This window comes from Strongylocentrotus purpuratus, unplaced genomic scaffold (genome assembly GCF_000002235.5).
Source record: "Strongylocentrotus purpuratus isolate Spur 01 unplaced genomic scaffold, Spur_5.0 spur5_scaffold_3, whole genome shotgun sequence".
Lineage (NCBI taxonomy): Eukaryota > Metazoa > Echinodermata > Echinoidea > Camarodonta > Strongylocentrotidae > Strongylocentrotus > Strongylocentrotus purpuratus.
In genome coordinates this window covers 2,853,644-2,909,019 of record NW_022145609.1, presented here as the reverse complement: position 1 = coordinate 2,909,019, position 55,376 = coordinate 2,853,644, and the positions used below count along the sequence as shown (strand labels likewise).

Genomic DNA, 55,376 nt, shown 5'->3' with positions numbered 1-55,376 from the left:
TTATGTGATAATACACAAATACATTATCTGCAGTAATATTTTGTTTTCAGTCTTCCTGATTCAAAGGTATGCATGCGAAATGCATTTGAAGAACTAAGACAAGAAGAAATAAGAACTTTATTTTGTATTGCTACTGCAGGAATACATAAGAGCAAATGATACTTTATCCCTTGTCTCTCTTTCTTTCTGTGTCTCTATGTGTCTCTGTCTCTCTTTCTCTCAGTCGGTCTCTTCCTCTCTCTCTCTCCATATAAATATATACATTGTATCTCTCTCTTTCTTTCTCTCTCTCTGTGCCACCTCTCCCTCTCCCCCCCCCCCCCCCCCCCCCTCTCTCTCTCTCTCTCTCTCTCTCTCTTCCTATCTGTGTGTGTCTCACACGATAGTACCCCTCTCCCTCCCTCTCTATATCTTGCTCTCTCTGTCTCTCATCTGCTCTCTTCCTATTATCTTGGAAGAGCATTGTCATTGTTCATGAACAAAAGCTGGAGATTATATATCTATGATATTTATGGATTGATGCACCTTTTACTCTTTCACTTTTACACAGAGCTTAGGCTCTTAAAAGCGTTTATTTGGAGCTGGAAGGGAATTAACTCTTATACTTGAACACAGAGCTAACACCCTTCTGGCTCTGAGCATATATTATTGTAAATTCTTCTGTGTAGATGCTATAGAACTGAATATATGAACCTATTGTCTTGAATATTCTTCATACACTGTACATGTAGGTTTAACAATCGTTTGAATTGTATTTTAAATGTGAAGTGCATGATCTTTACTTTATTCCACCAAGATGTTGTGACCCCTTTCTTTCAATGTATAGAACCTTACAAGTTGATTGATGAGGAATTCCCCAGTAGTTAAACATTATCAAATTATATTATACCGTGTAGTTTGTAGAAAGCATGATTTTGTTGGTTTGTAGTCAAAACCTTTGCCTTTGGGTTAATTTGAAGCGGAGTCTACCCTGGAATCGAGGTGTCTGTCTTAAAGGTACTATGTCCCTTTTGCAGCCAACCTCAAATTCTGTAGAACTTTGAAGGAATTATGAATATGTCATGTATGTCCTATCTGTGAAATTTAAACATTAGCAAAGTCCTAATATTCAAATTATGCAAGGAAACCTGTTTACTTGCTAGACTTCACTGTCAGACACTAATGAGTGACTGACTGGCTTTTGTTTCTTCTTTGGTAATAACATACATAAAATGAGATGTAAAGGGTACATGAGCATTTGTCTACATCAATAACCTACTTCTTGTGATGGCCAAATATGAACTGACTGAATCTTTGCGCAGCATAAAACGTATGACCATTCGGTTCAATGGTCTGAAAATCAAGACTATTACTTTTGGGCTCTATAGCCCTAAAGTCGATTTGACAACTAATAGTCGTTATTTTCCCACTTCAAGATATTTTCAAGCCCCACCTTTTTTAGGGAAGTTCTAAATTAGTATTATCTTTCAAATGCAGTTGGAATTTAACTTTTTCAGTTTTTGGGCCTGCAAATGGGACATAGTACCTTTAAAGGGCAGAGAATTGAATTGAATGGAAATGAAAATGTGATATAAGATAACACAGTTATGAAGTTTGATAACTTGGATCAATCAAACACAAATCATCAACTTTGTTCACCTTCCTCCAAGCAGGTCTTTATTTATTTCATAACAAAGCTTCATAAAGTTCTATTTCCTCTTTAATGCTTTTACTAAGCATTAAAGTAACTTGATGCCGTGGTTTACTTCCCCTTTTGATGATGGAATTATGTTTACTCTTCATGTAACATTCCCTGTACATCTCGTTGTCACTTTGCTTTTGATAAGTAATCTCTCTCAGTACTTGAACTAAAGGAATGTTTCTGTACTAGTGCCTTGTAATGGTAACATGTATTTCAGTACATCTTTTTATGAGTGCATGGATGTTATGTGTAAATCCAATTATTGTATTTCCTTGTTTCAGGTCTTGTAATGATCCCATGTACATGTATACCACTTGTGGTATTGACTACCGGTAGTTTATCAATTCCCCTTATTTGTGAACATTGGTACTGAATATGTTAATGATATACTGTGCAGTATTTGTTTCATATAAACAAACTCACTTCCCAGTATGACGAACACAAGCAGGCTGCAAATATGATGATAATTGCCTACTCATCTAATCTAAATTGATAATCACATCATAATACAAATTCAAATAGGTGTCTCTGTTGTATGTTTAGCGAATGCAGTGGGGGTTTTCCCTATCCTTGTTGTCTTTAAGAATCAATGTATGTTAACGACTTTGCAACATCAAACTATCTTCATCCAACTGCTAGTTAACTTATTGGCTATGTGGACCTCGGACCCTGTGGTTCCTATAACAACCTTTTGGGAATGAGACGAGGTATAGCACTCAACGGGTAAAAAAAATGTCCCAACGATATTATCAATGGTGCACAGGATGATTGAAAATCTCCATATTGCAAATCATGAAGAATTCCTTCAGGTGACTAATGTAAATCAGCAAGAAGCACTATTCTTTAATCATGCACTCTGTAATTATAGTATGCCCAACTTTCATTAGATTGCCAAGTATGCATTTTAAAATGTAGATTTACTATTATGTAATGCAAATTGTGTACATTTTGTCAGCCTCTCTATTTATAGTTATGTTTGCCAAATGTTGTTTATTTTCCAACATATATTTGTTCATGTTCATGTTATTTGATGCTTAGTTTTTAGAAGCACTGCAATTCCACCTACTTGATAACTTTACCTATAAAACTGTACCTTTGTTTATTTATAGGCAATTGTTCCTTTAATGTTTACATCAGTAAAATGCAATGGTTAACAATGTTGTATGTCCGTTGCATACATCTTTTATAGTGCTACTAAGTCTTCACCACTCGCTAGTATATTGGTGCAGACTGTGTATGTAGTGATATAATAAAAGTTCATGCTCTATTTGATGATCAAGTAGACTTTATATGTGTGTAAATTGATAAGACAAAGGTTCCAAACAAAACATTGAGTAAAGATTGTGCTCAGTGACCACACGTCTTGTTGGTGCTTTTCCATGCAATAATTTCACTGTATAAGCATTTTCCTTCTTTATCTTTAGAATTCAATAACCCTATACTCACTTTATGTAGAGGAAGTTCCTTTCTTCTTCTGTCCCTTCCCTCCCCCTTTTCATTTTCCATGTGTATTTTATTTTCTTGCAGCCATTTTGTTTTCTTCATCTAATTTGTACAGTATTGGTCACAAGAACTTCATTTGTCTCACTATATTTTAATGAATGTTGTATCGCCGCCAATCAGTTTTCTCCTGCTATTTTATTTTTCAATTTACCGTTGTTGTATTATTTCTGCTATGCATTCTTTTTGATCCGTCAAATCTAGTTGTGTAGTAGTTTATATGCAAGTAAATGATAGGCGTACATCATTCGACAGATGTTTTTGTTTTATTGATGATATGTTTAGAAAATGATACACATGCTACCACTCAATATAGATAGTCGACACTTGCCAATCAGTATATTGTAGTTGTAATTTAATCTGTTGAATTGTCCATTTATTCAACTTTTAATCATAATGATTCTAAGGGAGCCATGCTCATTACTGAAATAGGATAGAAATTAGAAGATAAGGCAATTTTTGATTATTTAATCTATCAATGACTTTGTATTTTCTGTTTAGCTTTTGTTCATAATTGTAATTAAAAGAAAGTGAATTTAGTATTTATTTGAAAATTTGTAAAAGAAAACCTTGCATGGTCAGTAAACCTTTACAATATAAAAATTGAATAAAAAGTATTAGATTAATTTAATGCATTGAAATTTGATATCTGATGATAGTTCACAATATCTATACTCAAGTAGTGTGCCAAATTGAAATAAACTATTTGTATTGCATGTTTGATTTATGAAATTTTGACAACGAGTTCTACTGAAAGTGAAAATTAAGGATATATCTATAGACAATTTTTCTCGTTGTTGCCATTTGTGATTGCACAAAGTTTCATAAGGAGTGATTGAACGAATTATATTCCCATAATATACTTCTGTATTGAATTTGGAGGTATCTTCAAGAAATGTAGTGCTGTGTATTGTATTAAAATGATATTATGATATCACCACAATCTCAATTTCTCTCATATTCTTCTCCTCCTCCTTCTCCTTCCCCTCTCTCTCTCCCTCTCTCTCTCTCTCTCTCTCTCCCTCCCCCCCCCCCCCCCCTCTCTCTCTCTCCTTCACACCCTCCTTCTTTCTCCCTACTTCCCTTCCCCCCTCTCTCTCTCTTTATCTCTTTTCTAATATTATCCTCTGTCTCATTATCTTATGATTCATGATTATCACTTAACCATGTATATTGAATATAAGCGATGGCTTATGAGAGCATTATATATGTTTGCAAAAGTGATGTTATACATCCATTATTTGTTGAGAATTGATGATGGCATTACTTTACTTATTATTGATGATAATAAAACGTGTGAAATTACCAAAATAACAAATCTGTCCATGAGTTTTCCATTGATATGACTATGATTCAGGATAAGAGTACTGAATAAAGTCATCGTTTGTTCCTCATTTCAAGTTTACATACCAATGTTTCGTGATTGAATGGGCTTTCCATTATTTGAAATACAATGTAGTTATAATACAATTTAAAGACCGTCACCACTACTGGGCCAGAAGGGATTAGACCACACAGAGAGCCATTAAGGTCACTGTGACAGGTGGCTATCTCATTAACTCAGCTCTCATTTAACGAAAGAAAAGAGGATCATGGGGGACCAACAGGCACCGATTGGGGAAGTTTTCTATATAGAGGGAGCAAGAAGCTACAAGTATGGCAGTGTGCCTTTAAGTTTGAATTTCGCTGGACCATACCTCTTCTGAAAAAATAGCATCACAAGAAAAAAACGGCTAACTACATTTATTTCTCAATTTCCTAGGATACAATGAAGCAAAACCAATAGGACGTTCGCCTCTCCTTTTCTAGTCCTAATTCATAACTGCTACTGATTTTGTTTGTTGAAATTTTTAATTCATCAGACTCCGCTGCAAATAATGACAAGAATACCGTAATGTGTATTTGGGGGATGTTTCGTTCCCAAAGTCCCTGTGTAATGAAAGTGATTTAAAGTGTTGATGACAGGAAAGCCATGGATGTGGTGAGTAAAAAGTGTTCTGATTTGTGCATCAAGTTATTCTCAGAGATATCAAAAACAGCAGAAGAGGATGTGAACTGCATTTCTACAGCTGGATAATGCGTTTATTTCTGGAGAAATAAAAGTGTGATTACCCAAAAAGGGCATTCGCCCCAGAACTCGTCTTTATCCTCGTTGGTGTATCCACATAATATTTATATACCAAATCTTTTATCAACACTTAATCAAGTTTAAGACGTGGTTACCTTGAAAATAAATGTCTGGGGGATATTTTAATTACAACAGTTTATTCACACAAGAACTGTATTTTTGAACGGCTAGATTTCCTCTCCCTGGGTTATACAAGTTATTCAAGAGTGATTGAGATGTGCTGTGGGAAACTGTGTACACACGAAGGTGTTGTCATAGCTACAACGCAGACATCTATACATTTAGTAGAATGATTTATTATTGGATTGGGCCTAGCTAAAGGAATTAAAGGTAATTTTACTTTTCTACTTTATATGCAGTACTAAAAAAAAAATCAAAACGGTGACGTAGATAGTCACGTACCATCACCACAAGTTCACTTGCAGCAGGGGCGCAGTCCTTTCAATCTACAAAAGACACTTTATTTTTGTGTGTGTGCAAATGTATTCAATGGTTACGGCATTTGTTTGCCTTTAAATCATGTGGGGCGTGGACGTACGTAGTAAAAGTTGATTTAATTTCAATTCTTGAAGAAACGTCAATACATTTAGCCCTTTGATATTGTTTATAATATGGGCAGTGGAATATTAAGCACAGGGGCGGAGACTATATATATATAGCTTACCAGCCCTCCACACACGCACATCTTTTGCAAGCCTATGGATGTGCCACGTTGGCCATAGTTTGATTATGAATCTTAATACATTTCTTTTTGAAAGCAATGAACGCCCTGGTATAAAAAATGTTGTCTGTTCAAAATTATGAGCCTTCAGCAAACTAACCATACGAGTCCCCGTCCCATGCGGACCATGGTATTGTTCTTTATATCCAGTACCAAATTTGCAAAGCTATTAAAGATCTTGTCCAAACCAGGATTATGTCATAAACCAAGCACTGGGTAAAACCCGATTTATCATAAATAACATCAGACAGACAGTGAGAGGAACGAGGTGTATTTTTGATCAATTTAATAATACCAATAATTCGACATGATTCATCATCAAAATGTTCACATAGTGATCAAATAATGTTTTACATTCAATAAAAAGGCACATACATAATTTATAAACAAAGACGATTACAAACATATTCTTCGTGATACACATACATACATACATACATACAAACATACATACATACATACATACATACATACATACATACAAAACAACGATCGCAAAGACTTTCGAAAAATCAACGTAAGGCAATTCCAAAATCCGCGTGCTATCTGTGTAGGCGATACAAAAGGGTATTGAAATATATTGAATTCTTGAGAGTCGTTACGATTGCTGTATATCTTATTCAAGCTGTGTTACGTTTGAGCTTTTGAGCTTACACCAACCCGACTTCATATTACGTGACAAAATAACATTCTACTTTATGTGGCGACGACTGCAACTTGCGTTATAACTCAAATCACTCTCCACATTTATTGTTTGTTGACAATTATTCATAACTGCTCTCGGCAATGATGTTCAAATGAACTGCAGTTCTTATTGGCATTTGTTTTCTTTTCGGAAAATTTGTCCAAAGCTCATACCACGCCCTTAAAAGGAATACATAATTTAGAAATGACTTACCCTGTATTTATACACTTTGCAGATAATGTATAGTCACCCCCTAAAAAAAAGGTTAGATTGAATTTATTAAATGTGGCTGCATATTATGCACCGAATTCAAGTTAGACTCTTCCCAACACTTCTACTGACCTACACGTCACTATATTATGTCACCTTCGAATTAGCAATTCAGTTTAATGTAGCTATGATCTCCTGAATGCCTTTAAAACTTACTCGTGCATTTAAAAGATGAAAAGTTTGTTCAGTGGCTTGAGGAATACGGATATGGAAGTTTAAAAAAAAGAATCAATGCCACTACTTTTGACCTCTAGTATGTTATTTCAGTTTCGAACAAGATAGTCTTCGTTATGGCACACATTTCATTTCTTTTCCGCAATAGTTGCAAAATATGCAAAATGTGCAAAAATATGCTTCCATTGCTTGCTACAGAGAAAGATACTGCACAAAACATGTATATTCATAGTCAGACCCACAATTCAACTAGAAGAACAATGCGATCAAATATAATGGAATTACAGTCGAACCTGTCTATTGAGGCCACCAAGGGAAACATAATCAGTTACCACTGTCTAAAAGTAGCCTTAATAGCCATGTTCTACACACATTTCTCTCTCGAAGGAGAGACAAGACGCATGGTCACTATAGACAGGTGACTTTTATACAGAGGTGGCCACTAAGACAGATTTGACTGTAAATTACAATGGTGAGTATATAACATCAAGTCATCAATAAATATCAGTAAAAATCACGTCTTACTTATACCTACACAGTTTGACATGAACCCTGCGTTAATTTTCGATTGCCTTTACATCACTTCTACAAACGACGTCTTTACAAAAAAAATTATCTTCGCTTGCATTTTTAAATGAGGATTTCTGTCGCTCGATCGGCAATAATCATAACAACATGGACACCCCCCCCCCCTCTTCTCCCCCAAACACACTAATTGCGACAAATTACGCAACAAAAAGAGAAAAAAAGGAAAGAAATAAAGATATAGAGATGGATAGAAAGATAGCAAGAAAGAAAGAATGAATGAATAAATGAATGAAAGAAAAAAGGAAAGGGTGAGACAATGTGAAAGAAAGATAACACCGTCCTTTCATTGGATAACCTTGTTCCCAATATCTAACACTATAGAAGCCAATCATATTCAATAGTTTGGCCTATGTTAGGCCACGCCAATGACTCCAGCTACTGTACTTATATTAAACACAGATGTTGAATTTATGACCTTGGATTTCTTCCACCTTGACTCGTTCCAAGCAACAGAACAGGTGTATATTCTTGATAATAGGACACATTGACCATGAAGTACAATGATCGTGTTATGCACTGCTCAATAATGTTCAGGTCACATTTGGAAAGAATTTTCATACCAGCCGACTGAATCTATCGAAACTAAACGCGAAACAGTGGCGGTGCCAGGGTATTTTATAAGGAGGGGAGGGGCTCTTTCGGATGGTGACGTTAAAGGTCGGTCCCCAGACGTAAATAATCATATCTGATTGATACACGTCTGTAAAAACACAATTACACGCACACACATAAGTTTCAAAACGTGCTGAAAAACAAATAACTATAACGTTGACGTTAGCGGTGGTACTTTTTTTTTAGTGGGGGGAGGGGGGGGGGTGGGCAATTCTTCCTCCCTCCCCCACACATATTCCCTGTGCATTAGTACTGTTATCATGCGATGGGTTTTCTCAATATACAATCATAATCATTGATACATGACACTCCGATACATTGACTTGAGAGTCGTGAGGAAATCAATAATTTATTTCTTGAATAACTGTACTCTCACAATGAAAGTGAATATTCATTACATAATAATCTACAAGTATGATATTTCATACGACTAATGTATTGCCCCGTGTTGATGACATCATTCGTTATATTGGCCCGTAAAAGCGGGCTTATTTATACTTTGCTAAAGTGTATTACTTTACAGAGCACAAAGTGTCCACCACATTATCATTCTATCTACATCACGTGATTCTGAAACACAAAATTAAAAAAACTGAATTAGTATGTCAGAGTAATGAAAATGAAAGCGGATTTCATGAATTCATAACTTATGCTCAATCATAAGATTACATCATCGAAATAACATATACGCCCACACTTGGGCTTTACAACCGGTGGGATGACTCAATTCACCAAGTATAATTTCTAAACTGGAATTAAATTTGTTCATTCTTATAAATACTGGCAACAATGTTTCACAAATTGAAGTAATACACTATAATATCAAGGCACAGCGTTGCAATATCTTTAATTTCATTTTTTACCTAACAGAAATAAATAAATTAATGAAAATTACGTTTTATCACTAAAAGTATGAGACTTTAATTCGTCACAGTGTAAAGTAGTAATGCTAGGCCTAAATGTTTCAACTAATTGCACTCCTCCGATAACTTCCATATCAGCTTTTCATGCTGTAAAGGAGATAACAGGAAGAAGAGGAAGACAAAGAATGAGAAGAAGAAGAGGAAGAAGAAGGAAAGAAGAAGAAGAAGAAGAAGAAGGAGAATGAGAAGGAAAAGGGTAAGGAGAAGAAGAAGAAGAAGAAGAAGAAGAAGAAGAAGAAGAAGAAGAAAGAAAGAAAATGGAAACAGAAAACGTTTAACAAACAATTAAACTTTTTGCGATTTAAACTTGAAAGGTACAGAATTTTGTGAAGATAATCTTAATCTAAATCGTATCGCACAATCGTTTGTTCGACGGCAGGCTCGTATATTATCATAGGCAAGACATTACTAAGCATTACTTATTAATTTGATCTAATCTTTGTAAGCTTTAACTCAACCCAGTAATATCCTTACCTTGGCAAATTATACTTTGATCATTTCCGACACGGCATCGCGTTTTACATGGTCATATAAAGATAAGTCATTATGAAAGAATAAATCATGTAACATCAATCAACTCAAAGAAAATGGGCCTATCATTATTTTTGTGAGAAATTCAAAAGAAACAAACAAAATGTGATTTATCTCGAGTCCTGTCGTCACACTATACCAACAGAATATATTTGACAGTCACTACACGAATATTTATTATATGTTTTTAACGAACGAAACAAAACAACTCACTTGCTTATTTAGTTTACTAGAAAATAACCAGACAATGAAACAGTATACAGAGACAGTAGTCGTCGTATGTCTATAAATAATTATTTGTATCATTGTCTGACAGCATATACAACGAAAACCAAAGCAGTAGAAGCCCTTTTAAAGGTTTAACATATCAAGCATCGTATGGATAGCGATATCATGACGGTAACTGTCCATTTTGTGAGAGCCGCAGTATAATGAAATATGACACATTGAAATAAAAAATAAGTCATTAAAAATAATACTCGTTTCAAATAAATTACTTATGCAGCTACAAGCACCAACTTATCTATTGCCACGAAACTATTCATTCACAGCATTTTCGGTATGAACTAAAATACATACTGTCTGTACATAATTGTAAAAGTGACACAGTGTAATCATTATATCTTTATATAAACATTAAGGCTAAAAAGACGTAGACGGTATAGATTTATTAGTAGTGGCATTGCAAAAATGGGGACAGATGCGAAATCCTCCCCTTCATCATAACTTCTTGTCAAATTTTAAATTGTGAGAGACTTGTCTACAATTACACGATTGACTCCCCCCCCCCCACACTTATTTTCGACTTTGGGCATTTCGCTCTGACCCCCCCCCCCCCTTCCGTAAATCGTTAATCGGTTAGCGACTTACAATCAAGTGACCTAAATCTCACTCATAAATAGTTGAAATATCGATTAATTTTACACATGGTCGAAAATGGACATAACTGTATTATTTTGCCTCCGCAGTTTGCGGAAAACGTGGATATCCATATAGAATTCGGGGAAAATTAAAATCGTTAAAAAAATCACTTTACTCAAAAAAACAATCAATAAACATTGGTTATAAAGCACAAGCTGGTTTTTGCAAAGTCAGGATTGTTTACGTCATGTTTTCGGTACCGCTTTCTTCTGGACCACAGGCACCTTCCTGCGTATAATAACCTTCTTAACTACACGCTTCACCACCCTTCGTATAATCCTAGTCCCGTTCGATATCTTTGGTAATGTGCCACTTCGCTTTGCCGCGTAAAACTTTTTCAAGAAAGGCGTCTCAATGGAATTAGTATGGGCAACGTCCGTGAGGTTCCAGGCTGGTAGGTGGAATTCCATGTTGAACTTGGTCGCCCAGCGTGCAAAGACAGCTTTCTCGGTGATGAACTTGTGACCCGATGTGAGTCGCTCCTCACTGATCGTGTAATAATCACACTCTTTTAGGCCATCTGACTCGTAGTAGTGGTACAAGACGGAGGAATTCGGATTCTTCCTGTAAAGGGGCAACAGATAAGACAATATCAGGTCAGATACAAATTACGGTGAAATATATACAACTGTCAACTTCTCAATGATAACAGAGATGGATAGAGAGAGAGGGGATAGAGAGCAGTTGATTAATAGGTTCAAACTCAATTGATGCTGTTTTTAAAATGGCATATCTAAATGGCGACCAAACAAGAACTTTGCATTAAAACGCTTTATCAATGGTATGTCTTTTCAGGGAATAGTTTTACGACGCATTTTCTTGAAAACGAAAGTGTAAAGAATAGCACCCAGTCTCACCGTCACAACGACCACACCAGTAAAATCGAAAACCGAAACCAATCAAATCTAGGCCACTCCGAATAATGCAATAGTTTGTTCGCTATCTCTTCGGTCTGGGCATCGCTTCATGACAACTGTCATGTTCACCGATATGGCATTGAAATGCGCGTTCTTTTACAATACACAAGTTACAATGAGACATCGGTGAAGTTTAATACTTATGACTGTTTCATGAAACGACACTCTGGTGTCAATCTGGTCGGTGTGACCGTGGTAAAGGCTTATCAACAAACATAATCAATCATGGCTGCTTACAAGCAGTAGTTTTCTGGAACCAAGCCAAAGATATCCACTTTGTCGCATACATCTACAGCATAGAGCATACTCATCCATCCCGTTGAAAGCCACGTGCGAGCTTCTTGCCTGCAACGAAAGACACAAAATCAAAATATTTTAATAAAATGCTGCATGAAATAATAATGATAAGAATAGCTTCATTATTTTATATAGCTCACGTATCCCTCCCAGGGTATACTCAAGTTGCCAAAACAGTACTGTTCTCACCCAGGTTTTAGCCCAGCTGCCCTAGGGCGTTAAACCTATTTAAGAAGTACAACCCTAACAGCTACAAATTATTTTACTTTACCTGGGTGGGGAGTAGCAAATGTAAATTAATATACAGTTCGATAACATATCCACAAGAACACTACACCTCTGGAAGCCCAAATCGATTGACTAAAAAAATATATATATACTCGCTAAAGATTGATGTGAAACAGCCTAAAACTCTTTCTATAAACTGAAAAAAATAATGTCTGTTTTAATAGGGCGTTACATTAGTGTTAAAGTATAAGAGATAACACCCTTTTGGCGCTAAAAAGATATGATGCGGGAAAGATAAAAGCTACGATTGATTTTTCCTGGTACCTCCTACAATACGTCACTTGATTTGGCTAGAATCGTGGATCTAGAGACACGTAGAAAGACTTTGTGCATTAACTTTGCAACGAAAGCATCTAGGTCTGAAGTTGGTAGTGACTGGTTCACCGAAAACAATCCAACAAGAAATCTGAGAAAAAATAAACGTTATCGTGAGCCTAGGTGTCGTACAAATCGATACCAAAACAGCCCTATTCCATTCATGACAAAATTATTGAACTTTAATTGAACTTTGTATAAACTCTAATAGAGGGGCAAACAGACTTTAGTATGACTGATTTTAAATGATATTTGCATGTTTTTAATTACTCACTTTGAAATTAAAATAATGTTTTTTAAAACATATAGTTTGGGATTATTACTATTGCTTATTTCCAATGCATGAAACCTTCGGGCGTAGACGCGGAGGAGTGGTCTATTGTTAGTGAGGAGGATGTCTGTTGTTGTTTTCTTTGTTCATCCCCTCACTTCAATAGATAACCTACCGTGCCTGCGCCTGCCAACATGGTTATGTTTTAGGATCTTGTTTATTACATCCCAGCCTTTTTAAATAGATTTAATTCACCTTAGCTAAACTGGATCATGTTTTTTTTACTCTTTACTAATTAACTGGATAAATCACTCGAGCATTATAATACATGTACCATATTTAAAGCATGACCTATAGTATTTATTCATTCACAAAAAATGTGATTTCATAGAAAATTGAACGATTAATGCTAAACATAGATTTATATTTTGTAATTTTCCACATGCAACACTACTATTTTCAGAGTTGAAATGTTCTAAACCAGTTAATTGCCATGTACAGTATTACGCATGTATTTCTTGTTAAGTATGTAATGTTTTAATCATGTAAAAGTTATCATTTTCTTATACTCCCTCCCCCTTTCTTTTTCTCCTCCGCCATACCTGTCCTTTTGTATTCATTATTTCACTGTGAATTGTGCTGTATATTGTATGCATGGGTGTTGATCCGTTGCGTCGTGCTATTCATCAGGGGGGTATATGATCTTACTGTTTCGTGCCCCACTGGTGACTGGGGTGGCGCAGCGGTTCGACGCCGGTGCCAAGAGTTGCATTATTATCTATAGTAGTTTATTATTAGTAAGTGCAATTTTACCTTGTAATAATTAATTCTGTAATCCATTGCGCAATTTAGTTTTTAGCTACGAAGCATGGAATTAATGAACATTTATTGTTTACATGTTTGATTTGATTTGAATAAACCATTTATCTATCTATCTATCTCTATCTAGTTCTTGTTAGTAATGGACTTTTTCGCAATATTTAAAAATGCAATGTTTAGTTCGTTAATAAAGTATAAACGCTTCAAAAGCAATGTCTGGCATCTCCTTTTCTGCAATAGCGCCATCATACTCGTGCCTGATGTATACATACAAAATCACTTTCTATTAAGGTATACCATTTTAATGGTTGTTCGCAATCGCTCAGAAATTACAAGACATGATGTCTGATGTTTGTAATACACGTAGTTATGATAATGTATAATATCTGATTTCTTATTTTTAATTCGCGTCTGACTACTGCAACCGGAACTGCCAAACGATGAGTTTTGATAATCATCGATCATTTGAATGAGATTCTATTTCTAGCAAGATTGAGGAAGCCTGTACATGCACGCAGTTTGAAAATGTACAAGACTAAAATAATACAAACCAATTTTTAGTACTATAAATACAGAACAATCATGTTAAGATTGTAACAAACTTTGGTTTGTTAATCCAGCGTTTTTTCCCCGTTATTGCCTACAGACTTGCTGCAACCAACATAGCAACATGCCTATACCGACTGCTCTCAATGGCTTGAAACTCTTTGTGCTTTTGTGTTCTTAATCTGTTGACCATATTATTTGTCGTTTCCCATATGCTGCAGGACACACAAAGTTTCTGAACTCTGCCTTTGAATCCTCTGAAAGAGATTAAAGGGATTGGTATTGATATGAATATCGACCAAGTCAAACAAGGGCTATGACAGGAAATCATACGAGATACCACCGCAATGTCGAAAAATAAATTCGCTATTGTCACGCTGTCGGAAATCAGCAATTTAGATCTCGCATGTACGGAATAGGGGCGATCTTTCGCTTCATGTTTCAAAGCTATAGCAGTCTACCATAGTTGTAGTGTTACGCTACGGCCACAAAGGTTCGTACGAACGATAATTTCGTACAAATTTCCCTGTTTTTCCATTGTCTTCCCGAATGTCCCTTGCCTGAAAATCGTTCGTACGGCGTTCGAAGCAGTTCGTAATGGCATTTGTGACCGAGGCTTTATGCATAGACATGAACCGTAAATGTTGATAGGTGTCTCACCCCCGTAACAGAGGAGCAATTTCACCTGGCTTCAACTTGCCAATAACGGATGACATGCGGGGGAGGGGGCGTTCATGATGTACAGCTGTATCGACTGTAAAGGCCACATTCGGTTCCTTCTATTTTGTTTGAAACAAACACATTTCCTCACACAAAGACGTCCAGTTTTAATGTTCGTTTGTGTTGTTCTCATTCAAATTTCACTTTCTAATGGATGAATCGCGAACGGAATTAATTAATGGTCTTGAATGAAAAGTAACCTCAGGTTTAAGTGAGTAAATTACTTATTAACAACCCATCAATCATTATCTTATCCAATAATGTTTGACGCAAAGCAGAAAGGTATAAACTTGCATAAATAATGACTTTTGTTGCAAATTTGTGCAAGCGTGCTGTGCTATCGAGTACTCTTAATACGAAATTATCCTGCTGAATAATCCCGAATAGGGACATGTCTTTGATAGCCTAAGTCACTTTTCGCGATATTCGTTGGTCCTAATCGTTGTGGTTCTTGAGATAAAAGACAACGAATTGACAGGGCATATCTCTTTCAAAACGACGTGTTCAAAGGCACAACATCTTATAACATTTTGTAGGGACAGTGACATGTGGACAGTATGATATAAGATCGAGTCACGTTGTGGAAGGTTAGTATAAATAAAAGCATTAAAACTAAGCCAAAGTTATGTCCTCCAAGTCTAGGGACATCCCAGTAGACTGACAGCAAACAGAACCGACAATTTCAGTCGACAATGTCAGTCTTTCGTATAACCCGAGATAAGTTGTCACAAGGGCCAAGGACGGACATGTCGGTTACGTGGACTGGCGGTCCCATGGTGCAGGTCTCGTGATCCCTCGGGTAGCTTTGCTGAAGGTCCAAAGGTTAAGTTGTCACAAAGCCCGCGTGACCGAGATGTCAGTCTCATGGTCTGGTGGTCTGGTTGGACCGGCGGTTGTGTGAACTCTCAGATACATTTTCTGAAGGATCACAAGATCGATAGTGGCGGTCTCCTGGGCTGTCGGTTCCCTGGTCTGAAGCCTAAAGACTAGCTCTCGGAATGCGTGAGTAGTTTGTTGGATCTGGTCCTGGACTAACTTACCTGGTAAGACCTGTCTCTGTTTGGAACAGACTCTCAGCAATCTTCATCTTATCTGGAGTAAGAAGGTAGAACTCAACGTGTGGATAGAGACTGGATAGGTTACGAGCGCTCTTGTAATACATATCTGTAGCTTGGTTCACCTTGACGTTGTACAACCATGGTACGATGATCTGAAGAGAAGAGAACAAGCATTTATTAGATTGAAGAAAAATAATGATCTCACCCATATGATAAACGCTTTTTTTTCTCTCCCTCTCCTCCTTTCAATCCATTATATTTTCTTCTATTCATCCATCAAACCTCCTCCTTATCTTCATCCTCGTCCTTAATCCCCTTCTTCTTCTTTTTGTTTTCTTCTTCTTTTTCTTCTTCTTCTTTTTCCCCTTCTAATTGGAATAATGATTTACGGTTTCGGTATAACAAGTTTTCAAGTTTCACTGATTAGAATGTAAAAATTAAGCCCTATACAACCATGATACCTTTTCGGCTCTCGTAGTTGAATTGATGAGAATCTCATCCTGAAGCTCGTTACTTGCATTCAGCACCTTCAGGTTTACATGACCCATGATTCGGATGGTCGTTCGTCTTCCGACATCGACTTCGTATCCCCGAACAGGCGCCGAGTTCATCCGAAGTACGCACGGGTAGCTGTCGATCTCGGCTCCGGCAGACGTGTTGACGAGATGACCAGAGCTGGAGACGAGGGCGCACTGTGAACAACGCATGCGCAGTTTCTGAAGGAGATGAGAATAAGAGTTATATTTAATGACAGCTTCGTAGACAAATATTATTATTACTTTTAAACAACCATATTCCATATTACAAAAATCAATATCAGGGATCTTAGATGACAAACAATAAGTATATAATTATTTACAACAACTTCAATTTCGTTGCCTACGTGTAATTTCAAATGAGAATTGCAGAAAAGTGAAACGCCCTAAGCGAGAAATTAAATATAAATTATTCTTTCCTCAATAAACTGAGAATCGTAAAAAGTAGAGCATGTGTAATAACGCCCATAAACATAAACCTTCATAAATGTTCGACATGGACGAGACATGGGCGAGAAAGGGCCTCCATCCTGGGAAAAAGAAAAAAAATGAATAACCTTAGAAATTCTGAAAGATGGAAGTATTTGTAGCTTGGAAATGCATATCCACGAGCAGTAGACAGCTTACGGAGTAACTGACAATAGATATTGGATTACAGTGAAACCAGACGCGCACGTGGATGCATATGTCCCCCAGGATATGAATAGCAATTGCCTCCCATATTGATGTGGCTCGCTTCAATCGCTTCAGCCAGAACGAGATGGTATGTATTAGTACAGGAGACAGCTCTTGAGGAGCAGGTGGGAGCGCGAGGGGGCGGAGGAGGGAGGGGGAGGGGGACTGGAGGAGTTGGCATGGTCACCATGCCTTTTCAAACGAAGTGTGGACATGATTTCAAAGGCCTCTACTCATACAGTACTCTCCGCATAGTCGGGTTAGGCTGGATGAAACTTTTTGTAAAACCAATTAACAGGATGGGCGAGTTTCTATGTAATTAATAAGAAGTGTTTGTTCGAATCCTACCCCATTAATAGGAGCACCCCTTTATAATATAAAGGATTGCTCCTATGTTACTCAATTATGCGGAGACTACGGAATACGGTCGTAATCGTGAGACATCATGATCATAGATTCTACAGGCATTTCGAGTCAAGATTAATTTTAGAAAAAATGTCCAGCATGAGGGTCGTTAAATAGGGTAATTTCGTGCCAAATTACGTAATATGTATCGTCTAAATATACTGACTGATCTTTAGTGAAATCTAGCCAACATATCTATTCTTAGTAGAGATAAATTGTATAATGTTGCATGCCCAACCACAAAACTCAGCTTTACCGAACAATGCTCCACATCCAAACTTAGCAATTAAATTAAACTGAGATAACTAGGGGGTGTCGTGCTTTGATTCTTCTGATCCAAATACACTCTTTACGAACAATGGACTAGGTCTGGAAATACTGCAATTGCTATAAAAAAAAAATAAACACACATTTTAAGAAGCATTTATCATTTAATGTAGGGAGGATTTTAGGCTTTTGAAGTCAACAGACAAATTTTAGAAATAGTTCGGTGGATGGGTGTTGCCTTCCTTTATAATTATGGACACATCGAGGAGAGCAAGACGTAAACGATTTACACAATACGTTAAACCACCATGTTAACTCTTGAAAGTAGAATGTTTTGAGTGTGTTTGGGAATCCTTACAAGCAGATTTCCACATCATGCCTTACAGAGGGTGGCTCACTTTCTTATCCGTACTTAAGATACAGAACCACCCACTCAAGTCCGGAACTCCAGTATCCAAATATGAGCCGTGTTTTGTGGTTACCTCATCCCACTTCGATGTCAAACCAAAGCGTGCCATTGGTTTGCCACAATGTGAGGAACCCTAGAAAAAGTATGTATGTATTCAGCGTACCCAGAGCCCCCCCCCCCCACACACGCGCCACTCACCATGCTTTTTTCGCGCACTTTTCCATTTTGAATACGTCTGTAGAGCTTTTGAGCGTTTGTCGGTAGTGAACACAAATTTGTCGCGTGTGCACAGCAGACACATTACTTTTGTTCATTTTTCGACCGCTTTACCTTTGAACATTTCTTTTTAAAAATGGAGCCCTTCCTCATAAACATGAGTAAATGACGGAGAGCAAGAATTACTATGATTCATGAGTCATCCCTTATGTCTGATCCCAATCTAAACACGGTAACCTTGACAGTTATTATTCATGAATCAGAGGTAGCTAAGATTGGGCATTCAGGTAAAATGGCAGAATATGAAGGACGTAATTCTACACTAATAGGGACTTTTAGATTCGCACGAAGACAATGTGGATTGCTATGGTCGACGTCCTTTTAATGGCCTTGAATGGACGTCACACGTATCAGTCCACGAAAATCTAAAAGTCCCTAATTTGTTCTGCCGAAAGACAGGGAATGTCACACTGGACAATGAAGCGTCTACGGTGTACGACCACAGTGGCGTACGCAGGACTTCTTTTTTCAAGGGGGGGGGGGGTTAACATTTTGAAATCGGGCCATAAATTTCGCAACGACTCAGCCAGCCGCTGAATAAGCGGGGGGGGGGGGGGGTGTAAGAGGACATATATATATATTTTTTGTCACAAAAAATTCGCAACGACTCAGCCAGCCGCTGAATAATCGGGGGAGGGGGGGGGGGGGGTAAGAGGTCATTCATTAGAATATTTATTATCAAATAAAAAAAATAAAAAAAATAACACTCAAAAGGGGGGGGGGGGAGTTTTCCCGAAAAAACATACATAATACACCCCCCCCCCCCCCCCCCCCCCCATGCGTACGCGCCTGCACGATCATAATAGTGAGAATAAGTCCCGGTTGATGAAAACCCGGTTGTTGAGAATTGAAGATAATAAATGTATGATTTCCTCTCATATTATTCAATGGAAATCGTTTATGTTCGGTTCAGCTCATTATCAATATGTATATCATCCATTTCCTGCCAGTCCATCCTCGTGATATTCTTATCAAATATGGCTCAACCTCACAGATTTGTCATATGTTTCATATATTTTGAAGAGCATGTAACTGGCACCTGGGGGGGGGGGGGGGGGCTATGTTTATGTATATGGGCGTGGTATCACATCTTTTCATTATATTCGACTACATTGATACTTTACCACAATTCCTAAAACCTCGAACAGAGCCTAGATCTGCCAATTTCTGTCAGGAGGGACCTAAATACAGAGCCTATTGTAGTATCATAGCGTAACGCACATCGACTGACAAGGGTATGTGCTAGCAAGCTAGGTTTAACCCGAGCATGGAGTTACTAATAACTCCATGACCTGAGGCATACCTTTCATTGCACTTTACCTGGAACTACAACCTTGCACCATATCTCATCCTGATCAAGATTATCATCATTATTAGTGGTAGATCCCATGGAAGGGGGTCAAAATGGACACGTCCTTACCCCAGTAAAAGTTTGATCTGCAAGGTTTAATACATATTTTGTTGTTGTTAAGGAAAGCCTGTTACCCCCCCCCCCCCCCCCCCCCCCCCCCCCCCCCAGTTTTCCCAGGTAAAACATACTAGATCAACGGTTGATTATCGTTGATACCTTATTTCATTTTTTTGTAAAACATAGGACTCCCGACATATTGATATACATGTACCTGGGGCCCGTTTCACAGAGCTTTTATCAAAGACAAATGACAAAATCAGTGACAAATCTGCTGCTAACCAATCAGAAGCAAGGATTTCAGTAGCTTATAACAAAAACTGTCATTTGTCACTGATGACAAGTTTTGTGAAACGCCCCACTGGTTTAACAGACTGCACTCACATCTTTGGTTTGTACGTTATAATATCCCTGTACTTCAGGGGGTGGGGTAGGCTTCACAGTAGCATTCACAAAATGTATTGAAGTCACATCTATTGTTGACGTCACAGGTGCCCTTGGATCGTCTCCACTGGGTCTCTTTCCATTTAAATCACGAAATTCATTAACAACTTCAATCTCCTCTTCCTCCGCTACCTCTTCCTCGACAACTTCAAACGTTCTCTGTTCCTCATCATTTAGCATGTCACCAATCAAATTCCCTGATTGTCCCGCTATTCCACCTGAATTTCTTAGGATCAGCTGCTGGATTTGTTTGTTATCGTCTATTGCCACGTTTTTCTCCGGCCCTATCTCTCCCGTTGCACCCACGTGTGGAGGGGCCACTATGTCGTCTGCTACATCGTGCTGTGTCAACGTAGCGTAGTCTGCTACGTCGTTTCGGCTGAACGGGAAGAGTGAGTTGTAGAAACGGGATCGCCTGGATGTGGTACCCGAGTCATCTTGGGAGTGATGCGTGCCTCGGAGTGAGTAGAGTAAGGACACCGAGAGGGCAATCATCGTATACCAGAAGGCTAGCAGCACGAAACGGCTTCGTGTCTAGGAGAGAGAGAAAGAGAGATGGAGAGAGAGAGAGAGAGAGATGGAGACAGGTAGGAACAATGATAGAAAAAATAGGCAGATATATCAAGAGAGAGAAGTCAGGGAGAGGAAGGGGAGAGAGGGTGAGAAGGGAAAAAGACAGAAGAAGGAGGATGAGGAAGAGGGTAAGGGGGTATGGTTTCAAAGAAAAATAGAGAAGCAGAGAACGAGATATAGGCACAAAGACAGAGCGGGTGAGTAAACAGAAGTGGGAGGAAAACGAATAAATGAATTAAAACAAGGTATTTTCAGGTGTCTTATATATACAACGATGGAAACATAGGTACACGGACATTGACGAATACATGGGGCAAGAGGTATTCATCCCTCCCCCTCCCCTCCTTCATGTTCTAGAGAAGGAACAATTATGATTATGATTATGATTATGATTATGCTTGCGAAGGAGGGAACCATGTCCATGATTAAGAAGGCTGTAATCAATCTCAGTCTGAATGATTTATGTAATATTTTTTTTCGTCATCGCCAGACGTCTCTTAGGTCAAACTCAGAACCCACCCTGATTTCTCTCCGCATAATTATGTATACACGATGTACTCGTGCACTTGATGTTTCTCCGAGCAATAATTATTTAGAACAAACATGCCGAGCCGACTGCACGAAGAAAGCAAAGAAATTCAATATTGGTATGGCAAACAGGATCTATCGCGTGCTTGGCAACGCATGAGCAGAGTTACCATGGCAACTATTTTTCTCTTATCGCGAGGACGTGTTGGTAATTTCGAATCTCCCCACAGTATCACTTAGGCTTGTCTTAAGCATATTTTTTGATATGGTTAAGAATTGAAGGTAAAGATTATGAATCATTGGACAAGCTACATGTATCGACAAGCTTTCAAGACATCCTTAATACTCTGTTCATCGATGCTTCAGAGTGATGATCATGAAGGATGAATATTATAATCAAGCAGGTGTACGATTGCTACTTCCGACAATAAGTCAGTTACTTTGAGCGTAATTATACGTTTCTAAGCGCTTTTATTACGTTTCTAAGCGCATAATTATTGTAACTATTATTTATCCCGGTCAATAGATTCAATTGTTAATTCGCACTGTGTGCAAACCCTCCGCTCCCTGGGAAGTAATATATTATACCCAATTTTGTAAAACCATTGTTACATGTTCATTTATCTTGTGAATAACATTAATCATTATCTCAGACAGCATTACAGATGAATATTGAAAAAACCTGTTCGACAGAGGGAAAATACTCGTACCCTAGTCTCTTTTACATGTTAAAACGGTTGGAGAATGCGTATAGTTGACAATTAACAATTTATAAATGTACATAATCATTATCAGATTATCATGATTGCAAAGACATATAGAGTGCCAAACATTGCTTAATGCAACAGCTTTAAAGCATTGTACCAAACCTGAAGAGTTTCAATACATTTGTTCATAGCTGTAAGATGTTATTGATAATCTCAAGTACTCAATAAGGAAATTCCTGACACAATGTTATGGGGATGGAAATATCTAGCAGGCAATCCCCTCTTTTGGACAGAAATTTTGTCTCACATAGGCGTACAAAGCGGGAGACTGGCTGATGGATCTGCCTTCGCCCCCCCCCCCCCCCTCCCCCCAACCACCCGAGAATTTTGAAGTTACAAATATTCGGGCAGCTGCCGCCTCGTTCGACCGGCTGCCACCAGATATACGGGCAGCGAGTTGGCGATTCTATTTTTAGAACTTCTTTTAATTTTGTGATATCTGCTGTAAATCGCTCCGTCGCAAAAGTTCAAAACAGGAAAGTTGATTCGGGGGTAATGAACGTAAGGCCAGCCCCCCCCCCCCTTTCTCCCGGTTGACGAAACGGGGCCATACACCTTTGAGCACAAAGGTCGCCGTCCAGCTTGATTGATAAAGACGGTGTCAGAGGAGGGAATCTAGAATTAAATTAATTGGGTACAAAAATACCAGACAAACTCACTCATCTTTCTATATATTATACCATAAACAGATCTGAAATCGTGTTCAACTCAAAATTATTAAGAGGTTATCCAAAGAGAAAATGTGTGTATAGCTTCGCAGTAGTAGCATGGACGCATTGCTAGGAGAGAGAGAGAGAGAGAGAGAGAGAGAGAGAGAGAGAGAGAGAGAGAGAGAGAGGGAGGGAGAGGGGGGCTAGGGGAGGGGGTTACAATATAGGGGCAGTTATTTGGGGGGGGGCAGTTGGTTACTATATGGGAGGCAATGCTACCAATGCTGCTATACAAAGGTCCATTATCATGAGAAGTACGCCTACATGAGAAATACGTGACAAACACCAAAGTAAAGGAGAAAAATGAAGGATGGATAGGCGATGAGTTCACTGTCTTTTTGGGACCCCTCCCTGCTTGCCTCCCCTCCCTCCAACCCTTTCCCGATATCAATCAATTCCTAAGTGATATTGACAGCGATGTATCATACGTATAGACTGCTGAAATTCGGGCGCTTTAGTTTATCAGAGTCATCTACGTGCACTCATATTAGCAGCTTATATTTTGATCCTATTATACCGTCCCACTAGGAGAGGTTTGGTGGACCCCAGAGTGCGTCTCACAGGGCAGAGAAGTTCGATCACATCCAGCCGTACTTTATCACATCCCATCATCCGTCTCATCTCATTTTTTTCTCTTCACCTACTACCACTTCCTCCTCATGCCATTTATCTTCTTTTATCTATTCTTTCAGCTACACAGATGACTGCATGCTACCCCATTGACTTTTAACAAATTTGATAGATTTATGGTAATTATGTATGGATGGTAGGCCTAATGATATGATTGCTTCAAAGAAGGGTATTTTCAAATGCAATTTTGTTTTTAGTCAGAACATGATGGTATCGGGGTAGTGTGGTTTCTTTCATTACGAGCTCAAAATACGGAACACCACCCTGTCTGTTGTCCATACTTCCATGTCAGTTGATAAGAATAACCTCAGGACTCACCTCTTCAATGACGGAATGATTACTTCATTTTTATTTCGTTTTATCAGTTTTCTTGTTGTCTGTTTAGCATTTATTTATTATGTAGATCGTATCGAGCAATTATTTCATGGAGTAAAACTACTGACCGACCCGTGTCCATATACACGAATGACGTCATTATCCCTCACAACACGATTCAATAACTAGAAGTCGATAGATAACATGATTAACTTGATGATGCAATAATACCTCAATAATCGAATCAATAATCGGGATTGTGCACACAGTGTTTGCGGGCAAGTATTGAATCCAATGACCGGGGTAATAGTATATCTGTTAAAGCGCTTAATTAAGCGCTATACAAAAGCAGACTATTAATTTCAAACCTGTACCTGTATGATCGAGTGCGAGGAAGGAGTGGATAAGGAGTAATAATTAATTCAAAAACGATGTAATGATTGTCTTCCAAAAGTGCATTCACGAAGGAGTGTTTGTAAGTGACGGACAGCTGCCACCAAGCGAACGAAAAAGGCCTGTTTTCTTAAAATAGTATATATATACGGAAATAAATACAAGAACGAAATAATAAAAGTTACAAATCTAAAGACCGTCACGAGAGTGAGAGAGAGAGAGAGGGAGGGAGGGAGGGAGAGAGAGAGAGAGAGAGAGAGAGAGAGAGAGAGAGAGAGTGGATGTGGGGGGGGGGGGTTACGTGCTGGGCGGTATAGAAACAGGGAAACAGATTATTTATACCATGGACCCTACCTTCCATGATTATAGAGAGAGTGGGAGAAAAGGAAATAGGAGAGAGAAAGGGAAGGGGCGGGGAAGGGGAAGGGAGAGAGAGAGAGAGAGAGAGAGAGAGAGAGAGAGGGGGGGGGGGGGGGGAAAGAGAGCGAGAGATGGGGTGGGTACAGATAATGCCAGTACAATTACTAGGGTTAACGTAACAAATTAACGCTGAATTTGCAGAGCAGCTGTTACGAAATTAACATTTGTCTAGAGTAATTGTCATATGGAAAAGGTTATCACGCTTCCGAAGTAGCATTAATTATATTTATTCATGTATTAACATTAATAATTCCTGGAATGCTGCAAGCGCCTTGGTGCTAATGTTGCCTTGCAGGAAAAATATTTGAGCTCTGCGACCGATTTTAAGGCTTTACATTTAACTATTATTTTTGAAGTGTTTTCGCAGATAAATAATGCGTCCCCGCACAAGATTGGTACAGTACAAGGATGAAATTATATACATGAACAAATCATGGAGTTTGTTCACTGTTAGTCAAGTTTGTAGACATTCAGACTAAGTTGGATATTGACTTATACTAAACAGGATTATGTTGAATTTAAGTTATTTTAAACGTACAACCTTTAATTTAATCGCCACTTGATTAAAGTTGTATACACAAAAATAATATTGAAGCCCGTTCATGTAGGTTTTAATGCTTGATGAGATAATGTGCATACGATGCATGCGCGTGCAAGCGGGCGTGGGAGTTGTGTATAGTATTTATAGTATGTTTCACATTCGTTGACAGTAATTCCATGAAAAATTCGTGATTTATTTGAAAATTGGAAGGTTATATTCAACAAAACGTGATTCCCATCAACAATGCATCATAACCTTTCGACGACTCTTCTCATAATACAAAAAAAAAATGTTGCCTGTAAATGACCGTTAGGGTTTTCGGGCAATACAGCCCAGCTTTTTTCAGTCTCATGACAAATTCTATACTTTTGTATTGTTTTATTTGTCAGTGCAAAACACCAAGATAACACAGAACAATAGATGTAGCCTGAAATGGCGAAAGCACCCTATGAGTTTGTTTTAGTCAATAAAGAGCAATTGTCTCTCAATACAAAAAATATCTGAGCCCAGCCAATGAGTCGTAAATTAAAAACAATTAACGCTGACATAGATAATCAAATCAATGTGCCGCAATAAGTAATTAATACAGAAAATTAAAGAGGATAGTAGATAATCGATACATGAATACTTTAAAGATGTTTGCAATAACACGAGCTTTGCGTGATCAAAGAATGAAGTGAATAAGCTTAATTAAAATCGCCCTCAGAATCTCTTGAGGTAACAGCTGTTTGAGCGCGTGAGGGAGGGGGAGGGGGTAGTCTCCTCGGGCATGAGTAAAATATAGGAAACGGCTTGGCATAAAGTCTGAATTGATTAGTACTCAATGATAGCACAAGATAAAACTTTCTGTTTGAATAAATCTGATGGGAAATATACATTGAATATTACATTTTCAATACTATACTTTTACAGGAGAGTAAAATGCATGTGTTTTTTTAAAGAAGGGAAGGATAAGGCAAACAAAATTCGTGAACAGGAATGAAATAATCATTACATACAATTGTACCTTCTTTCCTGGATGAGAACCGTCTTACTACTGTAAGCCCCCATAATCGAAACACACCTGTCTGCTACAAGGTAATGGATACCCCAACATATCGACTAAAATGGTCTTGTAATGATCATCTTTAAAAAATAATAATACCAAAAAATCGTTATCATACTGACACCTCACACGGTTTGGAACAAGGGTATGTGGTTGGTGGGGGGTTAATGTGTAGAAATTAGAATGGGGTGGACGCAAACTGGCGGGCACAAGCCATGAAAACTGTGCCACATGTAGAAAGGTTAGGGTATTACCTGCGTTCAATGTAAGATAGAATGGTGCATGGGTGCATAATTAGGAAACATGAGAGATATTTTGTGAAAGAATATTGACGGGAAAAGGGAGAAAATGGAAAGCGTAGACCAATACACAACGAGCAAGACGAGTGGAAAAAACAATTAAGCTGTGATATAGGGAAAAAAGAAGAAGACTACGGGAATAGGCAGGGGCGAAAAAAGAGGGATAGGTTCAGAGAAACGTGGAAGAGAGAGGGGGAGGGGTGGAGAGGGAGGGAAAAGGAGGGAGGGGTAGAGAGATGTAAAATAGAGATGGAGAAGAAGAAAGAAAGAGAGAGAGAGAGAGAGGGGGGAGGAGAGAGAGAGAGAGAGAGAGAGAGAAAAAGAGAGAGAGAGAGAGAGAGAGACGGGGGCTCTAAACCAATCTAGAGCCCATTTTCGAGGACGAGTTTAAAGTCCAATATTCGTTCATTTACTCTCTGAGTAAAACTAACCGAGACAAATATGCACAGGCACGGGGTCCTTTCAACATTCATCAAAATCAATTTAAAGCAGAAAATCAACCACCTAGCAGGCTCAAATTTATATGAATTCTGATTAAAATGAAAAAAGGCCCTTAAATCAACACGCAATGCAATTCTTTATCGAATTAAATTTCGTTATGCATTTTATTTGACTGTTTGAGTCTCCCTCCTTTTGAGAAAAAGATGAAGAAAATCGATGTTGATTCATGTCGGTATTATCAAATTCGATACGAATTACCACTCCGAAACACGGTTAATACGATATTCTAGGAGTCTTCCATCACTGTCTAGGTTTACTAATGAAATATAATTTTCACCGTTCATCCGCCCCCAACACAAAGAATTTAATAACGATCCTTCCGTGAAGAAAGGTCACGAGTTAATGAATCTATTAAAATGTTGAGTTACATGCACATCCATCAAGTGTAATGCACTGCTATTAGTTTTAATGGATGACACCTTCCTTTTAAACATACAAGGAAAGCTAATTAACAGGTCAGTTAATAAACGAACGATGTTTCTAAAAGAAAATTAAAATTGGAACAATGTGCAACCTCTATCTCTCTCTCTCTATCTCTCTCTGTCTCTCTCTCTCTCTCTTCTGTCTCTCTCTCTCTCTCTCTTGTAATTCTTTCCTTTCCCTTCATGGCCGAATTTCCTTTGAAGTATAACAGAGTATGTATCATAGTATATTACATCGTTCCAAGGAAAATATATAGGTTTGTGACGTGTGTTAAGTCTTTGTCCAATATCGATGAGAGTAAGACACCTTACCAGATAGGCACCTTGACATTAAACCAGCCACAAATACTTCATTTCCTTTACACCTACAATAACGTCATTTCCTCGTGAATCTAGACCCGAGTGAGTCGATTTCTCTAAATTAAGGATTCCATTAGGCGAGCAATAGGAGATTGGGTCCTGACGAGTTATACAGACCTCTGAAAATTGGTGTGGCGAAAGGGGGGGGGGGTGAGTAGAGACGTAGTCATTACGTGTGGATGGGCGGGGAAGGGACCTAGCTAGACCAACACTTCCTTAGGTAACGCAAAAATTTAGAACAATTATTTTAAAATTTCGTTGATAGTATTTGTGGTATCATTTTGTATCCGGGGGGGGGGGTATACAAAAGTTGGCTCCCAAATTAAGGGGAGCCTTTTCCCTGTCATGATTAATGTTTGATGACCCTGGAATAAGACTCGCATCCCTGCCATATCACTCGCTCTGGAAATAGTAAGGATGAAAGTCCCATTCCGTATTCATACCAAAAGTAGTGTTGTACAGAAAGAGAGGTGTTTCATTAAGTATAAGGGTGAGAGGCGATAACTACAGAGTGAGTCAAAAAAAAGTTTACACCTAGAAAATTGCAAATTATTAAAAAAATCATCGATGAACATTAAACTGTTATATGTCTTATGAAAAAGTGTTTTATCCCAAATCATTTGGTACCATTTTTGTGTGGTATGTGTTCACGCTTGGATGAACAGGAAACATTTTTGCGAGAGTGCAAAAATCGAATTGCGCCAAAGTTGCCTATGTGATATTTGAATAAAACAATTGGGTTTTGGGTATTAATTCGGTATTTGCAGATCCAAATAACACTCCTAACAAAATTAATCATGCTAGACATATCAAATATCGAATATCAAATATCAACGAACATTTGTTCACGTGTGTGTGGGTGTGTGTGACTTTGCTCTTTGCAAAAGACATATGCAATGCATTTCATTTGATGCATTCAATCCATTCTCTCACTCCGCTAATCCCAACATAATACATACTGAAGGCATCACTTTGGCGCAGGTCGATTTTTGCACTCTCGCAAACAATGCCACCTGTTCATCCAAGCGTGAACAAATACCACACAAAAATGGTATCAAATGATATGGGATAAAACACTCTTTCATTAGATGTATAATAATTTAGTGTTCATTGATGATTTTAAAATTAATTAGCAATTTTCTAGGTGTAAACTTTTTTTTTGACTCACACGGTATGTGTTATTGGGACGATTGGTGTATTACAAACACACATCCCGGCACACTGAGGTCAATGTATGAGGACAACTTCTAATTTTCTTTCCCTACATAGCACCTCTTCAGGCCTAAGCGTCATACACCACCTGCAAATTTCTGGTGTGTTTGCACCGAATGCATTATATTTTGGTGAAACACCCCAGGACGTTTTAAACATGTACGTCCTGTGAAATCAATAAATAATTTCCATCCATCGGATGTCTGAGTGCTACTAAGTACCTTGCAGGACGTGAGCTTCCGCCATAGTCTCATCTTCACGTGTAAACGGGTCCGTCGGCTTCAACACGGCACCGGCTTCACGGGTTCCTCTCCCAGTGCCAGCTCTAAGTGCCTTTTCGGTAGTCTGTCTAGTTTGGGGTCGGTGTTACTTGGATACTGGCATACTTGTTGGTCAAGAAGTTCGTGACGTCATCATGGAGGGCATTGTGTTAGGTGAACGCAGAGAGTTATTTACACCATTGTTGATCGTCCACAGCAGATCCAATGAAGTATAGTTAAAACCTATAAAATATCAGAATCAAAAGAATTACGATTATAATTTGACAAATTATTTGACAAATTATTGCAATAAACCATGGATGTTTAAACGGTTTTTATAACAAAAAAACAAAAACAAAACTTCTTTAACGTAATAGACCAGTCTTTTACTCTAGGCCTATTCAAAGATATGGCGTAAAGGCAAAGGGAATTCGTTTTAGACTATGGGACTGTACTGATATCATTTTAACAAAATCGATTCCATTCACAGAGATGCTGTTCAAAGGACGGCAACAGAGAGTGACGTAACAATCGAATGTCAAAGATGTAAAGGAAACAGGAGAAAGAGGGAGAGAGAGAGAGAGAGAGAGAGGGATAGGATTCACGGGAATGAATATGAAACCCTCGCCTTCACTCGCTGCTCATTCTTTCCCAGTTCATCAACCTGTTACGACCAATACACCCCCCCCCCCCCTGCCTCTGCCACCGAACACGAAATACACTACATGTAGATATTAACAGTTGTACTCGAGTCATATTGCTCCCTGGAGTCTCTACATGTACATCCAAAAAGAAATAACAATGGGGGGAAACAAAATACTAATATTGCGGTTTATTCATCCCAACACAGCATTGGTATCTATATCTGGGGTACATCTTTTCATCGTATTCGATAAGCTCACGAGATCTAGGACAGCGTAACAAAAACTTCAGATTTAGTTGACGGCCCCAGCAACATGCAGCCAAAAAACCCTGCTGGCAACAAATATGAAGGAACTGTAAGATCATAGAGATGTGGGATATTGTTTTCTTTTTATTAAGGTCGTGAACAAAAAATAACAAGCTGTGTTACGATCGCCGCACATTCTTAGCCTATGTATTGCAAATGTTGAGGTGGAAGCTACATGTACATGTACCTGTGTCCTCGTATAGTACATGCATCCATTTAAAAAACGGTTAGATAAAAATGAGGATTATCGGTGAGGAAGAACCACCATTAGATGTGCATATACTAGGGCGGTATAAGCAGTGTTTTTGCAATAAAAATCTCATTACTGTAATGGAAGATAGATTGAGGAGTTTGGAAGCGCTTAGATACAAGGCCGACATCCTGAGCCACTAATAGCCAATCTGTACCCATCCCAATATCCCTTCTGTACTTTGTTTAACCGATCAAGAGGAAGGATGCCTTCGCAAGCAATGACATTAAAAATGCATCTTCTTCTTCTTCGGTCGTTTGCATTCAGGTCGTTTACTGTCTTGCCGAGATTCACAGTGGGATAGGACTTCATCTATCACGTGCAGGATAAGTGAAATATACATGTAGTCTAACCAATAGAACAAAGGAAGTTAAGGAATCGATGAAACAATGAGCGCTGGAGTTTGAGATATAATTCTCGATGGAAAAATGTTCTGATGTTTGAAAAAGATAGTATAAACAAGAAATTATACACCAAGAAATATTGATATATTGATATACTGATATTCAAATGCCACATTAACTAGAACGGGGATAAAATTAGTCTGAGAACCAACTGAGAACGTATTTTGATGCTAAATATTTTGGATAACTTTATCACTGTTCAGTATTATCATGCCGAACCAAGCTGGCTTTGATCCGAAAGAAACTTTGATTTCATCATAAATATTTTCAATGTATTACGAAGTAGAAAAAACACAGCAAAGATCACGTTTTAGAGGGCCGGTCAACAATGGACGCATACACCAATACATAAAACGTAAAGAAATACGAGTAGAACAGAATGATGCCTCTTTTAACACGTATAATAGTACCGGTTTTTTTGCTATATTCAGTTTGAATCAATCGCTTGTCCTTCTGTTTCTTGCTGGAATAAGGGTAACGAGTATAATCGGAATCACACATGTATAATATTCGAGACGTATAAACAGGAAATCCTTGATATAAACTAAGAGGTCCTTATTCTACTAACAATGAAACCCAAGGCTGAATTAAAGTGAACCGGTAATATTGTTGAAGGTTGGTGATAAAACTGCGTAATTTTTGTAGGAAATGTTACTTATTATATTCCTTTTACTGAACTTCTAACCCTGTATCATGCAAAATAAAACTGAACAAATTCTCAAACCACAAAGATATTTATGGTGTTTTTTTTAAGGCGTCACTGTGCAGAACCCTTTAACAGTAAATTATCCAAACCAATTTTTAATTTTCCCACCGTTTTCCGTGAAAAGAAGACATAGCACAACTACACAAGCTTTAAGAAACCTTAAAACTCAACACTTAAAAGTTTTGAGTGGTATTTAAAGCCAATTCATTGCTTTGTGACGATTTACATTCTCCTAAAATTTAATAAAATTATAATTAAATAGTTGGGAGAAATCAGGAATTGATCAGATCAGTTTTCCCCAATTTTTATCATTAATAATGATCTGTTTTCAGACAAACTTTCAAAATATTATCTTTAATTATACATCTAGCATTGAAGTGACTTACCTAAGCACCATTATATCTCATCTGAACAATAGGTTACCAAGTCCCTTTAAGGCTTTTGTGCAATAACAGGTTAATTAAATGAAACATAGTTCGAAGTCTTTGTTTCATTTTTCTCAAACATGATTTTAGAACCAGCGTTGGGTTTAAAGATGAAGTTGAGTTATGGTCATGCGATTGCATTGTGAAAGAAACGGTGTGGAATCGACCAGAAAAGGTTGATCATCTAGCATATAAGAATTTGTGTGTATTGCAAGGTTCTGCAATCATCAAAATGATAAGAAATTTGGCCAAGTCTTGGTAAAGTTACATACACTGTGCACAGAAAGATGTATATGGGACTACACGAACTCGTGGCGTCAAAATCCTACCCCGAGTTTTACGATGTTACATGACATATTTAGAATATGAAGGCATTTGAAGAGCCATGCTTTTCAGGGAACACGTCTTATCTGATGTTCTTCCACACTTGCATAATAAGAATGATAGTGCTCACAAATTATTGTTCACCTTTTCCCAGAACTCAACCTTCTCTTTAACAAATGAATTGTTAGGCTGAAGGTTTACCCTAATGGGCTAATAGCTCCTTGCTTTCACCGACTCAGAATAAGTAGAATACTGTTCACAACAGAGTAGCAGTCATGTACAAGCCTGGTCAAAGAAAGACGTATAAGGAAAATTACTCAATGGTAATATGCTTCGTCATGTATGATTGAACTATACCAGGAGCGGAGGTTTCCACAATTAAACTCCAAGGAACTCCTTCGTCTCATGGTAACCATAGAAACGCGACAAGGAACCTTTTAATGAGGAAATATCAATTGAGAAAAAGAGCCAATTTTGTAGCAAATAACGGTGCACTGTACCATAAACCGTGCAAATGAAAGAAATAGGAGAAAATTGCACATCGCTGAATTGTCAAGAAATTGAATTATATTCATGAAATGGGTCTATCATCTAGCAATACATGATACTCATTATACAGGTACATCATGTTATTTCAGCATCACAGCCATGATATGGCCATAATGGCCACCTTCCATCTCCACCCTCTCTCTCTCTCTCTATCTCTCTCTATCTCTCCCTCTTTCTCGCTCACATTCTCTCTCTCTAAACGTGACAATGATTAAATCAGGAAGACAATTTCATCTTTCTATATGAAAGAAAAAATAATTGGTCATCATATAAACATAATTTTGTTGGCTCACATGCAAGATAGACAGTCAAGTGTGTATGAAGTAAGTATATTCTCATAAATCAAATCCGGCTCACTTGATCAAAACAAGAATGTAACTTGGATGTCATCCAAAAAGAGATACAATGTATGTGAAGGGGTGTTACTCCTTACATTGAGACCAGAAATACCTCAAGCAGTCTTCAGGGCACACAGGTGATGACACAAATCATCATAATTGACCGAATAGTTACCTTAATTTCTCTTGAGATCGGTCTCCACGATGAGGCATATGTTTACGATAAATCTTCACATTGCTTGTACTATACTGACAATAAAACAGTTCTTACAGAGACATAAACAAAATTCACGTTAGCAAGAATATTCCTGAACAGTTGATAAAAATACCTCAATCCCTCAGTATAAGGATTAATGCTCATTATATAATTAAACGCAATGTCATGACAAGGACAATCAATTCGATATAAAAACGTGTGATACTCCCACCAATTGCATTGTTTGTTGATGGTTCGGACTATTCTCCGCAGTGGGTCTGTGAAGAAAGATATCTTTATATATAATTCAGGCAAATAACGAAACACGACCTTATCGATATAAAAAGGCGTTATCTTGTATGCACATGTTTTTTTAATTGTCTAAAAACAAGATGTTCTCTCTTATCATTTATCATTGCGCTTATATGTGTGATATAGAGTTATTAAAATGAACCAACTGCTGGTTTGTATGCTAGACTTCCTAGTACTTAAAAAAATGTTGCGTTCTGGTAATGCAATACAAATTGTGAAAGAAACTGTCTGGAAGCAATTAGGAAAGATTGATTTTGTAGTACGGATGAATTCCTCCTCCCTCCCTCCCTCCCCTCCCCCTCCCCCTCCTCCTCCCCCTCCTTCTCCTCCTCCTCCTCTTCCTCCTCCTCCTCCTGCTCCTCCTGCTCCTCCTGCTCCTCCTGCTCCTCCTGCTCCTCCTCCTCCACCTCCACCTCCACCTCCTCTCCCCTCCTCCTCCCCTCCCCCTCCCCCTCCTCCTCCCCCTCCCCCTCCTCCACGCCCCCTACAACAATGACACCGATGCCCCTCAATGGCTGGACCCACGACACACCACAGACCAAGAGACAATGGCACCATAATTAATGGCACTTCTGTAGCCTAATTACTTATTGTAAAATAAAGAGTTCTCAACCTGGACAGTGTGACCAGGGGCCACGCCCCATATCGATATGATGAACATTTGAATGTGGACTATAAATGAAATCGTATTTCAGGCGACGAGATAACTTCTCAATATAGGCTATTTTCGTAATGGAATCCAATTAAGGGTTTGTTAAGTGCCTCATTATATATCATTTCATTCACCTGTTACGAATAAATTAATGTAATAAAATGCTACATGGTAGGTAGGACCAAAACATTATGGCTTGTCCTACCTAACAGCAAGTAATGTAAGCAATACGTATTCTAACTATAGAAATATAATTATTCTTAATAGGTGAAAGAAATGATTTGTAATGAGGCACTTAACAAAATATGTATGCATTACATTGTTTTAAAACTACAATGGCCTATTTCATTTACAACATAAGGAAAGTGACGGGATGCAAAGACTGGACGGTGAAGCCTATACGATGCTAGTCTGCAGGCACAGACCCTAATTTGACACTTAATCAAAAAATCATTGTGCCTTGAGAGAAGTCTAGCCCAGCTACCTACTTTTTTTTTTTTTTTTCTTCTTCTTTTTTTTTTCCCTCCCTTTTTTTTTGTTTCCATTTAAAATTATTAAAAAACTTGAATTCGGCGTAAATATTCACAATTGAATGACACACGCCCTTAAAACTAAAACAACAACAACAACAACAACAATGGTTGTGTTAGGAGCAGCTACAGTACATGGTCTATGGTAGTCTTATAGTGCAGACTCACTTTTACGACTGACCAGGGTTTGTGCTTGAAGACTAATACGATGCTAAGGTCACCAACAAGTAGGCTGGTATTTTTGCCCTCTGTTTTTATAATCCTATACGAACTTCCGGTTGAACCAACCTTGTCCTTAGTTGACCTCTTATCTTATTTCGCCATGTTGACATGCTCGGACTTACGCTTTAACGATAATCATTTTACTTTTTAACACGATCGGAACCACCAACCTCAGCATAGCCTTGTCCATAACCTATGGAAATGTGCGGACATTACGATGACGTATTACGTTATTCGTTCATGATTTAAACAGAATACATACAAATGGAAAAAATATTTTTAATAGGGTATTGACTTTGCCCTTTATTTGATTTCCCGACTTATAAGTATATAGTTGCGATCGTCTCCCCCCCCCCCTTTTTTTTTGGGGGGGGGGGGGTGGGGGGAGGGGGAGGGTTCCAGACCAAGGAATTTTCCGAATTTTTGATGCATTCCTTCACACATTTCAAAACTTTTCGCCACAAAATATATGGACAGGGCAAGGTATTTGGGATTATGAAACTAACACATTACCAAAATGTTATGTTAGCGTGGGTATATTATAAAGTGACATTTGATTAACTTCACCTGCGACATATAGGTCCTGTTTCATAGATTGTAAAAGTTTTTATCAATACCAAGTGCAAAAATTATGTGACATTCCTCTCTCAACCAAATAACTTCACTAGCAGTTATTACAAGCTTTATGCAACATAGCCTTGGACTCATTTAAGGTAAAGTATTGGACAAGATATCTCTGACTGTCTTGTCCACATAATGTAGATGTAGAGCCTATACATTGGAAACACATTGAGTAACAAGGACATAGACCTCGCCGCTCTTTCACCGTAAACTGTTTAAACAAAAGTGATAACACTGTCTTAGCAAATGGCCAAACAAAACAAAAAGGACAACATTATACTGTAGGTATACGCTCGTAATCGACCTCCTCCAATAAAGTCTACCTTCGATCGATAAAGGCCTATGTCTGGACATTGCTGTAGTGTCATACAAAGCATGTTGTCCCCAAGACTCAAGCCCCAAGCCTCACAGGCGAAACGCCCTCGTCTAATGCCCATCTGTTATAGGAAGTGGACAATGTCTACGATCCACACCGTAATCTTCCCCTTCCGTTCGAGTTTTTGAGTCATATACAGTACATGTAGTTCGAAACCGATCAATAAGTTACAATACGCTGAAATCGCCTATGTGGGGTTGGTATTTACTAAGCAACTTGGAAACATATAAAACTTAAAATAGCAAGGTTTCGTTACTTCGTTCATGCATATCATAGCTTTGATAAAACGATTAGTGATGAATCATTAACCTACAAGCCATAAACACACCTTACGTACACCTAACGTTCCCCTTTCTTCCAACACAAGCAGATACCCTCCTAGCATGGACTGACTATGCTCCTAGTATGCCTATAGTATTCTAACACAGGAATTGTAGTTTGTATTTTTCTTATTCAGTGTTTTCATACTACCTCAAAGGAATATATCGATTTGTAGTATTGAAGGAGAACACTGCTCATGACATGGCAATATACTCTGCGAAGAATGTGACCATTATCTCTGGATAACACCTACTGAAAACATGATAACAAATTACATTTTGTATACAGAATGTAACGTTGTATTCGGGTAAATCCCTTAGAGGCTCCATCGTGATAATAAGCAGGTAAAGATAACTGTATATACATCAGAGGAAGATAACGAAGAAAGGGCATGTATTTGTGGAAATAATAAACAAACCTTTAATGTTTGCGTATAGTCCACATCACGACCCGTTTCGTATATTTGATTTGATTTGATTTGATTTGACTTATTCATTTCTGTTGCATTCTTACAAATATATAACAGAACATTGCAAATTTACACATTTCAAAAGAATATAATGTCGACTAAAGTAAGGCTGGCTTTAACTAATCGAAAACATCAAACCGGAGGGTTACCTTTGTTGCTGGGTACTTAAATAATTATCTTTGCTAAAGTCGATTTGCAGAAATGCATTCTCTCGTATTCTGAATAGCCCTTCTCCGAGAAACTGAAAGAGAGATACGAACGTCATTCGTTTCACGTCTTTCAATAGATTCCTTTTCTAAAGACTACTCAATTGCCGTGGCAACTTCAGGTTTTCTGAGTGGTTTGGTTTCAATCATTTCTATGGATCTATACAACAAATGTTAATTTTGTTCAAACAACATCATCTCTGGTTCTAAGTAAGCCAGTTTATACAAACGTTAAAGGCCATTTACAGAAATGTAAAGAGTAAAGAAATATGGCATGGTTGTGCATCACTTTTTCACATGAGATATTCCAGAAGTTGTTTCCTTAAAATAAACAGTCGAAATAACAGACTGGGCCATGTTCTATCTTGTTTGTATGAAACTAAAACTTTGAATACAACGACAAGATAAAAACAAACCTACGACAAATTACTAAAGTGTCCTTTACACTTCATAAATGTGTTTTATGACTAAAATATGTACATTGATCACATTACTTTTCTTTGTAAATAGATCATATTAGAAGTATCAATGACCTTTGATATTACACAATGGATCTGTCATAATGAACAACTGTATCTTTACACACAAAAAGAATTATAAACAACAAGTATTCCATGAGTTCCATTTACAACATTAATCATCTTATGTAAGAGTGATTTTAATATACTTTCCGGGTAGGTAGGCCAATACGAGATGTAAAACAGTGTAGAGGGATAATGTAAATGAAATGTGTATATATATATATATATATATATATATATATATATATATATGTTTAAATGTATGCAATTTCTTAACAATTCCTTACGGCTATTTTGCCTCAACTTCATTACGGTCAATAAATGTAATACTCCTTAATACTTGTTTATCTGCCTATCTATAGAGAGCTCTTATCCTTATCTACGTACAGTTCGTCTCAAGTCAGAGCAAAGAGTTATCTCTTTGGTCGGAGGTAAGATGCTAAATAAGGAATGGGCGAGGGAGTTTTACTCTTTGCGCTGTCATCATTGACGTTGGAACCTTGCTAGAAAATTAGAAATCGAATACAAATACAAGATATTGGCATATCTATATCAAACAGTGCGATCATGATGTGAATGCCTTACCCGTTATAATGGATATCCTCTAGAAGATCTTGCTTGCCAGGCTCGCCGGGCCGGGGGCTATCTGCCTCAAACTCCTGAGTGTGCTCATAAAATAGCTCGTGAACATACAATGTGCGACGAAACTTGCAAATAAAGGTACTCTATTCCAAATAAAAACAGAGAGCAGGAGCCTATTTGACTGAAGCCTTATTCCAACAAACTAGAGATGTATTACATCGTCATTACACACATAAATATTCATAACTATAGATCCAGAGAAACGGCGTGTGGAGCAGATGATTTGCCTTTCAATGTAACGTCGATAAGCAACGGAAGAGTGACCAGAGATGCTTTGTGTAGTTCCATGCGGGAAAAGCGTGCGCGCTCCGCACAGTGCGTTTATCTCTGAAGATAAGACGTAGAAGACATTCTTGCCGGTTACGTAATATCAAATCAATCGGTCTTAGGCTGCGTTCATGCTTAAATTTTGAAGGCAGAATGAGCGATCTGAAACGCTCATCGTAAACGCTCATCGTGATCGCAGTTCCACGATGTAGTGTTCATGCTTACTTCTCTGGCTCCCAAGGCAATTCTACGTGTGTGGCCTTAATTGGTCTTCCAGCTGGATTCGCAAACCTTCACTGTGCATGCTACGTAGACCTACTAGAGGTCAGTGCGTTGACCCCATTTAAACGCGTTTACAAATTGTAAACGCATCTTTTTGTGAGTTTACGATCGGCGATCGTGATCGCCGTTTTTCGGTGATTCTACAAAAGTGAGCTAAGGGTGCGTTCAATCGAATTTTCGAAGCTAGAATCACAAACATGAATCACAATTCAAAACGCCGTTACAAAAAGCAAGGTCACTGCGGTTTGCGTTCAAGCGATTTTTCATCAACGCTGATTCTAGCTCATTGCGAGCCAAACCACTGCGCATCACACTGCGCAGTATGGCCCAGGAACTTCGGCGCGCGCTTTCTGGAATTGTTTACGGCCGACTGTCGACTGCTGTTTTGAGCATAGATCGCAATAATAAGACAAAGAATGAGAAGGTGATAGAAGGAAGAAACAAAGAATAACATAAGGAAAGACAGAAAGATAAAGTCGATAGAATGATTAAAACAAAGAATAACATAAGAGAAGGTGAAAGAATTAATAAGAAAGAATTATCGAAGAATAACATAAGGAAAGACAGAAAGACAGAAAGAGAGAGTGATAAAATGCTTAAAACAAAGAATTACATAAAAGGTGATAGAAGGAAAAAACAAAGCATAACATAAGAATAGAAGGAAGAAACAAAGAATAACAAAAGAGAAGGTAATAGAAGGAAAAAACAAAGAATAACAAAGAATAACATAAAAATAGAAGGAAGAAACAAAGAATAACATAAGGAAAGACAGAAAGAGAATGTGAAAAAAGGAAGGAACAAAGAATGACATAAGGAAGAACAGAAAGAGAATTGAGTGATAGAATGATAAAAACAAAGAATAACATAAGAAAAGGTGATAGAAGGAAAAAAAAACAAAGAATAACATAAGAATAGAAGGAAGAAACAAAGAATAACATAAGGAAAGACAGAAAGAGAAAATGATAGAAGGAAAAACAAGGAATAACATAACGGAACAGGCCACGATGGTATAGTGAACGCAAATTGCATGCAAAGCGGGCGCGCGGTTTTTCCCAAACCGGAAGAGGCTTCGTCATACAATCATGATTGAGAACTCCGTCCGTTCAATCGAATTTTCGCGACCGTGATTCTTATGAATCATGATACAAAACGCATCTTTTTCAGCGTTTCATGTTTGTGTTTTCAAACACGTTTATTTTTACGACCGACGAAAAAATCGCTTGAACGCATTGCGTTTTAAACTAAACGTCTTTAGAAACCGTGATTCTAGGGTGAAAAAGTGTCGATTAAACGCACCCTAAGACGCAACCGTGTTTTAAACTAAACGCGTAACAGATGCCTGATTCTGGCCGTCAAAATCAAGCATGAACGCGCCCTTAATTATGTCTTCTTTATCTCCACACGTTCATGCAAGTCGTATTGTTATATATTTCGCACAGTATATGGTACTATGAACATGTCTGACGAAGAAAGCGGACAAAATATACTGTTCCTCAGGTAGACAAAGGAACATCCCTTCACTGCTATTATGTAAAAATGTGTAGAACAGGTGTCACATGCATATTCACCTTTTAACATAATAGCAGTGAAGGATGTTCCTTTGTCTACCTGAGGAACTGTATATTTTGTCCGCTTTCTTTGTCCGTCATATTCATAGATCTAACTACTTCAACGAGGCAATTAAGAAATAATGACCTACACAGAAATGACAGAATCGGCAATTGGTTCGTATAAGATTCTTAATAAGCCTGTGCATGTACTGGGTAAAATCTAATAACGAAAATACTCTTACGAGCGAACGATCAATTTTACTTGAATGTACATGTTTATCTAGTTTACTTTAACAATGTACACAGCGTAGCACGAACACATGACATAGAAATGATGAAAACTTTAAAATTAATGTCTGATCCAGTGTTCGAATAAAGAAAAAAAGAAAGCCATATTTTGCTCGGGGACACATGCCCCAGTAAATGGATACGCCATTGCAAGTCGTTGAGTAAGTTTAATTTAAAAAACAAACACCCTGTATTAAAGATACTATGTCCCTTTTGCAGCCAACCTCAAAATTCTGTAGAACTTTGCAGGAATTATGAATATGTCATGTATGTCCTATCTGTGAAATTTAAACGTTAGCAGTGTCCTTATATGTGTCCTCAAATTATGCAAGGAAACCCGTTTACTTGATAGACTTCACTGTCAGACACTATTGTCAGTATTGAGTGACTGACTGGCTTTTTCTTCTTCTTTGGTAATAACATACATAACATGAGCTGTAAAGGGTACATGAGCATTTGTCTACATCAATAACCCACTTCTTGTAATGGCCAAAATTAAACTGATTGAATCTTTGTGCAGCATAAAACGTACGACCATGCGGTACAATGGTCTGAAAATCAAGACTATTACTTATTGGCTCTATAGCTCCTAAGTCGATTTGACAACTAATAGTCATTATTTTCCCACTTAAAGATATTTTCAATCCCCATTTTTTTTAAGGGGAGTTCTAAATTTGTATTATCTTTCAAATACCATTGGAATTTAACCTTTTAATTTTTTTGGCCTGCAAAAGGGACATAGTACAGTGTACCTTTAAAACAAACATTCAGAAGCATTGAGCATCACTGGTTTGCTAACACGCATGGAGATATATTATAACAGTTAAACAAAACAAGAAAAGGCATTCAGTTTGGCGGGGGGCCCGGGGGGGGGGGGGCTGTCTTTAGTTATACACTGTTCCGCAGAGGAGCCATGTCTTATTTAACTATTGTTATTTATACTTTTTATTATGTTATTTTATTGTATTTGTTTGCTCATTAAACTACTTATTCATTATACTGTAGCTATTCTTTATATGTCGATATATTATTTCATCCATTTCCGTTCTTTATTACTTGTTTAGGTTTTGTGTTTCGTCCCTGTTGGAAGTGTGCTGCCAGACACAAACCAAATCAACTAAGATCAAATATTGGCGTGGGCTACGGAAATCTAGATAAAATCGATTTAAAGAAAACTTACCTTTACATAATGCTCTCAGAGGAAATATGTTTTATCAAAATGTCTTGGGGATTGCGGCAAAAAGCGAAGTACGGAAACTAGCTCAAAAACAACCCAAAGCAAACATATTTATGTTTTAAAAATTACCAATGTCGCCTCTAAGGAAATCTTACTTTCTTTCTGTATACGAACCGAAGAGAGGTGTCAGTGGCAATCAAGTAAATGGGCCTATATATTGGTAAACGGATAATGAATAGAGAGTTTTGGACATATACATGTACAATTATACTATACACATGATACTGGTTGTAGCTGAAGTACATTTTTGTCTGTCTGTCTGTCTGTCTGTCCGTTTCTCCCTTTCTTTCTCTCTCTCTCTCTCTCTCTCTCTCTGTTTCTCTGCCCACTCCCCCTCCGTTCATCATTTCTCTATGATGGGGAACCGATGTGCTAACGTCATATTCGCTCGTCGTTCAGGTTACATGAGGTTCACCGTGACATCATTCAAGCAACGGGCTGGAGCAGGGCAATGTCAGTGTTTGGCGCTGGTGTGATCACAACGCCATTGTTTAGCACAAAATGTTTGGAACCAGCAACCTTGACAACTTGGCTTATATGACGTCACACTTCTTCGGTACTCTTCGTTCACATCGATATAACGTAATTTCCGTTTTAAACCTTTTGAGGCAATAGTCCTTCAAGCAAGCTTTTAACCATTTTGTTGTATCGATCCCTACATGTCAACCTTACCCTCCGTATTCGAATCAAGCCTCACATATTTTTATAGCCAACTCATATTTGCAATAGATTGACTATCCCATTATGAAGCAGCGCTTCTAAAAGAAAGGACCAGGGGGTGTTTCATAAAGAGTTCGTAAAGTTACGCATGACCTTACGAACGACTTGTATATGAAGTGCCAGAGAGGATGCCCAAAGTTTGTTCTCATATTTCCAATAACCTCAATTAAATTATGGCAAAACATATACTTTGCATTAAAAATGTTTGTTATAATAAGAATGTTAATCTACATCTGCACTGTTCAACTTAATAGATAATAATCAAGAAATATTGAGCATCCCATTTGGCTTTTCATATACAACTCGTTCGTAAAGTCATACGTAACTTTACGAACAGCTTTATGAAACACCCCGTCTATTTAAAAGCTATAATTCTAAAGTTATATTTCCTTTAGAATCATCATTGCTTGATATCTCTTTTAAAAAAGGCAATTTGTACACTACTGCTTCTTGCTGCGGTTACATTATTTACACAAGATGTTTTACAAATTATTTCATGACTTTCTTCTAATTGGTGTAATACTTTGGCATAATTGACATATTGTGTTATATTAGGTCTGATCATTACACAATGTATATGTTCTTTCAGCGTGTATGTCTCGATTTGATGTGGCTATTATGCATATAGAAGCTTTTTCCTATCATGCATATGACGGACAAAATAGCTATTACATAGCAAATGTAATTATCACCCGAACAACAAGTACAACAAAAAAGTGTAACTACGTCTAGAGAACGAAGATGACAAACCATTTGTCATTCCACTGGAGGAAATTCTTTAGAATCTTCAATATTTTAAGAGGCTGGCACTAGAGGTCACTTATTACTTGTGAAGACTGTGTATTCAATATCTATAATGGGAATATGAGTAAATTGAATTTGTATCTCGCCCCCTTAATCCCAGTATTTTGCAAATGATTGATTGCTGGGCTGCCTTGATTATTATGTGTAGGAAGAGATTGTAATTAGCATTTGGTAACAATGTATACAGTCATTACAGTGTCTAATATTACATGATCTCTCTTCCAAACAACATTTTTACACAAGAGGAAAAAGCAAATATAGGAACTTTACTTCGTATTTTCTTCACTTTTTGAATTAATATCATTATCTATTTTATTTCAAACGTTTTTCCAGTTTACGACACTAACCGGCTCTTTTACAGATTGACCCGATATAAAAGGCAGTTGAACATTATCAACTATTGGCTTATAAACAATAGCGGTGAATAGCCTAATCTGAAGATTAAAGTGGGACCAGAATGCAGGCTATACAGACAATATAAAACACTCATGTTTCTATGATATATACGTCGACCTGCAAATGACATGCGATATAGATAGAATGGGTATAAGTAGCATCTGAATGAGTATCACACATTCAGGTCTGGATTCGTGTAGGGTAAGGTGACAGATCATTTAGGAACGTGTTGCAAATTACTGCCACAGTTAATGGATGCCAGCTTATATAGGAATGAAAACAGGATGACGACGGTAACTGATGAGAGTCTGTATAGATGACGATATGAAAGGCTATTCCAGAATATTATTGTACAGGAAACCAATGAGAGAGAGAGAGAAAAAAAGAAGAGAAAGGGGCAAAGAGAAAGGGAGATAGAGGGGGGGGGGGGGGGTTGAGGGCGGGGAGCAAAAAGAGACGGGTGAAATCCAAGGAAAGTGATTACACTGGTTGATACCGAAGCCAAAGAATCGAGGGGCTATAACAAAATATTCACATCAAATGCCCAATAAAAGATATAAACATGTCACGATTTTTTGGCATATTAAACATGTCAAAATATGTCTGTTCATTCGCCTGATAGCCCATCAGTTTAAAACAAGTCACTATACTAGTTTCAATACTTCTGTTTTACCAAAGCAGTAGCAACAAACGAAAGCAAAAACAACAATTGTAAAATATGTTTATAATGAAGGAGAACTGGGAGTATATTACACATCCCAACAAAATAACCCCGTGTTTACCGCCCCCAGTGGCCCCATTTTTAATGTTGTTCTCTTCCCCTTCTCGCCCCCCCCCCCCGATTTTTCTTCCCAACATTTTCAATGGGTTTTACACAAATTGCAAAAAATGGCTTGGATAGTTAATGGCAGGACAGTTCTCACGTATAGCAGAGTCAGCAGCGGTCACCGGCCGATCTTCCTTCATCAATTCAAGCAATCCTTACTACGCCAACGATTCCGAAAACGCCTTCAAATTATTCCAAAGCCATCCTATTAATTTGGCGACCTCAAAAATACTCCGGAGTTTTTCCTACACATCGCATTAGGGAGAAGCTTGCTGTAAATACGCGAAAATGCGCTCGAGGGGCTGTGGGTGGATGGACATGTTTAAGTTCCTTGCTTTCATAACCTTTTTCGAGATGCGCACTCAGATGTTTGAAAATTCTGGGAAGGATTCTTATTTTCAGGATTAACAATACCCTCCCCCCCCCCCCCCCCCGATTCAATTTTAACATAATTTAATGGAAAGTAACCAAAAGATATACAAATTGAAGGGGGGTATCAACTTTTTGGTTTTAATTCATAAAATCATCAATTCAATTTTGTATCTTCCTCCCCCCCCTCTCTCTCTCTCTCTCCCCCACTCTCTCTCTCTCTCTCTCTCTCTCTCTCTTCCTCCCTTTGTTCCACTCTCAACATTATCTCTCTCCTTCCCCCTTTCTCTCTCTTCCTCTTTATCTTTCTTTTCTCCTTTCCTTTATTTTTTCCATCCTTCTTCCTGTTTTTCTCCCTCACACTTCCTTTCTCTCCTCGCCATCTGCATGGCAAGACATTTTAGTAATGAACGTGGGCTGTTTTATGGCTCTACATACAATAAGTCACATAATTAGAAAAAAGTGTTATAAATTACTATATTCGTGCCATTTCCATTATTCAGTGTAATGAAACTCAACAAAAATACACCAATATTGGAGTGAATGATCATTTTTACTCGATGGACAATGCACAGTATAACTCATACATGGCGTGCAAATGGCGGTTTCGGTTATCATCATTGTGGCCGTCGTTTCGATTCATCAGCATCATTTCTAAATATTACAACTTCATTTATTGTATTCGTATTCAAGCATGACAAAGATGAACCGGCTCTATGTTTACGACATTCTTATGCAAAACCTTGTCTTATCAAAGATGGAGCAAAGGACAACGAACTTTCAATAAACAGTTTACGTCATCAATATTAGATCAAGAAGCCAATAATCTACCTGATCACATCCATGTGCCCGCTCAAACATGTTTTATTCCTAACCCCATTGCTTCATTAGCTTGCTCAACTCTTGGGGGTATGCACCAGCTTATTCTCTACAGCGCCAGTAAATTAATTCTACGTCGTTTTTTCTATAATACCATTAATATTTGCGAAGGATAGAACAGCATCATGACAATTTTTATTGAAACTATGTAAGACAAAGTGAACATATCAATTGAACAATTAATAATCTCTTATAATAGCACCATTTTAGATAAGACAAGCTGCCATACCAAAATACCGTTCAAAAGACTGAATTATCTTCGTTTTTGATTTAATCAACCTAGTTTGTTTGTCTCGATTCGCTCTTTCTCCTAAAATAGAACCACCATCCTTCGTCTTTGAAGTCAATCTTCCCACCCCTCCTCCCCCTCCTTCGTACAGTGATTTTCCCTAATCTGCAGACGAAATGCAATAGATAATGACAAACTTCTCCAACCTGTTTGCAAGGTGATGTGATATTGCGAGCATACTAATGAGAAGTGGATCAGAGATAAATCACTGAGACAAGCTCGGTCCGAGATGAAAACACTAATTGGTAATCGTGACTGAAATAGCTCCCTAAATATACTTTTCAATCCCGATATAATCAGCCTGCGTTTGACAGTAGACGAGGGATTTTAGATATACGTTCTTTCCTACGCTTCGCCTACCATAATAAGAACAAAAAGACAACGTCCCCACTTACGCATGGATATAATATATTATTAAATCCTTAAATATATCGACTGCTTGTAATATGAGTCATGCAAAATCATGCATTTCGAAAAAAAACTGTAGGATTAGGTCTACCTATAATAATATTTGCATTTATATAGCGCTCATTACAGTAAATGTATCACAGCGCTTTACATATCATATACATATATAAGAATATCAATAACAAAATAACTTATGAACTGATTACATTTCCTGATTACGCATAAAAAAAAAAAAAAAAAAAAAAAAATTGTCTTACAAAATAACTTATAAACTACATGTTACCTACATGAAGAAGCAATTCGAAAATGTTGATGGTGAAATTACGAATGATCATTTGCCAATAATCGCATACAGTGACAGGCACTAGCAAAATAAAATCATAAGGGTACATGTACATATTTAATGAAAGCTCTCGGATGATTTTTTCCAGCTAGAAAGCTTTCAATGGAAGCAGGAACGTTCTTTTCTCCAGGCCTATAAACACAGTTCCACATAATTTCTGGATATCAGGGACAAGGCATACATCTCCATGCTAAATATTCATTCCTCGTTTGACGTACACTTCGTTTTAATCAAATAGCTGTTGGCGCCTCTTGTCTTAATGAGCTCTGAGAGTGTTATTATCGACGCTCTGAAGGTCTGGATATTGTTTTGGTTGCAACTCTTCCCTACCGAATTAAATAGTGACTAAAAATACGTAAACCATGTAAACTGTAAGTTTGATGAGAACAAGTAACTCCATGGTGAGAATTATGTCATGTTTGGATAGTCACATTTTCTATTTTTGAATGGACAGCAAGTATTATACCAATGATATCAAAATTATTGGTTGGAAAATCATGGTCGTTAGTTACCGATGAGTTTATTATGTAGTTTGTCAAAATCAGTAGATATTGAAATCTGGATCTATTAACAGTACCTTCTCATCTAATTTGACCATATTTTAAAGACGAAGCACTTTGTTATCAGGTCAATGGTCATGACTGTCATGTATGTGTACTTTATAACGATTACATCCACAGAGATATCGTTTCTGTGTAAAATGTGACTGAGTAGATAAAGTACCAAAAAAATACATACAATTATTTATTTTAAAAAAATCGGGGAAATGTACTAGGAGAGGGATACACATTCGTTAGCCACGAGGAATGAGAAATAGAGGGCAGACAATCAACATGGAAACAGGGACAGAGCGAGAGGCAAACTTTCTGTGTGAGAGTAACATCATATTTAGAATAAAAATGGAGGAGGAGGAGGAGAGAGAGAGAGAGAGAGAGAGAGAGAGACTTGATTAATGAGTTTATCATGCAAATTGGTAAACATCGGTGGATATCAGTACTATAAATAGTTCTCCTCATCTTCTTTGTCAACGTGTTGAAGTAGGGGGAGAAAAGAAAAGAGGGAGACATGGACAGATCTAGAGCCAAGTTGTGTGTGAGAGAGATACATTAGATTAAGGAAAATATGGAGGAGAGAGAGAGAGAGAGAGAGAGAATGAGAGAGAGGGGGAGAGAGAGAGAGAGAGAATGATAGAGAGAGATAGAGAAGGAGAGATAGAGAAGGAGAGAGAGAGAGAGAGAGAGAGAGAGTGAGAGAGAGAGGGATAGATAGAGGGAGAGAGAGAGATAGAGAGAGAGAGAGAGAGAGAGAGAGAGAGAGGGGGGCGGAGATTTACTGACTAAAGAGTATCTCTTTGGAGTGACACATCATATCCATCGAGGTTGTTGATATTGACACGGTGATGATAAGAGTCGAGATCGATTCCATAATTTCCTCTCCATGCAACCCCTCCAATATATATGATTCCTTCTACCATGTTTAACCATAGACGTAATAGAAATTTAACATTGCTACATGTTCAAGCGGAACATACTTCTGATCAGCTTTCTTCTTAACCTTCTTGAAGCGACTGATATTGATACATAGACAGGAAATAATGTCGTCTGCAGCAAATGCCCTCTTTAAAATTCCATGGCTTAGGCCCTATTGATTTTGATTGTCTGCTTTATTCTCTTTTTTATAAATTCTTTCTTCTCATCTGCTCTTTTTCCTACTGTTTCCCCTCTTGATGTCTTCTCCTATTCACATTACTCCTACATTGACATAATTGAGGTGTTATTTCATTGCAGCTGTGTGGCACAACATAACATACTGCATTTATCTCACATGGAATTATTTTGTCCATCTTCAATGAGGCATAATAATGATGATTCGGCGCATTGGTGACATCCCAAGGACCTTTATCACTAAAGCAATCATTTGAGAATCGTCAAAAGGGAAAATGATGCTTGGGATATGATGACATAGTGCTAGAATTGATTTCACTTACTGCCTGAAAAAAAAAATCCATTTCTGAAACTAAAATTCAGTTATGTGAAGGGATTGTAGAGGGAACGATATATATCGAAAGGCTAATGCACACAATGGTTAATATAAAGGGTGCGATGTTATATCAAATTAAATATAAAATTATACGATTGTGGTAAAAAATCCTCAAACTTAATGAACAATTAATTTTTTTGCTCGCGAAATTCATAGGGAGTGATTAATAACTTTCATATCAAGTGAACAATAAGATTAAATTTCCGATCAGTAAAATATCATTTCTATTGTGCTGTCAACATATCGATACATCATCGCAGAAAAGAAAGGGCAAGCATTACCATATTTGTATATACTGATCATTTGGGGAGAATATATGACAGCCTATTCCCTCTAGTGCAACGACGATATCATTCGTGTATATCTTATAAAATAACGTTGCCATAGTTACTTAGGAAGATGACCTTACCGTTCGAACCAGGAGGCGGACAGGCATACAGGTAATACAGAGAATAACGTCAATTTAAAAGATCGTTGTCATGATTGTCTTGCATATTTGCAGAACAAAATTTGATCAGTTTTTGGCTTGTACGAAAATACGAAACCTAAACCTCGGACGCCTTTTGCAGGCCTTAATATTCACGTATCAGTAATTTTACAATTATAATTTTGTAACCCCCCCCCCCCCCTCCGCCCGAAAAATAAATAAATAAATAACATAAAATAAAAACAAATAAATAAATAAATAAATACAAACCGATCGTCTTTCACAACTACATGTAAACAAACAAAGAAGAAGTGGGATGATTTGCATCCTGGTCAGAATTTACATTCTTACGTGCGACGTGCATGTTTTCAAACAACGGACATCTTTAACATTAGGACAGTGCAGTGTACTTTAATAGGCACAGACGGGGATGACTGATATCCTCCACTATTTGGAGATACCTTTCGATGCTTGCACGAGATTTCGCCTGAAATATTGTACTGAACATCTAAATACAGTGCGTATCTCTTGATTTAAGTCGGTAAGATGAACACATTCGACAAGTTGAAATTCAATATTATTCCAGCTACAATCATTGCGTCGGTGTCTAATCATTCCATCCATCTATGTCTAATTTGGTTCAGTCAAAGACAATAATAGTGATTCTAATTGATGTCTGCACAAAAGCTCTCACTGCTTTATCATCTACAGAATGGCACCATAATCAATCTCTTCTGTTTTTCCCGATTTTTGTTTGCCAATCCATCAATCATGCCATCGGTTGCTAACGGGAAAACGATCGCTTCCTCGCCTCCAGCTAACGATATGCCACACAGGGATGCTCATTTGATGGAAGGACGGAAAAGGAAAAGGATCAATTCTTCGATGATGAAATAGAACAGTGGCTACTACTAGTATAAGAGACGGAAAGGAAGAAGGAGAAGAGATGTTGGCAATGCACATCTCATGTGATATGATGTCCTTAGGATATTAGCTGAACGTTATCCCTTTGACATGGGGTACGTCAGCTTGGGTGTCTCGGCTCTACCAAGGGTTCCTGGAGGATTGGAGTTGCATGGCGAGTGAAGAGGGAGAGAGAAAGGGAGGGGGAAGAGATACCAGGGAAGGAATGGAGAATGGAGAGGGAGGGAGGGAGAGAGAGACAGAGAGACAGAGAGAGAGAGAGCGAGAGATACAGACAGAGAGAGACAGACAGACAGAGATAAAGAACAGGGAAGGGACGGAGAATGGGAGGGAAGGACGGCATGTACATGGACAGAGAGAGAGAAAGAGAGAGAGAGAGAGAGATGAGGAGGAGGAGAGAGAGAGAGAGAGAGGGGGAGAGAGAGAGAGGGAGGGAGAGGAGAGGAACAGAAGAACAGAGAAGAGGGAAGAAAGGTAGACAAAGGAGAGGGTGACAGAAAGAGAGAAGAGGGAGAGAGGTTTAACGTACTTTTAGGGTAATGTTACGCAGGAAGATTTTAAGAATAGAAGAGGAGAGCGAATGGGAGAGATGATGTGTCTATATAGGTGTGGGTGTGGGTGAACATATGTGTGTGTGTGTGTGTGTGTGTGTGTGTGTGTGTGTGTGTGTGTGTGTGTGTGTGTGTGTGTGTGTTAGAGAGAGACAGAGAGAGAAAGAGAGAGAAAAAAATGATGAAGACTGATGGAGATGATAGAATGGGCTGTGTGAAGTATAATCGGTGCAGGTGAAAAGAGAAGAATGTGCCGTGGGTACCAGAAAAGAAATCAGGTGAAGATGATAAAGTAGAAGGGGTGGAATAACATAACATGTACGCGTGAATAGCCAGTGAGTGATGGTAGCATAGTGGTTTTAACGAGGATTGTTGTTATAACACAGGCAGTATGGATGGGGGAGCATTGGTCGGTTTATCGTGACTTGATGAAGCGAGAATATTGACACAAGAAGTAATTGTTGTTAAAAGAAAGTTAGATATATTTTTACTAGTCATATGGTTGTATTGTGGATAAAAAAAAGTGTTTAACAGGAATATTTTGTATTCATATATTGATATACCTCTTGTGGGATTAAACACCCTTATCAGCAAAAGTGCTGTTTTTCATCTAGGCGTCTATTTTAGAGAGGTTGATTATGATTATGTGACACAGAAATCCGATTTATACTGTCACTGTGAGATTTTGGTATGTTTAAAAGGAAAAGAAATTAAAATGAATCACACAGAAAAAGGGATGTGGGACTACAGATGCATGCGGCGTAAAAGCTTGATCCAGAATGTTATTTCTCGTTTTGTTTCGAATATGAGGGTAATGAAAGAGCAAAGCGTTTTCAGGGGACATTTCTCTACCATGATCATCTTCGAAAGTACAAGAACTCAACCGCCTCTTCTCATGCTTTCAGGTCCCATGTTTTTAAGTGCTTGCATTTGCGGCGCTAGTAAGGTTGTGAGGCTGTTCATACATGTAATTAATAATAATAATAATAATAATAATAATGATAATAATTACAATGATAATAATAATAATGATAATATAACAATTATAATAACAATGATAATAATAACAATAATAATAATAACAATGATGATAACAACAATAACAATAATGACAATAAAACATATAGAGACGTATAGCGCATAATATAGTACGTAGATATGTCCCTTTGCGCTTGGCAAAACAAGAAAATAAAAGAAAAGAGAAAATGAGTGACTGATAGCTGAATCTGTTTAAAACTTGGAATAATTGTATTTTGAAGGCAGAATTGAACTTATCTATCGTATAAATGTTTCAGAGTGAGAGTCGGGGAGTCTATTCCATGAAACTGGGACAGCATAGACAATAGGTTCATCATAATTTATTGGTCTGAATATGAGGAACAATAGACAACTACTGTTTACCTGATCGAAGATAAGGAAGATGGATTGTTGCAGAGTATCGGAGAGAAGGGAAAGAGAAAAAAGAAAGAGAGGTAGAGACAGAGAGAGAGAGAGAGAGAGAGAGTGAGAGAGAGAGAGACATATGGAGAGAGCGAGAGGGAGAGAGAGAGAGAGAGACAGAGAGATAGAGAGAGGGGAGAGAGAGAGACAGAGAGATAGAGACAGAGAGAGACAGAGACAGAGACAGAGAGTACTAAGATGTGCGTGATCTTATGAGTGCGCGAGTGTGCGTTCGCGTGTGCATGTGAAATAGTCAGAAAACATATTCCAGGTCGAGTTTTGTGGCCTAAGTACTCATCAATTATTGTGATAAATTCATAAATTGTCGATCGAAATTCTCATTTTAATTCAGATTATACACACAAAAAGTGGTCAAAGAATAACAAGTAGGAATTGGTATGTCCATGTAATCAAGCTAATATCATTCGAATAATCATCTGATCGTAAATACGATCTTCTGTTTACGACAACATAATAGGTATTCAGGATGTATGCATAGGTTAAGAAAATTATTTTCACAGCCATAGGCCAAAACTGTATTAAGACAACAATGAAACATAACTACATCGAAACCGGAAAATCTCTCTAATATTTCATTGCCTAAAGGTTACTTCAAGTCACCATCACCATGATCATTATCTAAGTCTAATATGTTATTGTCATTAATATGAATTTCAGTCAAGTGTATTCAGGTATTTGCTTGGAGTAAAAAGGAGTTAGATGTCGAACATTTCCTGTTCCTTCATATTATTTGTTGTTCTCAATTTCCCTGATTATACGGAACTTCTGAACCAATATGTTGAAAGCTGAGTTCAAAAGAGAAAGGAAGGCAAGATTTATATGAGTGATATGACCATCGTTAAAAGGTTTCCTTGTAAAGTATTTGTAGTAGTGTAGTTATTATGATTTTTATCATTCTACGATTTAAAATTGACTAGACTTGAATCTTCTAGAAATTAACATTCACTTTTCAAGACAAAATTTAAATTATTACGTTTCTTTGGTTGCAGGGATTTTATTTTCCTACATTGTAAGCCGAATTCACGATTCACCTGCCCCATGTTCTTACACTTCCCGTGTCAGCATTTTCCGTTTACCTTGAAAAAAACAAACGAAGAAACAAACAAGAAAAACAAACAAATTAATTAGAAATGAAGAATATATATCAGGAGTAACGATTTGCACCTGTGACCTATTTTAGCTAGTATATCCATCCATACGTCGATGTATTTTAATCAATAGATTCAGTCATCCTGACTACATCATTTTATTTGTCCAAATGTCTGCGTATACCTTACTGATGCTACATGTTGTTGTTAAGGAATGGTAGACGAATTAGTTCCAGGAACAGGATAAACACTCACATTTAGTATCACTCGACACTTGGCAATAACATGACCCAAGTACATAGCCACTCGATAACTGAGGAGTGATTTTCAGAGTTGAGCAGTCGTCCCTTTTCTAATTTGTTTCGTGAAGTTCTTGATAGACTCAAACCAAGACTGTCACATAATTTAATCAAGATGAATAGTAATAAAATCAGTAGAAATTAGTCAATTCAATTAAAAAATTATATTTTTATATTATCCATCATGTAATATTTTGATCTAATAGCGGTACCATTTTGTGAAGACCTTTGTGGCTACATAATTTGTATTGTGGTTAATCAATATCCATCCATCCATCAATCTTTATGGGCTATATCTATACCTGTCTATCATTGAACTTATTTCTATATCTACCTATATATCTAGTATCTATCTATCTAGTATCTATACACCCATACATCTTCCGCTTTACTCACCCTATACTCAGAGCACAGACTCAGAGTTTGCCCCTCGCCCTCGCCCCCTCCATCCCCTTCCATGCCTTCTGCATAATATTGTTCAGCCTCTTGCTGTATTATAGGCAACATTCACATTGAATCATCCCTGATTTCGTGTCATGTCATCGCTATAGCCTCCATCAAAAGGAAACTGACCATGATGATTCTGAGAGCATATCATTACCACGTTCTGATCATGAGGATTCTGAGAGCATATCATTACCACGTTCTGATCATGAGGATTCTGAGAGCATATCATTACCACGTTCTGATCATGAGGATTCTGAGAGCATATCATTACCACGTTCTGATCATGAGGATTCTGAGAGCATATCATTACCACGTTCTGATCATGAGGATTCTGAGAGCATATCATTACCATGTTCACCTAGGTTGCTGGCAGTGTAAAGGTCCCCATCTCGTCCAAATTTTTACAATTATTTTGATTTTGTGATTTATCAAGAACGACGCAATGCTTCACCATATATATATTTGTGCCAAATGACCAATACTCTTCTGTCAAGAAGCCTGGAACAAAGGCCAGTGGCGGAAGACCACATCACCCCTGATTTCTTGTTTCTTGAGAAGCTCATCCGGTTGCCATGGTAACTGTTTCTAAAGAGCATACATACGTCTTCAATACATAATCGTTAAGGGGAAAAAAGTCGTGGGAAATATAGGGGGAAACAACAACTTGCCGTAAATTATTTAGCAATTGCGTGTAGTTCATGGGCACAGGCATGCATATAAGTTATCAGCCTATCAGGTAATATCAACCAAATCCCACAGGGAGTTTAGAGCTATAAAAAAAACACAGAAACCATGAACTAACACTGTGACAATCCGCAAATATCAGAATAATTTCCAACAACAACATATTTACAATACAACCATATTCATATGTGTATAGATATGATTATGGTTGAATATAGCGACAAATATTAAACTATTTGTTACTTTTTGTCTGCTACTGTGAGCTATAATCATCTCAGTTTCCCTCTCCTCTAACCATCCCCCTCTCTCCCTCTCTCCCTCCCTCTCTCTCCCTCCCTCTCTCTCTCTCTCTCACTCGCTCGCTCCCCCTCTCTCCCCCCCCCCCTCTCTCTCTCTCTCTCTCTCTCTCTCTCTCTATATCTC

The 55,376-nt window shown here is 37.8% G+C and overlaps 1 protein-coding gene across 1 annotated transcript; it reads right to left on the bottom strand.

Annotated features, from left to right (window-relative positions):
• Window positions 1-11,094: 11,094 nt before the first annotated feature.
• On the bottom strand, window positions 11,095-29,355 carry st6galnac (alpha-2,6-sialyltransferase). The gene is given in 7 exon segments (NM_001003798.1): window positions 11,095-11,140; window positions 11,143-11,298; window positions 11,889-11,996; window positions 15,948-16,117; window positions 16,427-16,681; window positions 20,326-20,919; window positions 29,323-29,355. Coding segments are annotated over 7 exon segments (1,362 nt in total).
• Window positions 29,356-55,376: the final 26,021 nt, after the last annotated feature.